This window comes from Eleutherodactylus coqui, chromosome 5 (genome assembly GCF_035609145.1).
Source record: "Eleutherodactylus coqui strain aEleCoq1 chromosome 5, aEleCoq1.hap1, whole genome shotgun sequence".
Taxonomy (NCBI): domain Eukaryota; kingdom Metazoa; phylum Chordata; class Amphibia; order Anura; family Eleutherodactylidae; genus Eleutherodactylus; species Eleutherodactylus coqui.
In genome coordinates this window covers 163,172,178-163,240,479 of record NC_089841.1, presented here as the reverse complement: position 1 = coordinate 163,240,479, position 68,302 = coordinate 163,172,178, and the positions used below count along the sequence as shown (strand labels likewise).

The 68,302-nt window shown below is 45.4% G+C and overlaps 2 protein-coding genes across 5 annotated transcripts; one reads left to right on the top strand and one right to left on the bottom strand.

Annotated features, from left to right (window-relative positions):
• Positions 1-16,638: 16,638 nt before the first annotated feature.
• On the top strand, positions 16,639-56,491 carry SPECC1L (sperm antigen with calponin homology and coiled-coil domains 1 like). 4 transcript variants are annotated; one of them, XM_066603580.1, is made up of 17 exons: positions 16,639-16,793; positions 36,270-36,447; positions 38,371-38,518; positions 38,782-40,361; positions 40,451-40,658; positions 41,890-41,963; positions 43,111-43,286; positions 43,374-43,540; positions 43,639-43,748; positions 44,141-44,231; positions 45,883-45,969; positions 47,168-47,327; positions 48,014-48,082; positions 48,378-48,480; positions 53,544-53,660; positions 53,789-53,848; positions 54,391-56,491. In XM_066603580.1, exons 2-17 carry the CDS (start codon positions 36,307-36,309, stop codon positions 54,478-54,480), a joined length of 3,381 nt encoding a protein of 1,126 aa, XP_066459677.1. In that variant the 5' UTR covers positions 16,639-16,793; positions 36,270-36,306; the 3' UTR covers positions 54,481-56,491. The 4 variants fall into 4 exon arrangements, with proteins under 4 accessions (XP_066459677.1, XP_066459675.1, XP_066459674.1 ...); XM_066603578.1 differs by lacking the exon at positions 16,639-16,793 and adding an exon at positions 34,039-34,095 and having other exon boundaries at positions 48,026-48,082; XM_066603577.1 differs by lacking the exon at positions 16,639-16,793 and adding an exon at positions 34,039-34,095.
• Positions 20,722-26,815, bottom strand: LOC136628827 (uncharacterized transmembrane protein DDB_G0289901-like). Its single transcript, XM_066604921.1, has 2 exons — positions 26,776-26,815; positions 20,722-22,355 (listed from the first exon to the last, which is right to left on the bottom strand). The coding sequence occupies exons 1-2, from the start codon at positions 26,813-26,815 to the stop codon at positions 20,722-20,724; spliced, it is 1,674 nt and encodes a 557-aa protein (XP_066461018.1).
• Positions 56,492-68,302: the final 11,811 nt, after the last annotated feature.

Below are 68,302 nucleotides of genomic sequence, written 5' to 3'. Positions count from 1 at the left end.
GTACTTGGCCTGGGCAGGGCATCTAGGGGCAATTAAAAAAAGAAATTGAATATTGCCTCACTTTCAAAGGCTGGTTATAGAAACTAGATCAAAGGGAAACTAATTCTAATCGAGAGCTGTGGTTGTCGAACTGTGTTCCAGGTACCCCTAAAGTTCTATCAGGGCGTCTGATGGGGTTTCCCAAGAACAACATGGATAATAATGGACAAAAGGGAGATGGCTATGTTTGTGTGCATTCAGGGAGACAATGGGGCACCATTATTACTTTTGGGGGGTGGAAATTGAGTGGAGTGAGGTTTTTGGATCTATTTTAGAATTGCAATTTTAAGTCGCAAAATTCGTTGCAATTTCAATTCATCATGTGGGGTGGTGTACAAGGGGACTCCTCCTCTCTAGATGTACAACCTTAAGGCCGCCTGCACACGAGCGGAAATCCCGCCGCGGGATTTCCGCCGCTGAAAGTTTGCATAGGAGTGCATTAAAATACGCACTCCTATGCAGACGGCTGCGGTTTGGCCGCGCGAAATCTCGCGCGGCAAACAAACCGCGACATGTTCTAATTTTCTGCGGGGCACGCACTCACCCGGCCGCCGGCTCCGGTCTGCGCTTGCGCCGGCTGCGCGGCAGCCGGCACATGAAAGAGCCGGGGCCGCCAGGCGCGGGTGAGTACGCTATCATCCCTGCAGGCGCTCGGGTCGGATCGCGCGGCGAGAATTCTCGCTGCCGGATCCGACCCGCTCGTCTGCAGGCGGCCTAAAGGGGTTGTCTCGCAAAATCAAGTGGGGTTATACACTTCTGTATGGCCATATTAATGCACTTTGTAATATACATCGTGCATTAAATATGAGCCATACAGAAGTTATTCACTTACCTGCTCTGTTGCTAGCGTCCCCGTCGCCATGGTTCCGTCTAATTTCGGTGTCTTCTTGCTGTTTTAGACGCGCTTGCGCTGTGCGGTCTTCTCCCTCCGGCTCCGCTCGGCAGCATTGGTGTTTTGGCTCCGCCCCCTTGTACGTGTCATCGCGTAGCTCCGCCCCCGTCACGTGCCGATTCCAGCCAATCAGGAGGCTGGAACCGGCACACGTCATGGGGCGGAGCTACGCGATGACACGTACAAGGGGGCGGAGCCAAAACGCCAATGCTGCCGAGCGGAGCCGAAGGGAGAAGACCGCACAGCGCAAGCGCGTCTAAAAAAAAGAAGACACCGAAATTAGACGGAACCATGGCGACGGGGACGCTAGCAACGGAGCAGGTAAGTGAATAACTTCTGTATGGCTCATATTTAATGCACGATGTACATTACAAAGTGCATTAATATGGCCATACAGAAGTGTATAACCCCACTTGATTTCGCGAGACAACCCCTTTAATTTCAAAGTTTGGACACTAAAATGTAAATTTTAAAAAAATGCAATGATTTTAAAATCTCATATCCTCCTTTTTTTATTCACAATAGAACACATCAGAAATTGAAAGTGAGACATTTTATCAGTTAATTTAAAATAATTCAGGGTGGTTTCACTCTTCACTTGGGGTTCCGCTTTTCTGCTCCGTTCAAGGAGTAGGAAAAGGGAATTGAATATAATGGAGTCTGTTCGGGTTCCATCCAGCTGTCTGGCTTTTGTACGGAAGAAAAAGCGCAGTGTGCAGAAGTTTCTATTCTGGTATTTTGAGCCAGATCTGTGATTGAACCTCTAGAAGTTTCAACGCAAATGTGAAACCGGCTCAGCTTGTTTAGAAATTGACCGCAACACATCTCAAAAAAGTAGTTGGTCCTGTCCTAAGTCACATGATTGTGTATAAAAACAGCATATTAGAGATGCAGAGTCTTTTAAAAGCTAAGCTAGTCAGAGGTTCACCCCTCTGTGAAAAAATGCGCCTAGATACTGTTCAGAAAAATGTTAAACTGTGAAGACAGGCTGCAGATCTAGGGGCCTTCAGGCGTCACTGCATTAAAAACAGGCATGATCCTGTAATACAAATTGCTGCATGGGCTCAGGAATACTTCCAGAAATCCCTGTGTGTGAACATCATTTGCTGTGCAATCCACAAATGTAAGTTACAGCTGTATCATGCAAAGAACAGGCCATACATCAACACAAACCAGAAACACCGCTGTCTTTTCTGGGCTAAAGCTGATTTAAGATGGACTTTAGAATTCTACATCAGACAAGAATAGGGCAACTTTCCTCTTCCAAAACTATTTTTTTTTTAATGAAAAAAGCACTCATTTTCAACTTCTGATTGTGTTTTATTGTGAATAAAATATGGTTGAGCTTTTCAAAATCATTGCATTCTTTTCTTTACATTTTGCACAACTTTTTTGTAACTTTCTTGGAATTGGGGTTTTTAAAGATGCAACAAATTTACCAACGTAATGCAGCATTTGATAGATTTTGTAAAATTTTGTCTTGGAGAGGGGGAAGGGGGGCAAAAGCACACTAGAAAATTGCATCAGAAATTCCCCTGACGACAAATTCCTCCCATTTAGCCACCATTCTTTGGTAGACAATTGATCGGAGAGCTGTAACAGGGCCTCTGAACAGAGTTGTACTGAGAGTAATCCTTGGGGCAAGCTAAAGCACCATTATCAAAGATGTCAGCACTGTATATAATGGATAACGGAGTACTGTTATCTTTACTGTAGGATCGGACGGTTGTTTTAACTAAACAAAGTTTTGCTGTACATGGCTGAAGAAGCAAATATTTTTTCTGTGTTCTGCAAAAAAGGAAAACTCACTGAGATACCATTTTATATCATCCATCCAGGCTTAGGGATAATTAGAGCACTGCTAGTCTGAGGCTATTACAGAAGAGTCCTCTATAGCCACCCCTTCACTACTGGTGCATTATGTATCCACCACAAGTATGGATGGAGACCTACACAGTGACAGGTAATGCCCTGGTTAATGCCCCAAAGCTTCTGACTGACTGCCCTCGTAGTCTGGTAGCAGTGAGGGAACACAGGATCCAGAGCGTCAGCTACTATTTGGACGCTGACGACATTTAGCGGCCGCAGCAGTGTGAGTTGCCTAGGCACTTCCAGGACTTGGGGAGGAGAAGTCCCAGTGTAAGCAGGAGTATGCGTCAGCCGCAGGACTGGTAAAACCAGCGGTGCCGGTATGGCGAATGAGCAGCATGCTGCAGCCAGATTCAAGAGAGTGACAGCGGAGCTGGGAGACTGCTGCTCGGAAGAGGCACAGCTGCAATGAAAGCTGCAGGTTCGCGACGCTTGGAGCCTACAGCCGGTGAGAGTCACAGCAGGGACAGCAGCAATGACTTGCGGAATCGGCAGGGGAGATAGCAGTGGACATGGTTACAGGGGAATCAGCATGACCGCATCGGGGTCGGCAGGCAAGCGCAGATGCTGAGCCCATCTGCTAATCAGTATCTGTGGCCGTCACGTGGCCTCCATCTCAACCTGACTAAGCCATGTCTCCACCCATGCTTCCGGTGGAGACATAATGCACCAATACCTCCCCTAGCTAGAGACAAAGCATGAGATTGGGTGTAAATGTAGCTTAAACCTGAATTATGAGATTTTTGGAGTTGTTGAGCTGAAAAGTTTTTTTCAGGAGAAAAATAGCAGATCGCTTTGGGATGCTTGCCACTTGGCTGATGTAAAATGAGCTGAGGATGGCTGGAATGACCAAAATGCCAGCGGTAACGCAGTGGCCTAGTTTTGTAGTACAGCTGTCTCGCATTCAAATCAATGGGGGAGAGCTGCATCACCAAACTGGGCCACTGCTACGGCTGGCATTTTGATTGTTCCAGCCATCACAGTAAATTTTGATTCCTCATTTTAACAAAAGGTTTATGGCACAGAGCAATTACAGCCTATACATTTACTGAACATGATATCACTGCTACAGCTATACACTGAGAAGTAGTCTTTTAGCAATCTTGGATTGTCCTGTGAGAAAATAATCTGCCTTTACACTTGTGGGCATAATGGAATGAAGTAAATAGCCACACAGCAGCATTGTTGACCGCTTCATAACTTCTAAAGTCAATATACAAAATGCATCAATTGCTGAACTAATTTCGGTCCAGTGGATTCTGCTTTGGTATGTTCCATGGGATTGATGTAGACCAGTATTCAAATGCTTTATTTATCCTTGAGCTCTTGATATCCTACATAGCTATTTTATCATATATGTTGTGACATGTAATACCTTCTTAGAGAGGGAAGAGTGAGTGAGGGCAATCTTACACGGAATTATCCATGTTAATCCCATGTTTTTCAAGTTATTTTGCCCATCTGAATTTAATAATTTTGGAAGATGTGTGGACTATAGAGATGAGCGAACGTACTCGGTAAGGGCGATTTTGCAATCGAGCACTGCGATTTTCGAGTACTTCACTACTCGGGTGAAAAGTACTCGGGTGAGCGGGGGGTTGCAGCGGGGAGTGGGGGGGAGAGGGAGAGATAGAGGGCTACGCTCCGCCGCGCCCTGCCCCCCGGCGCACCCGAGTACTTTTCACCCAAGTAGTGAAGTACTTGAAAATCGCGGTGCTAGATTGCGAAATCGCCCTTACCGAGTACGTTCGCTCATCTCTAGTGGACTATTCTAGGTAACCCAGAATAAAACTGATATTGCAAGAAGCTGACATCTCCGTATATTACGCAGTGGGTTGGGATAGTATCGCTGTAATCATACCGGCCCATAGAATAAAACTGACATGTAATTTTTAGCACACGATGGATGCTGTAAAAACACAATGTACTCCATCCTACAAATCATTTTTAGATGTTCTCAATACATTTATATGACTAATAAGACGGGAGACATTTAAAAAATAGTAATAAAAAACCTAGTTCCACATAAAAACAGACTCATCCTGGCTATGTTGATGGAAAAAAAGGTTATGGCTTTTAAAAGAAAGGTTGAAAAGACAAAAATTGGAAATCTTCAAGGGGTTAAGAATAATGTAATGCACAAAGACATGATGCTGCCAATTATTTACCATTTATAGAAGACAACATTTTATGAGTCTGTAGAGTTTCCATAATCCACTGCAGTTCTGGATCTATGCCAATGCTTTGAAAATGGCTTCTACAACTTGCCATGATTGCTGTTTTACACTCTAGAGAGATACTACTACTTTGTTTCCAGAACAGAAAGGATATCTGAACAATTTTCAACAAGCCCCTTCTATCGTTTGACTACAGATTATAAAGCACTAAATGCTTAGGGCTTGTGTGAATTCATCCTAATTGTGTCAGCCATTTACTTATTACCCCTCCCTAAACATCATGATGTGCTGTACAGTACTAATGATCTTCTGTAGACTGTACAATGTCCCCGGCTAATCCCCATATGCACCTCTTTTAAATGCCTCTAGTGTCAAATCACTAATCCCCAGCTAAAGAGCTGCAATAAAGGAGAAAATTGCTAACTTGATAGTTCTTTTTTGTTCCAGACAAATGTGTTCTTCTTAGTTGTTAAGGGAACAATTATACTAAGCACCATTAAAAATTGCTAAAACACATTGAAAAAACTGAAAATAGAATATAGATAGGGCCAGTATATTTTGAGATATATATCTATCACATTTTACATCCAAGCTAGAGGCGGTACATCAGGGTACTAGAGCCTACAAGCCAGTCTGTATCACATCTTGCATCCAAGCTAGAGGCGGTACATCAGGGTACTAGAGCCCATCTTCAATTGTTCAGTTTTGCACAATAAACTATCCTTTTGCTCTGATATTGTAATCACTTACTTATATCAGCGTTACAATCACACGTATATAAAGTTTCAGTCATTTCCGACAACTCCTAGGTGTTGTTTTTTTTTTTTAAATGAGTATATAAAGCCCTGGCCTAAGATTTTATACTATAGAACATTCGATACGCTCATTTAAAAAAAGAAACATTCTATATATGGTTTATAACTCTGAGGTGTAGTGGCCCGGAGTTGGGGCCACCACAGCACTTTAATAGTTACCTCATGTGGTGTGTGTTGTCAATTGTATTAACTGATGTGTGTTTGTCTTTGGGTCATTCTGTGTTTAGGTCTGGTGTCTTCTCCCTCTAATCTAAGTGTGACGTAGTCCAATTCACCCTACCCACTCTATGTCCTGTCAATCACCTCTAGTTAGCCCTGTCATTGGGTACTGGGAACTTCCTCTAGCTTAGGATTGGTTAAGGGGATTCATATAAAAAGTCAGCTTTTGTGTGTGGAGAGAGAGGAAGGAAAGAAGGAAGAAAAAGGGGAGAGTCTAGGAGAATGTAGGTGAAAGTCAAGCCCTGGAGGAATCAAGTTAAGCCTGAGCTCAAGGTAAGTGTGAGCTCATGTCGTGTCCAGCTTAACCAAGGCTGGATCATATCAAACCTCGCCTGGGGAAAGTAAGTTGTGAAGCTGGTCGCAAGGAATGTCTTTTTCCAGAGCGTCATCCCGACGGCCCCATTACATATGGAGGTTGCCCTCTGACCCAGGTAGGGACAGGAAGAGTTTAAAAGCACCTCCCTTTCCACCCATGCTTTAGTGTCTTCCTGTCCCTACGGTGGGACAGAGGAGCAGCTCCAGACAGCTGCGGAGGAAGAAGGAATACTTACCGCACGCTGTGCAGTCCCCCTGGAGGGGTAGAGGTCGGGGCCGCACACTCACGAGTCCCTGCATCCCCGACCTGCGCCGCCGACGGAGCCGTAAGTCGCCTCAGCAGCGCTGGTCTCCCTCGCGCGGATCGCATGTTCGGGCCGCCGCTGCCGCGATGGGATAGTTCCTCCTGGCAGGGGAACGGCAGCAGCGGCCTCCCTGGACCTCGGGCGCATAGCGGTGACGTCATCCGGCGCGGTGACGTCACGCACACAATGTAGGGGGCGTGGCTACCGGCGAGAACCCGGAAATGGCGCCAAATTTGAAAATCCTCCCCATAAAAGCAGGCTAAACTCCATGGAGGATCCTGCTGACTGCCAGACAAGTGTATGTGAGTATGTCTACCCTCGACAGCTCAGCACGTGAGGGAGAGATTGACACCCTACCAACTGTAAGTAGGCTATACGCCAAAAAAGAATGCGCAAAATGATCACTTGTACAGCGGATGCATATATGTCCCCTTCTTGTCTCCCCTCTCCCCCACTTTTCATGGGTAGATGGATAAGGAGGGTCCAAAGAAAACGGACCCGAGGAAAAAAATCGAAAAAATGCGTCCTCTGCAACAAAAGGCTCGAGGAGAACTATAAAAAAAACCCTATGCGAGGAATGCACAGGGAAAATTCTCGCAGAAGAGAAAGCAGCATTCAAATCTGATATCCGCTGCATGATTAGGGAAGAGCTGCAGGCTTCCATGGCGTCCCTTCCCCAGGCCCAGCCAGGTCCGTCACGGGTCCCTAAAAGACCTAGACAGACCGAATCGGCGAGTTCAATCTCCAGTGAATCACTGGAGCTCCCGTCCGAAGGGGAATTAGAGGACCCACCAGTTCCCATAGAAGATGAGAGGAAATATTACTTCTCATCAAGCGACATTGCGCACCTCATCAAGGCGGTGAGGGAAACAATGGAAATTGAGGAGGATAACCCGCCAAGGACAATCCAAGATGAGATGTTTGGCGGCCTCCGATCCAGGAGAAAGATCATGTTCCCGGTTAACCTCCCCGGGGTCCCTACAGGAACAAGGGAACCTCATAAAAGGTGTACAGGAACTCAAGGACCTAGGGGTCATTACACAAGTCCCTGATTACAAAAGGGGTGAGGGATTCTATTCCCCCCTATTTCTAATCAAAAAACCAAACGGTTCCATTAGGACTATATTTAATCCTAAAGCCCTAAATAAATTTATCTCGTACAAAAAATTCAAGATGGAAACAGTAAGATCCATTGTCTCACTAATAGACCGAGATAATGTAATGTGCACCATAGATCTCAAAGATGCATATTACCACGTCCCAATAACTGCAGCCCATCACAAGTACCTGAGATTTGCTCTGCGGGAGGGAGACAAGATCCAACATTATCAATTCACGGCCCTTCCATTCGGAATCTCCACCACCCCTCGGGTGTTCACGAAAATCGTAATAGAGATGGTAGCCTACTTCAGGCGGAATCAGATCCGCATATTTCCATATCTGGACGACTTTTTGTTGGTGTCAAGGACGGAGAAGACCATGCGTATAGACCTATCCATGGTCTTGTCCACCCTAAACAGTTTAGGGTGGATAATCAACAAACAGAAGTCCGACTTGAACCCTGGTACACAGAAGGTGTACCTGGGTGTATTGCTAGACTCCCACATCCAGGAATCCCGGCTTCCATCATCTAGGAAGGAAGACCTCACCCACAGAGTAAACTCCCTCTGTCAGGCTACGACGGTTTCCATTAGAGAAACAATGAAGGTGCTGGGCATTCTGACAGCTTGCATTCAGATAGTCCCATGGGCACAAGCCCATACCCGGCAACTACAAGGATTTATCCTTGCCAACTGGGACAAATGGCAGACATCCCTGGATAAGAAGGTGAGCCTGTCCATCCAAGTCAAAGAATCCCTACGCTGGTGGACCTCACAGAGGAACCTAAGCAAAGGTACCTCTTGGTCACAAGAATCTACTGTACCCATCACAACAGATGCCAGCAAAACGGGATGGGGAGCTCAAGTAGCCGACCTAAATCTACAGGGAATCTGGGACCCCCAAGTAGCTAAACGCTCATCCAATTTCAGAGAACTAAGGGCAATCTGGGAGGCCCTTCAGGCAGCAGAACCCCTTATAAGAGGAAGGCATGTCAAAATTCTAACCGATAATATGACAGCTCTGCCACTTGTTCGTCACCAGGGGGGAACGCGACACCCACACCTGCAACAACTGGCAACAAAGATACTCCGCTGGGCGGAATCCAACGTGCTGTCCCTCTCAGCGATCCACTTAAAAGGGTCCACAAACGTCGCTGCTGACTTCCTGAGAAGACAGAGCATTCATCCAGGAGAATGGGGAGTGAACCAGCGAGTCTTCGACCAACTAATCTGCCAGTGAGGAGAGCCGCAGATAGACCTGTTCGCCACGAAGAAAAATTCAAAGTGCCGGGACTTTTACTCGCTGAACCCCAGAGACAATCCATGCGGGGTAGATGCCCTGTCCCAAAGCTGGGACATGGACCTAGCCTATGCCTTTCCCCCCTTCCCACTTGATCCCCCGCGCCCTCAGAAAAATCCAAACCAGCCAGGCGTTAGTCATACTAGTCGCCCCTATGTGGGACAAAAGGCCCTGGTATCCCCTGCTAAAAGCCTTGACGATCCGGGGTCCACTCCTACTACCTGCCGTGGAAGATCTCCTCCTCCAGGGCCCGCTAACATACCCGGGGGTCGAGAAATTGAAGCTAGCAGCATGGATGCTGAAAGCATGATACTGCGTGGGAAGGGACTCTCCCATAATGTAATTACTACCCTGACAAAAAGCCGTAAACCTATTACGACAGCTATCTACGATAGGATATGGAAGAAATTCACAGAGTTCTGTAAAATAGAGCCAGGGAAAATCCCAGGGATTGACATTCCTGTAATCCTGGAATTTTTGCAGGCAGGCCTAGGAAAAGGCCTTAGTCCTAGAACCCTTAAAGTTCATACAGCAGCACTAGGGTCTTACCTAGATTTCCCCTTGGCAGAACACCGCTGGGTGCGTAGGTTTCTCAAAGGGGCAGAACGGCTTCGACCCTTTGTTAGAGAAACTTTTCCTACCTGGGACCTAAATATAGTCTTAACTAGCTTTTGCCAACCCCCCTTCGAACCCCTCTCACAACTCTCCTTGAGACTACTCACGCTAAAAGTTACCCTTTTAGTTGCTATAACTTCGGCTCGGAGAATAGGGGAATTACAAGCATTATATTGTATTGAACCATACATGGTAATACAAGACGACAGGATTACCTTCAAATTAGACCCAGCCTTCCTTCCGAAGGTAGTGTCAAAATTCCATAGGGAGCAGACGATCACTCTGCCCTCCTTCTGTCAAAATCCCCGCAACGAGAAAGAGAGAATTTCATAGCTTAGACGTTAGGAGAGCTGTTCTAGCGTACCTAGAGGCCACCCGTTCTTTCCGTAAAAATAACCACCTCTTTATCCAATTTCAGGGGCCGGCAAAAGGAAAGACGGCATCTAAGAGCACCATCGCGAGGTGGATCAAGACCGCCATCCAAGAGGCATATAAAGCCAGGGGTCTCGATCCTCCGGGGAAAATTAGAACCCACTCCACTAGCTCTCTCTCCTCCTCTTGGGCAGAAAAAGGCCAGGCGTCTGCCGAGCAGATTTGCAAAGCGGCCACCTGGTCTAGTATACATACATTTACCCGACATTACAGGGTTAACGTCCAGTCGGACAAAGACCTGAGCTACGGACGGAAAGTCCTTCAGGCGGTGGTCCCACCCTAGAGCCACGTATAATTTGGTATACTCCATATGTAATGGGGCCGTCGGGATGACGCTCTGGAAAGACACGGATTACTTACCGGTAGTCCCATTTCCAGGAGTCATCACGACGGCCCATAGTTCCCTCCCCTTTAGAATAATTTATGTTCTTCAAATGTAAATATGACCGAATAAAGGTAAAATTTGGTTTAGTAAACATTGTCCACCGTAATAATTTGTAAGTCACTAAAGCATGGGTGGAAAGGGAGGTGCTTTTAAACTCTTCCTGTCCCTACCTGGGTCAGAGGGCAACCTCCATATGTAATGGGGCCGTCGTGATGACTCCTGGAAATGGGACTACCGGTAAGTAATCCGTATCTTTCCACCCTACCAGAAGGCATCTGTGTCAGGGCAGACCCCGCACAGCCGGAAGGAATACAGGCCTTGTAACCATGAGTGATTCGCAATCCTGCTTAGTCAGAAGTCAGTGTGCCGTCCAGCAAGCCCATGCTAGTTCCTCCATTCCTCCACAAATACCCACTCCATCCAACAACCAGATAACTTAGTCTGGCAGTTTCATCTACCCAAAGAGAGAGAGTTAAGGAATGAAAAACTGTTGTTGCATGACTATACAAAGTACTGTTGAAGATTTCTACTGCTTGCTGAGATTGCCAAGTGAATGCTCTTTCTCTGTTTATTTGCAAGAGTCAGTAAACACTGTGTGCCTCCAATTTTAGAGAGCTCTTCGTTGTGGACTCTTTATTTCACCCGTTACACCATACTCAGAGGCACTGGCGTCACGTACTATTACCGATTGCTAACATCAGTCATCCTTGTGTAATCCGTTTACTGCGCGGCCATCGCTCTACGCAGAGTAGCCACCACCGTAACTAGGCCCACTCGAGTTACTTCTGCCCACTTCAGCTCGCTGCAGAGGCCGGGGCTTTAACCCTTTAAAGGGAACCTGTCATGACGTTTGAGCTACATAAACTATGTTATGGGGTTCAAAAGTCGAGGGGGGAGTCTTTTCTCTCTATGGAAGAGCATGTGCAGCGGGCTGAGAAGAGTCAAGCCGCTAGCACTTTTGGACTTTGAGAGCAGGCCATCTAGTGAGTATAAAGGAGTGCTTCACGGACATCCCATTCCCTGACATTTGAGCCCCATAATGTTGTGTATGGGGCTCTAAGTTCATGACAGGTTCTCCTAAAGACCAACAATTTCTTGGAATTTGCCTTTTTTGTATTTTAAGTCCTGCTTTGCAAGCGCTATTTTATTTTCTTATCAACATAGTTGTATGAGGGCTTGCTTTTTGTGGGACGAGTGCTATTTAATGTAATGTACCATATAATGTATTGAAAAATGTAAACATTTGTAAGTGGGGTGAAATAAAAGAAAAAACAACACAATTATGCCATTTTTATGGGGGGGGGGGGGGTTTGTTTTTACAGTGTTGATGGTGATATATTAACGTTACTCTGCAGGTCAGTATAAATATGGTCAAATTTGTTGCCAAATTCTGAAACTCATAATTTTATTATTCTTCCGTCAATGGGGCAGTGTGGCCTGTTTTTTACGAGAAGAATGGTAGTTTTTATTGATATCATTTTATGGTATACATGACTTTTGGATCAGTTTTTTTAAATCAATTTTTCTAAAAATAAAATTTTTAGGATTTCAGGTGCCAAAAAAACTGCAATTCTGGCATTGTATTTTTCTTATGGCATTTCATCATATGGGTTAACTAATGATTTATTAAAATTCAGCCTTTTACAGATGCTACAATATGAATTTGTTTTTTTAATTAAAAAAAGTTAATATTAAATTTTTATTTTAATATTTTTTATTAGTCTCTATGGGTGACTTGAACTTGCTATCACTTCATTACTTGTAAAATATACTGCAATGCTTCTGTATAGCAGTATATTGTGCATTTCAATGTTAGCCTATTCAGCCCTGCCAGAGACAGGGCTTAATAAACTGCAATACATGGCAACCCCAGGAGCCTTCACTAGACTTAATGCTGCCATGTAAACTCATCAGCGCCCTGCAAATGTGTTATTAACCCCCACTCCCCCTGACAGGCTGCTTAGACATGCTGTCAACTTTGACAGTGGCATCTAACAGCTTAGATAGCTAGATCAAGTCGTGGCCATTGCAGAAACCCCCATTGTGTAAGAAGCAGGCTTGACTGGGATGGACTGACCGTCTGCTAGGTACACCTTGAGGCCAATGGGACTGCCTCTAAATCTGTATTACATCTCACAAGATTCATCCTCCCGTATACATATTTCTTCTCTGGAAAAGATATACCTTCAACTCACTGGAACAGCCAAAATCGCATCGCAATATGCCAACCTTTTCATGACAAAGCTGGAATTTGATTTTATGGTCTCCAGTTCCATCAAACCATTGGACAATTTTCGCTACCTTGACAACATCATCATCATCTGGACCAACACTTAATAAGAACTAATGAAATTCCATGAGAGATTTAATGCATTCCACCCCACCATAGGCCTGACAATAAGCTATTCGTATACAGGAATCAACTTTTTGGACACCACCATAAACATTTTAGATAACTCAATACAGACATCCCTATACCGGAAACCAATTGATCGACCCACATACCTCAGATGGGAGAGTTTCCACTCCAAACACATTAAAAAGTCTATTGTGTATAGCCAGGCCATCAGATACAAACGGATCTACTCTAGTCCTACATATAGGGATGAACATTTATACCATCTTAGGCCACTATCACAGCGATTTCGAGCTGCATTTTTGAACGCATGGTGCAGCCTTTGACAGTGCTTAACGCACCCCATCATTGTGATAGGTAATGAGGTGCGTTAAAAAATGCAGAAAAATAGAAACAGACAGTTCTCGAAAATCGCGGCATTAGAAATGACGTGTTCGAGCGCAAGTCTGCCAGGCCACATTGAAATCAATAGGAGCGTTATACTGCAATTACCGCGGTGTTTGGGACGCTGTGCTATTCACGGCCAGTGTGAGAGGGGCCTTAAAAGGAAATTTTTAAAATCACATTTTGTTAACCAATGGACGGTATCAGATCTACAAGATTACTTTGTTTCTCTTAGGCTGGTTTCGCATGGACGATAAAATTGCACGATTTTTGTGCGATGCGAAAGCACATGGAAACGCAGATTTATGAAGCCCATGCTTTTCAATGGGTTCCTTCACATTTGCAATGTTTTTACTGATACGATGTTGCAAGATTTAAAAATTGCGGCATGTGCTTTTCTGCGTTGATCTTTTTTATTGGCCATGTTTCCCTATGGAGCCTTCGTTTTATCACATCGCAACGCACGAACTTGCGATTTTCGTGCGAGCCAATACGTTTTTAACAGTAGAAAGTCCTATTGCCTTTCTCGCTAGGAAATCGCAAGCGGCAGTGATGTTTTTGCAAGAAAAAGCATCGCTGATGCTCAGACTTCTCAAGACCAAAATTGAGATTTTTGCCGTGATTTTCTTGCAGCGATATCGTGATCACCCGTGTGAAACTACCTTTACTAAGAACTATGACATTTTAGAAAAAAAATGGCATAAGAAGGCTGCAAAGGGGACAGAACAGAGTCCAGTGACTGTCATTGACTCCATTCAAAAAGTAAAAATAAATATTGTTTAAATATTTATTTTTTTACTTTAATTAGCTGTCAGTGCACTTTTGGCAAAACCAACTTCCTGAGTTAGGCTGCCTGTCCATGGGCGATGATCCGCCGGCGGATTACGCCATGTGAAGCTTTCCATAGCGTTTCTATGGAAAGCGCAGCATCGGCGTCCACAAGCGGAGAATCATACAGATTTTCCGCTTGCGGGATTTAAATCGCAGCATGCCACGATTCTCTGCGGTGAGCCTATCTATCAGATAGGCTCCCTGCTGAGGCCTGTCAGCTCTTCCCCCCCCCCCCCCCGTCCCCCGCGGCGGAATATCGCTAGCCATGGACAGGGGGCGTAACGCTCCAGGAAGTAGAGTTATATCATGGAGGTTCAGAGTTTGGATAGAGGGAGGGGGGGGGGGGGGTCGATCCTGCAGCCATACAATGCGGGTGCTGGCTGTCTAACATCTGACACCCGCCCACAACAGCTCTGATCAGCACCGCCGCTGATCACAGCTGACAGCCCTTTAAATGCCACTTTCAATTCTGATAGCGGCATTTAAATGCCCTGATCGGTGTTATGGGTTCCTGAACGGCCCTTCACGATGGGATGACAGGGCACTGTTAAGTTTCTATGGCAGCCATGGGCCTTCTTGATAGATTGCCTGTCAGATTACACTATAATGTTATACTATGGTATTGCAGAAGCAATCGATCCATTTCAAGTTTTTGTAAATTTAACCCCCCCCCTCCAAAAAAAAAATTACTCCAGAATTGTGCTTTTTTAGTCACTTCACCTCCAAGAAAAAATTAATAAAAAGCGATCAAAAAGTTATTTGTATCCTCAAGTTGTACCAATAGAAACTACAGGACATTCCACAAAAAATTATGCCTTGCACAACTATGTCAACGGAAAAATAAAAAAGGTATGGCTGCCAGAAGAGGGCAGCAGAAAATAATTTTATTTTTTCCAAAGATATTTTATATTTTAACAGTAGTACAGCAAAAGACATATATATTGTATCGTAGTAATCGTACTGACCCATAGAATGAAGTTACATTTTTCAGTACATTATATGGGCAGGGCTTCCAAGAGGTATTCTCCAGCAGGATAATGCTCGGCCGCACACACAATGCTATCACAGGAGCCTCCACAACATTGTCACTCTTCCGTGGCTGCCCGGGCGCCAGATTTATCACCAATAGGCTGCCTGCAGACGGCCAGGTCAGATCCCGCTGCAAGAATTCTTGCAGCGGGATACGGACCCGTGCCCCTGCACAGCCCTGCGGCTCACCCGCTCCCTGCGTCTTCTCTCTGCACTTTGTGCCGGCTGCCGCGCGATACCCGCACGGAAATAGAACATGCCGCGATTTGTTTTCTGCGCGTGTTTTCACGCAGACAAATCGGGGCCGTCTGCATAGGATTGCATTATCTAATGCAATCCTATGGCAGCAGGCACGGGCGGAAATTCTGTGGGAAATCCCGCCATGGAATTTCTGCCCCTGTGCAGGGGGCAACAGAAGATATATTAAACCATCCTCAACAGCCCACAAGTTGGCATGATCTAGACTCTAGAGCATTCATGGCAAACACAAGACCTGGTGGCTGAATCTGGCATGCCACCTTATTTTATGTGGCCCGCTGGCCATGCAGCAAGCCCATGAAGACCTCCACTCTACCAGCCTACGGGCTCCTGCCCACTGGCGTGATTCCACCGTGGGTAAATCACCGGCGAATCACACTGTCTAAAGCTTTCCATACCGTTGCTATGGAAATTGCCGGCCCCCTGTCCACGAGCGGAGAATCATTGCGATTCTCCGCTCGCAGCTGGCAATTCACAGCATGCTGCGAATTGCCGCGATTCTCCGCGGTCAGCCTGTCAGATAGGCTGACAGCGGAAATCCGTCTGTCGGCTCCTGCTCCCAGCGGGCGGCTCCCACGGTGGAGATCCGCTGCGGGATACCGCAATGCCCGTGGACAGGCAGCCTACAGGTCCAGGCCGGCGGTAGCAGTGCAGTGTGACCTCTGAACTCCCGGTTTCTGTACGCAGTGCAGACACTGAGAAGTCAGCGGTCACAGACTGCACTGCCACTGAACAGGACCTATTGGGTTATGTATTGTTTTTTGTAAATGCAGCTAGGGCTTATTTTCAGGGTCCCCCGAAAATCCTGGCAAAAGAGTGCTTCAAAGTCGTGGGTCTTTGTAGTGCCACAAAATCGCAATATCGCCTTGAGAAAACGCAGCCATATCACACAGAACACAGCTGCGGTTTTCTGATACCGCTGTCACCAGTGTGAAGGAGACCTTAGTCCGCACCTAGTAGGACATGCTGGGAGGTGAAGTTTTGCAGCAGCCAAAGAGCCACAGGTGGAAGAACAGAGAAAGTGTTACACTGACAACTACTTTTGAGCTAAGATTTTTTAAACCAAGGTCACTTGATGTGCGATGAAGGCTAGAGGGAAAGTATTGCGCAGTGATGGGTGACTGCGGTAGGTGATCTTCCTAGCCCTCATGCAGTTTTTAGCCCAGTGCTCTGCGGCCGGCCGATATGGGGTCCGCTATAAGTCATACACTGAGGACGGCAGCGCAGCCTACACAACATTCCTCCCAAACAGCAGTGTGTGACCGCGGACGGCGCATGCGCAGTGTAATGCTCCCGGCGGGACAGTGGGCAGGACCCGCCAGCTACGGCTGGGGACTCGCACGCATGCGCCGTTTTATTTCGCCGCCGTGTCTTGTAACAATTCCGTGAGCTCCGGAACCGGAAGTGACCGGGGACCTATCCCGAGCCAGAGCCCCGGAGTTGCTCCAGATTTGGGACCCGGGATGAACACCGTATGTATAGCCGTCATATATTCTGTGCGCGCCCGGCGGCTCCCTGTTGTCACTACGTATCGCTGGGTGTATAGTGCGGCGCTGTGTGCTTGTATACACGTCTGCTGTGTCTGCAGGAGGTACAAGTTGTCCCTTGTGCGGCGACGTATAGAGCCTCCTGTGTATATACTACACTGGGGGGACGTATAGAGCCTCCTGTGTATATACTACACGGGGGGGACGTATAGAGCCTCCTGTGTATATACTACACGGGGGGGACGTATAGAGCCTCCTGTGTATATACTTCACGGGGGGGACGTATAGAGCCTCCTGTGTATATACTACACGGGGGACGTATAGAGCCTCCTGTGTATATACTACACTGGGGGGACGTATAGAGCCTCCTGTGTATATGCTACCCTGGGGGGGACGTATAGAGCCTCCTGTGTATATGCTACACTGGGGGGGACGTATAGAGCCTCCTGTGTATATGCTACACTGGGGGGGACGTATAGAGCCTCCTGTGTATATGCTACACTGGGGGGGACGTATAGAGCCTCCTGTGTATATGCTACACTGGGGGGGACGTATAGAGCCTCCTGTGTATATGCTACACTGGGGGGGACGTATAGAGCCTCCCGTGTATATGCTACACTGGGGGGGACGTATAGAGCCTCCCGTGTATATGCTACACTGGGGGGGACGTATAGAGCCTCCTGTGTATATGCTACACTGGGGGGGACGTATAGAGCCTCCCGTGTATATGCTACACTGGGGGGGACGTATAGAGCCTCCCGTGTATATGCTACACTGGGGGGGACGTATAGAGCCTCCTGTGTATATGCTACACTGGGGGGGACGTATAGAGCCTCCTGTGTATATGCTACACTGGGGGGGACGTATAGAGCCTCCTGTGTATATGCTACACTGGGGGGGACGTATAGAGCCTCCCGCGTATATGCTACACTGGGGGGGGACGTATAGAGCCTCCCGCGTATATGCTACACTGGGGGGGACGTATAGAGCCTCCCGCGTATATGCTACACTGGGGGGGACGTATAGAGCCTCCCGCGTATATGCTACACTGGGGGGGACGTATAGAGCCTCCCGCGTATATGCTACACTGGGGGGGACGTATAGAGCCTCCCGCGTATATGCTACACTGGGGGGGACGTATAGAGCCTCCCGCGTATATGCTACACTGGGGGGGACGTATAGAGCCTCCCGCGTATATGCTACACTGGGGGGGGACGTATAGAGCCTCCCGCGTATATGCTACACGGGGGGGGACGTATAGAGCCTCCCGCGTATATGCTACACTGGGGGGGGGCGTATAGAGCCTCCCGCGTATATGCTACACGGGGGGGGGACGTATAGAGCCTCCCGCGTATATGCTACACGGGGGGGGGGACGTATAGAGCCTCCCGCGTATATGCTACACGGGGGGGGACGTATAGAGCCTCCCGCGTATATGCTACACGGGGGGGGGGGAACACGTATAGAGCCTCCCGCGTATATGCTACACGGGGGGGGGGGACGTATAGAGCCTCCCGCGTATATGCTACACGGGGGGGACGTATAGAGCCTCCCGCGTATATGCTACACGGGGGGGGGGACGTGTAGAGCCTCCCGCGTATATGCTACACGGGGGGGGGGGACGTGTAGAGCCTCCCGCGTATATGCTACACGGGGGGGGGGGACGTGTAGAGCCTCCCGCGTATATGCTACACGGGGGGGGGGGGGGACGTGTAGAGCCTCCCGCGTATATGCTACACGGGGGGGGGGGGGGGACGTGTAGAGCCTCCCGCGTATATGCTACACGGGGGGGGGGGGGACGTGTAGAGCCTCCCGCGTATATGCTACACGGGGGGGGGGGGGACGTGTAGAGCCTCCCGCGTATATGCTACACGGGGGGGGGGGGACGTGTAGAGCCTCCCGCGTATATGCTACACGGGGGGGGGGGGGACGTGTAGAGCCTCCCGCGTATATGCTACACGGGGGGGGGACGTGTAGAGCCTCCCGCGTATATGCTACACGGGGGGGGGGGACGTGTAGAGCCTCCCGCGTATATGCTACACGGGGGGGGGGGGGGCATATAGGGGCTCCCGTGTGTACGCCACCCGGGGGGGGGGGGCGGGCGTATAGGGGCTCCCGTGTGTACGCCACCCAAGGGGGGGGCGGGCGTATAGGGGCTCCCGTGTGTACGCCACCCGGGGGGGGGGGAAAGACATATAGGGGCTCCCGTGTGTATGCTACACGGGGGGGGGGGGGGGGGAGAGACATATAGGGGCTCCAGTATGCACCACGCGAGGGGGGACGTATAGGGGCTCCAGTATGCACCACATAGGGGAAGGGGCATAGGGGCTCCAGTATGCACTATGCACGGGGGGCATATAGGGGCTCCCGTGTATATGTTACAGGGGTGTATAGAGCCTCCCGTGTATATGTTACACACGGGCGTATAGGGGCTCCGGTATGCACTACGCGCGGGGGGGGCGTATAGGGGCTCCGGTATGCACTACGCGCGGGGGGGCGTATAGGGGCTCCGGTATGCACTACGCGCGGGGGGGGCGCGTATAGGGGCTCCGGTATGCACTACGCGCGGGGGGGGGGGGGGGGCGTATAGGGGCTCCGGTATGCACTACGCGGGGGGGGGGGGGGCGTATAGGGGCTCCGGTATGCACTACGCGCGGGGGGGGGGGGGCGTATAGGGGCTCCGGTATGCACTACGCGCAGGGGGGGCGTATAGGGGCTCCGGTATGCACTACGCGCGGGGGGGGGGGGGGGGCATATAGAGGCTCCGGTATGCACTACGCGCGGGGGGTGTATAGGGGCTCCGGTGTGCACTACGCACGGGGGGGGGGGGGGGTCGTATAGGGGCTCCCCTGTATATGTTACATGGGTGTATAGAGCCTCCTGTGTATATGTTTCACGTGGGGGACGTATAGGGGCTGCAGCATGCACTACACGCGGGGGACGTATAGAGCCTCCCGTATATATGTTACACAGGGGGCACGTATAGAGCCTTCTGTGTATGTTACGTGCGGGGGACGTATAGAGCTTCCAGTGTATGCGTTGCGTGCGGGGTCGAGTGGAGCCAACAGTATACACTGTTATGGCAGCACTGAGGTTACATAATGAGTGTTTCTGGCTGAAATTGGGACCTGTCTCATCCCGGGATGGGAGTTCTGTGAGGTCTCCCCTGTGTTGGCGATCCCCCATGCCTGTCGGTGTGGCGTCTCCCCTGTGTTGGCGATCCCCCATGCCTGTCGGTGTGAGGTCTCCCCTGTGTTGGCGTTCCCCCATGCCTGTCGGTGTGAGGTCTCCCCTGTGTTGGCGTTCCCCCATGCCTGTCGGTGTGAGGTCTCCCCTGTGTTGGCGTTCCCCCATGCCTGTCGGTGTGGGGTCTCCCCTGTGTTGGCGTTCCCCCATGCCTGTCGGTGTGGGGGTCTCCCCTGTGTTGGCGTTCCCCCATGCCTGTCGGTGTGAGGTCTCCCCTGTGTTGGCGTTTCCCCATGCCTGTCGGTGTGAGGTCTCCCCTGTGTTGGCGATCCCCCATGCCTGTCGGTGTGAGGTCTCCCCTGTGTTGGCGTTCCCCCATGCCTGTCGGTGTGAGGTCTCCCCTGTGTTGGCGTTCCCCCATGCCTGTCGGTGTGAGGTCTCCCCTGTGTTGGCGTTCCCCCATGCCTGTCGGTGTGAGGTCTCCCCTGTGTTGGCGTTCCCCCATGCCTGTCGGTGTGAGGTCTCCCCTGTGTTGGCGATTCCCCCATGCCTGTCGGTGTGAGGTCTCCCCTGTGTTGGCGATCCCCCATGCCTGTCGGTGTGAGGTCTCCCCTGTGTTGGCGATCCCCCACGACTGTCGGTGTGAGGTCTCCCCTGTGTTGGCGTTCCCCCATGACTGTCGGTGTGAGGTCTCCCCTGTGTTGGCGTTCCCCCATGCCTGTCGGTGTTAGGTCTCCCCTGTGTTGGCGTTGCCCCATGCCTGTCGGTGTGAGGTCTCCCCTGTGTTGGCGATCCCCCATGCCTGTCGGTGTGAGGTCTCCCCTGTGTTGGCGATCCCCCATGCCTGTCGGTGTGAGGTCTCCCCTGTGTTGGCGTTCCCCCATGCCTGTCGGTGTGAGGTCTCCCCTGTGTTGGCGTTCCCCCATGCCCGTCGGTGTGAGGTCTCCCCTGTGTTCCCCCATGCCTGTCGGTGTGAGGTCTCCCCTGTGTTGGCGTTCCCCCATGCCTGTCGGTGTGAGGTCTCCCCTGTGTTGGCGTTCCCCCATGCCTGTCGGTGTGAGGTCTCCCCTGTGTTGGCGTTCCCCCATGCCTGTCGGTGTGAGGTCTCCCCTGTGTTGGCGTTCCCCCATGCCTGTCGGTGTGAGGTCTCCCCTGTGTTGGCGATCCCCCATGCCTGTCGGTGTGAGGTCTCCCCTGTGTTGGCGTTCCCCCATGCCTGTCGGTGTGAGGTCTCCCCTGTGTTGGCGATTCCCCATGCCTGTCGGTGTGAGGTCTCCCCTGTGTTCGCGTTCCCCCATGCCTGTCGGTGTGAGGTCTCCCCTGTGTTGGCGTTCCCCCATGCCTGTCGGTGTGAGGTCTCCCCTGTGTTGGCGTTCCCCCATGCCTGTCGGTGTGAGGTCTCCCCTGTGTTGGCGTTCCCCCATGCCTGTCGGTGTGAGGTCTCCCCTGTGTTGGCGTTCCCCCATGCCTGTCGGTGTGAGGTCTCCCCTGTGTTGGCGTTCCCCCATGCCTGTCGGTGTGAGGTCTCCCCTGTGTTGGCGTTCCCCCATGCCTGTCGGTGTGAGGTCTCCCCTGTGTTGGCGTTCCCCCATGCCTGTCGGTGTGAGGTCTCCCCTGTGTTGGCGTTCCCCCATGCCTGTCGGTGTGAGGTCTCCCCTGTGTTGGTGATTCCCCATGCCTGTCGGTGTGAGGTCTCCCCTGTGTTCGCGTTCCCCCATGCCTGTCGGTGTGAGGTCTCCCCTGTGTTCGCGTTCCCCCATGCCTGTCGGTGTGAGGTCTCCCCTGTGTTGGCGTTCCCCCATGCCTGTCGCTGTGAGGTCTCCCCTGTGTTGGCGTTCCCCCATGCCTGTCGCTGTGAGGTCTCCCCTGTGTTGGCGTTCCCCCATGCCTGTCGCTGTGAGGTCTCCCCTGTGTTGGCGTTCCCCCATGCCTGTCGCTGTGAGGTCTCCCCTGTGTTGGCGTTCCCCCATGCCTGTCGCTGTGAGGTCTCCCCTGTGTTGGCGTTCCCCCATGCCTGTCGCTGTGAGGTCTCCCCTGTGTTGGCGTTCCCCCATGCCTGTCGCTGTGAGGTCTCCCCTGTGTTGGCGTTCCCCCATGCCTGTCGGTGTGAGGTCTCCCCTGTGTTGGCGTTCCCCCATGCCTGTCGGTGGGAGGTCTCCCCTGTGTTGGCGTTCCCCCATGCCTGTAGGTGGGAGGTCTCCCCTGTGTTGGCGTTCCCCCATGCCTGTAGGTGGGAGGTCTCCCCTGTGTTGGCGATCCCCCATGCCTGTCGGTGTGAGGTCTCCCCTGTGTTGGCGTTCCCCCATGCCTGTCGGTGTGAGGTCTCCCCTGTGTTGGCGATTCCCCCATGCCTGTCGGGTCCTGTACGTGGAGCACAGCGGTGTGGCCAGTATGGCGGTCGGCTTGTACTCTGGAGATGCTTTGTTGTATTGTAGCAGCCGGAGCGTTTAAGCGCAACAATAAGCGAACAAACTAACGATGATTTTTAGTCTGGCTGAAATTGAACGACCAGAAAAAAGTGCACAATTCCCGTTCGCCACTTGGTCGCTGGCTCACGTTTAAACCGAGCGATAATCGTTTTTTCGCTAGTTTAAATGGTGGCCGTTCCGTGTAAACGCAGCATTGTTCAGTACAACTTGTCTTCACGACTTTCATTCAGAAACATGAATTATACTTTTCTTGCAGCCTTCCGTACTGGAGACTTGTGATGTAAAGTCGGGGCAGGTAACTCTCCTGAGGACGCCTGGCTCGGCCTCTGCGCAGCCGCTGTATGGCAGACAGCAGTATATTACTAGTAGCCACTGATATGACATGGAATTTAGGTGTCAAACTACTCTAGTTATACAGTTCACCAGACGGGAGTACTAGCATTCACCTATTACATTCCACAGGATAGGTCATAAATGTCTGATTCCTAGGACTCCACCATTACTAGAACGAGACCCTGAGCCCCTCGCTCTGCACCGCAAGACCGCTGTGAGGACTTTAAATGGAACAGCAATGGGGCATTTACACTGCACTCCAGTAATTGTCTATGAAGCCGGCGGCGACCACTACCACCACCTCCTATCATGAGGAACGGTAGTAGAACCGCAGGGGTATGCGAGCGATCAGCTGTTATCCAAGCAGTGTGCTTGTTCACTGAGCTAGTTTGTGCAGGAAGCAGACGGCTCCATTCTTGCTGCAGTGGCCAGGCTTGGTATTACATTTCCCTTGAAGTGAATGGCCTGCAGTAGAAAAGGATAGGCCACCAATAGTTTACAGCTAGAAATAATAGCACAGCATGCAGCATTTTTTATCCTGTAAAATGATGGAAAACCATAATTTTTACAGAAAATAAAAAGCTGTGCATCAGGTTGATGATTAGGATAGCTTTTGAGTTCCTGAAAGAAATCGCGGCATGTTCTAATTGCCGCAGAAAAACACGCGGCCGCCTTGCATTGTAGTCAATGGAAGCTGTCTGTCACGCAATACTTCCGCTTTCCCACATCATTTCTATAATGATGTGGGAAAACCTTATAATAGTCGATCCTCTGACTGTCGTGTGTTTTATGTTGTCATCTATATATATAAAGACGAAAGCCCTCACTGACTCACTCACTCACTGACTGACTCGCCAAAAGTTCTCCAACTTCCCGATGTCGTAGAAACATGAAATTTGCCACAAGCATGGATTATCTCCAAAATAGGAAAAGTAATTGGGTCCCAACTCGATTATTCAATTCTAGCGCAAAAGAATTGGCGGGCCAAATTTTACGTACATAATCTAAATCTCTCACTTCCCAATGCCATAGAAACTTAAAATTTGGCACGGGCATTGATTATGTCATAAATAGGAAAAGTTAATGGGTCCAAACTCGATTATTCAATTCTATGCGCAAAAGAATTAGCGTCCAAATTTTACGTACGGAATCTAATTCTCTCACTTCCCGGTGTTATAGAAACTCGAAATTTGGCACGAGCATTGATTATGTCATAAATAAGAAAAGCTAATGGGTCCCAACTCGATTATTCAATGCTATGCGCAAAAGAATTAGCGTCGAAATTTTACGTACATAATCTAAATCTCTCACTTCCCAATGTGATAGAAACATGAAATTTGGCACGGCATTGATTATGTCATAAATAGGAAACGCTAATGGGTCCCAACTCGATTATTTAATTTTATGCGCAAAAGAATTAGCGTCCAAATTTTACGTACGGAATCTAATTTTCTCACTTTCCGGTGTCATAGAAACGTGAAATTTGGCACGAGTATTGATTATGTCATAAATAGGAAAAGCTAACGGGTCCCAACTCCATTATTCAATTCTATGCGCAAAAGAATTAGCGTCCAAATTTTACGTGCGGAATGTAATTTTTTCACTTTCCGGTGTCATAGAAACGGGAAATTTGGCAGGAGCATTGATTATGTCATAAATAGGAAAAGCTAATGGGTCCCAACTCGATTATTCAATTCTATGCGCAAAAGAGTTAGCGTCCAAATTTTACGTACGTAATCAAATTCTCTCACTTCCTGATGTCATTTTATATAAAGGAAACGTCGCATGGTTACCTCCCCGTGGTATTTCCTGGGTAACGCAGAGAACTATGCAAAATGGTGAACATATGTTTTTCCTCAGTATCTCTAAAGTAACCACGACTTCATAAGATTTTCCTTGTGAACACCAGATAAACACCAGTACCAAATTAACTCGGGCGAAGCCAGGTATATCAGCTAGTCTATTATATAAGAACGCTTTACATTACTGAGAAATATGAGCCTCTGTCCTCGGCATATTGATTTCTAATGATTGTGCAAAGGAATCAAAATCAAACCTCGTATTCATTATAAAAAGATGACATAAAGGCATATTAACTCCTGATGTGCTGGCCAACTGCAACTGGGAAGAATGTAAAAGCAATTGGACTACGCTGTCAATCCGCTCTACACATTCATGCAAGTTCTGTCTTGCAATGTTTGTTGAGGTCTAGGAATTGTTAAAAGGGTATTTATGGCCCTTAACAAGGATAGGGCATCAGTAGTTGATCAACAGGGGACTGTCGCTCGGGGTCCCCACCGATCAGCTGATTGTTCAGTCCACTGTCAGTGCAGCGGGCGACCGTCATCATAGATGGTCAGGGGAGGAAGTGTAATGGCTAGCTTCACTCCCATTGAAATCAGTGGGAGCGCTGCACATACTGGACTCGTACAGTAGAGTATGTCTGCGCAACCCATTTGAATTCAGGATAACAAGTGCGCATAAACATAAAAATGAAGGTACTTTCTATATATTACCGTATATGCATGTTATTAATATTGTTTCCTTTTCAAGTAGTAACAAAGTCAGCAGTGTGCAGACATTACGTTGCCAGGAATGATAATGGGTATTAAGACAGTCTATTCCCAGTACCCAAAACCATGATTACATGTAGAAATCAATTGATGGAAACGGTAGGGGTGAGGGTCCTGCTCCAATAAGCTTACATACTACACATAATGGGGTGATACAGAAGGTAAAGGGGATTGTGGCTAGAAGGGATTGCAGTCAGTAGGGCAGGGAGCATGTTATCAGGCGGAGTACAGAGGGGTTTGCTTTGGGAGATGTGGTATGCCTCTCTGAAGAGGTGTGTTTTTCAAGCACGCCTGAAGTTGTGTGAGTCAGGGATTGCCCGGATAGTTTGGGGTAGTGCGTTCCACAGGACTGCTGCTGCTCTGGGGAAGTCTTGGAATCTGATTTCGTTAGCAGAGCGGAGAGAGCTGGGTGGTGGATTGAGATGAGAGAAGCAATGTAGGACGAGGCGGTGCTGTGGAGAGCTTTATGGATGAAGGTAGGGAGTTTGAATTAAATTCTATATTTGATGGGCAGCCAGTGCAGTGACTGGCACAGGGCATCGGCATACGAGTAGCGGCTGGACAGGAAGATGAGCCTGGTTTCCGCATTCAGGATGGATTGGAGGGGGAAGAGTTTCAAGCAGGGGAGGCCGATCAGCAACGAGTTGCAATAATCGAGCCGAGAGTGGATGAGGGCAACTGAGCGTTTTTAGCGAGTCCACGGTGAGAAGGGTGGATTCTTGCGATGTGCTTGAGGTGTAGCCGACTTGTTTGGGTGAGAGATTGGATATAGGGGGTAAAGGAGAGATCAGTGTCTAATATAACCGTAAGACCGCAGGCGTGCTGTTCGGGAGCTATGATGGTGCCATATATAGGGTTAGGTTGCTTGGATTGCCCTGCATCTCAAACATGGGAGGTGTTGGAGAAGCCACTGTACATACGTGGCCCCTGTGCATTAAAGTAAACTGGAGCACACTGGCCAAAGTATATAGCGGTGAGTCCCATAAGTCTGCAGACTAGCCACCCTTCCTGGGAATGTGGATGTAGTCCTTTTTCTGGCCTTTATAGACATGTGGTCTTATTTGCGATCAGCAGACACTGCAGGCCATTTCACAGGACGTGGACGGCTATAGACTGGGCTAGGAGGACGGGTTCATTGGCACGTTCTGCTTTTAGTCCGTCACCACTAGAATCTATAATGATCTCCGCTTACCACAGTTCCGATTGTTTTAATAAAAGGAGGAACGCCTGTTATTCTATAAGACGTAAGTTGGCGTGTCTTCTGCGCTGGTTTCAGAGCGGCTGAACACAATAATCCTTCTGTTGTTTCTTTGCGATGTGTTGTTGCCAGTGTTTTCCGAGCTCTTTGAAGTGGTTTTTGGAGAACAAACCTCCCCCTCACAATCTGATCTCCAGCACAAAACGCCTAGCTGCACACTTCCTATTAACTGAATCCCCTGTGGTTACCTACTAGCACGCTTAGGAAATCCAGGTCCTCCTCCCTCATGCCGTAAATTGGGCTTCTATATAGTGCAGTATACATGTAGGCTAGTCGCCGAGCACTTAACGGGGATGTTGTCAGTTCAACATTTAGCCATTAAATGTACCAAACTGTGAATTAAAGGGAACCTGTCACATCCCATAAGCACAATAAGCTAAGTTATGGCTTATAGGACAGGGAACATGAAGTCTGGGGGTGTACTTTTTTCACTTGTGGCCTCGTGTGGGGCAGAGTGTCAAGACAGCAGCAACTTTCAAGCAAGCTCTCACTCATGACCTGAAGGTTGCGAGTTCAATTCCCGCGTGGTTTAGGTAGCCGGCTGAAGGTTGACTCAGCCCTCCTTCTTTCTGAGGTCGGTTAAATGAGTACCCAGCTTGGTGGAGGTGGGTAATAAACAAATTATCTGCAAGTGCTACGGAATAAGTTGGCGCTATACAAATAACAAGTCCCTCCCTCCCCTACTTGCCCAGTTTCCCATTCCCACGCTGTCACCCATTGAAATCAACGCTCGATCTATTAATTTGACTCTCTTCCTCAGTCAGTGTGTCCAAGAAGTGCGTGTGCTCTGACTGATGAAGAGTCACGCTCACAAGTGGAGCGTTGACTTCCAGGGGTGACCGCGCAAGAAAGAGAAACAGTAAGAAAAAAGTACCTACCCGGACTCTATATTCCCATAACTTAGTTTATGGTACTAAGATGTGACTGGTATATTGGTACCATTTTGAGCTATATAGAAATTTTGGAAATGCTTTTTATAACATTTGGAGGGGAAGGGGGAAGCAATTCTGGCATTACTTTTAAAAATTATTTTTACTCTATTGCCCACATCAAGAAAGGGTTACTCCATTTCTTTGTCCATGCCTCCAGACCAGAGGTCCTCAAACTTTTTTTTGCCCTGTACAGTTTTTTTTTTTTTGGTTTTGTTTTCTGTAGACCTCCTCTCCTGACGGCTTAAAGGGGTTGTCTCGTGGCAGCAAGTGGCGTTCAGCACTTCTGTATGGCCATATTAATGCACTTTGTAATATACATCGTGCATTAAATATGAGCCATACAGAAGTTATTCACTTACCTTCCCTGCGCTGGCGTCCCCGTCTCCATGGCTCCGTCTAACTTCAGCGTCTAATCGCCCGATTAGACGCGCTTGCGCAGAAGGGTCTTCTGGCTTCTCTTCGGTCCGGCAGCAGCGGCGTTCTGGCTCCGCCCCTTCTATGCATCATCACGTAGCTCCGACCCGTCACGTGTGCGGTCCATTGCCGATTCCAGCCTCCTGATTGGCTGGAATCGGCACACGTGACGGGGCGGAGCTACACAATGACGCGTAGAAGGGGGCGGAGCCAGAACGCCGCTGCTGCCGGACAGACCCGAAGGCAGAAGACCCTTCTGCGCAAGCGCGTCTAATCGGGCGATTAGACGCTGAAGTTAGACGGCACCATGGCGACGGGGACGCCAGCGCAGGGAAGGTAAGTGAATAACTTCTGTATGGCTCATATTTAATGCACGATGTATATTACAAAGTGCATTAATATGGCCGTACAGAAGTGTATAGACCCACTTGCTGCCGCGAGACAACCCCTTTAATATTGAATTTTCCTTAACTTATTAAAGTCAGATAGGTTTTTCACAGCTGACACAGGGCTGCTCACTAAGGCCTCGTTCACACGAGTGCTGTTTTTGCGCAATACAGGCACATTAAAAGAACGTGGCTATACTGCTCTAAAGATTATGTGAATGGGTTAATTCTAGCTATTTTAATTAGCCCGTTCACACAATCCGGTGTGTATTGTGCGTGTTTTCCAGCTCCCATAGGAGTCTTTGGAAAGCGCGCACCAAAGATAGGTCGGGTCCTACTTTTTTTCACGCACCACAGACCTTGATGCGAGCTTTACATTCGCATGTTCTATCTTTGATCGGTGTGAGCCTTTAGTGCGTCTAAAATTCCTTCGTGTGAACCCCTCTATAGGAAACCATCTGTTCTTTTAGAAGTGACCTTTTTATGTACCTATAATGCACGAAAACAGCGCTTGTGTGAACGACGCCGTAGATCGGGGTTTTTGTGGACCATTGTAAAAAAGAAAAACATGTACAATTTTTATTCAGATCTTTATTGAAAAGATACGAAATGCAAGTAAATATTTGTATTTTGGATGAAACAAATCAGAACCTAGTAAAATTCTTACATAAAATGACTCCACAAATAATGCAGTTAATGGGAGGGGAGGGGGGGGGGGGGGTGCCATGATAGCAATTGCTTAATATTTAGTGAGGTATAGTCTCAAATCTCCATGTTCAGTGATTTGCAATCAATTTGTTTTTCTCGTAAGAGGATTGGCGTCTGCACTAAAATCCCTTTCCACGAGGTATAAAGATGGAAAAGCCATCAGAACCTTTCTTGCGATAGTCCATAATGCAGGATAAGTAGCAGGTATGTGCGTAATGCACTGCTGCCGGTATGAGAACTTGTAAGAACTTACACATGAACATAGCACACCACAAAGCAGATGGGTATAGTTCACGCAAAACTTCTTGGTTTCTGGCAGATCACGTGAAAACGATGCACAGTAGAAACTTTGTGGGTAAACTAGCTGCTGCGCAGGTCTGTTTTGTCGCAAGAGCCCAAGAAGGTCTGCGCGAACTCTACATAAACAATGTTATGAAATATCAGAGGTAAGTAATTTCTGTGTGTATTATGTGCACAATCTGTGTAATGTCATTTACAGAACGCCTAAATGTTGATGCTGACCTGCCCAAATGGGGTCCGCTCACGTGGACCACAGAATTTTTATTTTTTTCTTCTTGCTGACAAAATCAACCCCTGGGGGTCCATATAGACCACCTTGGGAACCTCTGCTGTAGACAATTCCCAGGCTATGGTGTTCACCACTGCTCCCTCTAGGGTGATGTGGGTCGTGGCGATGAATGCCTTCATGCGTTATAAGGAGATGAGGGCAGACGAGGACAATGTCCACATCTGCTTTTATGCCTCCTGGTAGTCTTCGGCTTCCGCCTGGCTATCTCCGAGGTTCAATAATTGGATCTCAACAGGGTTAATCGGGGCACAGTTTGCCTTTAGGCCGGCTGTCCACAGGCATTGTGATATACCGCCGCGGGAGAACACTTTGTCACCACCATTTTCCGCCATGAACCAATCATTATGATAGGTTCGCCGCAGAATGCCTCAATTTTTATACGTGAGCTGAAAATAGTCGCAATTTTCCGCTTGTGTACATCGGGTTGCACTTTCCATAGTTAACCTATGGAAAGCGTGCATAGCATTACCTGCGTGTGGATTATCGCCGCAGGTAATGCAGTGATATTTCGCCCGTGAACAGGAGGCTTAAAGGGGTTGTCCCTCGCCGAAACGTGTTTTTTTTTTTTTCAACACCCCCCCCCCCCCCTCCCCCCCGTTCGGCGCGAGACAACCCCGATGCAGGGGTTAAAAAAGATCACCGGACAGCGCTTACCTGAATCCCCGCGCTCCGGTGACTTCTTACTTACCCGGTGAAGATGGCCGCCGGCATCTTCTCCCTCCGTGGACCGCAGGGCTTCTTTGCGGTCCATTGCCGATTCCAGCCTCCTGATTGGCTGGAATCGGCACGTGACGGGGCGGAGCTACACGGAGCCCCATTGAGAAGATAAGAAGACCCGGACTGCGCAAGCGCGTCTAATTTGGCCATTAGACGGCGAAAATTAGACGGCAACCATGGAGACGAGGACGCTAGCAACGGAGCAGGTAAGTGAATAACTTCTTATAACTTCTGTATGGCTCATAATTAATGCACAATGTACATTACAAAGTGCATTAATATGGCCATACAGAAGTGTATAGACCCACTTGCTGCCGCGGGACAACCCCTTTAAGTCATGCTAGATGAGACAATGTTGTCCTTTTTCCTCCTTTTACAATGTTTTGCTTTAATCACTTAAATATCTTTATTTTGGAAAATTTAGGATGAGTATGTATGCTAAATATGTTCTCGTTATGACTTGATGAGAGAGGTTATACCGTAAGACTGATCTCACACGAGCTTCTGTTAAAACGCCACATTTTCTTACTGGGTTTTCAAACTCGTTTGACTTTTTTAGCGCACCCCATCCTCACATTGGGTGATGAGGTGGGTTTAAAAATTACTGAAATAGAGCAGTCTGCGTTCAAAAAATGTGACTCCAGAAACGGCAAATGCGAAAGCTATTCTGCAAAGCCCCGTTGAATTCAGTGGAGGCGGTTTACAGTGTTTCGCTATAAAAGGTGTTGTGTGTGAGCGTGTCCTAAGCTGTACTCCTAATGGATCCCGACATACATACTTATGTACACCCTTGTTGTTTTCACTGATATCTACATAATGTGTCCCGTTCCAGAGCCGTGCACAGAACACACAGTTGCTGGTGGAGCGATGCACCGTAGCTTGTGACCGTGTCCTGTTTGCGTTCTTACGGCCAATCTACTTGGGCCAGCGTCCGGTTCACACTCAGGAAACAAGGCAGTGTGAACTGACCTCTGTAGCGCCAAATACTGTGCAGCGTCACAATGTGCGCAGCGGAACTTGGAATTCCCAACATTAAATAATCTGCACTCTCCTCTTCTTCCCCTACATGAGGACAAATACATTGATTTACAGGGCCTAAACAATTTGTATTAATGGAATGCCATTATTACTGGGACTATTTGCCACAATTGGACAATGTTGCAGACGAGGACTAAGTGTTCGGTGTTCCATTTCATTGTACATTTTAGGTTCGATGAGTTGTGAAACTTTCAAATTCAAATGATCAATTTTTAGAAAAAGTGCTCAATCGCTCTTTACCTGAGCTCTTCATTTAGTCCCTTTGCCAAGAACTTGGGAAGGTATCCCCATGAATGGGCAGCATGTATCAGCCATATGACCAAGCCTGTGTAATACAATGGAGTGGCTCAAGGCACTCTTCTCAGCCACTCAATGGAGAGCTACAGGCAGAAAAAGAGTAATGTCATGCTTCATCAGAGCTGTATGTGCAGAGCTGTTCTCCCATGGAAGCATTGATAGTACTTGGACAGTAGTACATCAAGCCTCTGTGTCTCCATAGTACAGAGCTGCACAGGACGACATGTGCCGCTGTAGAAGCGCCCTGATATGATTCTGCCCAGTGGTTGTCTTCACATGTGAATTCACCCTTTAAATATAAGCCCTACCCTGAAAATGAGCCCTAGCTACATTACATGGGAAGAAAAAAAAGCAGTACTAACCAATCACACCCATTCAATGATGTCATTCAGTGAATGGCTGTGATTAGTTAATCGAGTGCCGGCTCTGATTGGCTGACGTAGCACTCGATGACCCAATCGGAGCAACCTCTTGCTGAAGGCGGAGCATTCAAGCCCCGCTACCAGGAAGAAATGCTCTGTCGGTGTTCAGGAGTACATAGAAGCGAGGGACCCGAACGCTGGCTGCTAGGTGAATATTATAAGGCAACCCCCAAAAATAAGACACTGTGCCTCTATTGGGGCAAAAATTAATATAAGACAGTGTCTTATTTTAGGGAAAATGCAGTAGTCCTGCATATTCATGAGCTGCAGGCTAGCCACACCCACCTCACCCCTCCAGCCAATGATTGGCAGCGATCTCTTTGGTCACAGTAATAGGCAGACAGCAGTCAACCTGCAGCTCATGAATATCCAGGACTACTTCCTGTAGTCCTCTATTCATTTGTTGCTATGGATAACATGCGAGTTTCTCCCAAACTACTGCACAGATCCACACAGCAGACATATCGGTGTAATCATTGTGACTGTCACTACCTTAGGCTCCTTTAGAGGGGGGCTGAACGATGGTGACAGAGTCTCTATAGCAGATATATAGCTGACTGACTGATCTTGTTAACTACTGTTGCTAACAAGTACAGTGGACTGACTCAGTGTTCATCTCTCTGCTCAGACTGTCTTCTGCTTTCTGTGTGTGAATCTTTATTTAGATCAAGAGGGCTCTCCTCCTCCCCTCTGCATCTGTATGCTATTATGTACCATCCAAACTAGTTTCATTCATGAGCCTGACGAAGGGGGTGATATACCGAAAGCTCGCAATAACATCGTGTATTTTTGTTCGCCAGTAATATATATATCGGTATCTCCATGTAATTTGTGGCAACTGCAAGAAGGTCTGCTGTCCACAGGGGCCAATATTCCTGCAGAATATCAGCAATATCTGGTGGAATCTAGGCGTCGATGAACTGCTGCCATTCGGGAGGGCCAAAAGAGGTCAACGTGCTACTAGAGGAGTGTCTGTAAGGGTGCTTTTAGATGGGACAATGTGTTGGGAACAGATGCCCTACAGGTTGTCCCAGCGATAATCGATCCTGTGCTTTTACATAGGAGCGAGCATCACTAGTGAATGGAGGTGGAGCGGGCCGGGAATCGCTCCAGTCCGCCCGCCTCCATTCACGGTAAGCGGGCAGCTCTTCATAAGTGAATGATGGCCTGTTAACATGGAACGATCCACTGTCCCGTTATCTGCAAGCACAAACCAGATGCCGAGATGTGAACGAGTTCTCGTTCGTTCAGTCGCTGCATACTTTTACACTGATGGTTCAGATTCTCGCTGGATCGTGGGAACCCAAACGATACTTTCCGTATAAAAGCACCTTTTGTGAAGTGGGCATTCGGTGTAAATACACGCTTTCTGTTCAGTGACGTTTATTGGTGGAAAACCCTCAATTAGAACAAATTCTGTGCGCTGCATCTATCATTAAAGAGGTGGATGAGATGTTTCTACTAATGAGGTAAGTAGCTTTAGTATGTATGTGTTCCAGCAGTCGGCACACATAATGATACGTTACATACTGTATCTCCAGACGCGTATGCTATAATACTGGCTTAATGCGATGGCTTGGGGGTAGGGCGAGGGTGAACTTTCTAACTTTCTGTTGTCTGTCTTTTCCAAGGAATTCCAAATATTAGGAAGGTTTAACGTCTGTCAGATTCCCCGCAGTGCAGTGTGAGATTCCTAATAAGGAAGACTTGTCCCTGTACACAAGCTGCCGGCTCCACATCACTTGCGGGGTTTAAATCTAAATCCAGTTCCCCGTTTGACCCTCCTGATGTCACGTGGCTCGTTGCTAACGGGAGGGAAAGAATCCAATGTTTACTGATGTCAGATGCAGCGCAGCTCATTGGGTTACAGCGAGTTTTGAAAGGTGCAAGGGCGGGCAACAAAGGCTATATATATCTTCCGAGATCGCCGTCCCGTAGTCATATCGGACAAGGTCTAGATCCGTTCCTCCATGTGTTCTCCTAGAAGCCTACAACTTAACAGCAGGTAACTGAGTGTTTCTGTGATATGGAAAGGACACAGTTTCTGGTAGGAGAGAGCGATGGGTAGATACTGTAATAGGTGTATAAGGAGGACTCGTCTCGATATTAGATATGATGGGGTTTTTGTATTTGCACACAAGTCTCTGGCTCATATGCACGTTTTTAGAAATGTGGTGATCTAGAAGGAAGCTCAGATTTACTAATGTGATTGCACTTATACCTTGTCAGAAAATGCATCACCATTTGCCATTTCCTGGTGCATAATGTTGCATTTAAGTTTTAGACCTATTTATGAAGCAAATGCACTAAAAAAATATCCCACTTTGCCTTGCTGGACAAGTGGGTGTGGCTTTGTAAGGACATGGCTTAAATGCAGCAAAATGCCTTTTTTGCCTCAAGGGTACTTTACACAGAACAATTATTGTCTGAATTCTCATTAAAAATGGTGAATTTGGGCCATAGTTGTCCTGTGTATACGCGGCCATCGACAGGGCGCTGAGTGTGAAATGGCTCACCTGTCGGAGTCACTTGGTTTATAGCAGAGCTAAAAATGAAGCAACTGTCAAGTGTAAATGGGAGCCACTCAATGTTTGAGTCTTACTGTAAATGGAGGCGGATAACCGGAATGATCCCCAGCCGCTCCGTCACTTGAACGACTATGTATAAGCACAGGTGTGGTAGTCAGGCAGCGATCCGTGAGGCGGCTCTTGGGGGCTTAACACCCAACAGTCGTCCTGTGTTCCTGTTTTAGTCCAGTGGAATGTGTTTTGCAAGTGATACAATTCTGCACATAGCAGATGCCTCTATGGCTATATTCATACGGTCCGGAAAAATCCTATACAGATTAATGTCTATGCCAAAAGAAATACAAGAATAATGCTGCATTTAGACGGAACGATTCTCATTCAGAAAATCGTTCAAACGAGCAAAATTGAAAATGTTGTAAATGCACTGTAAATCCTCAGAGTGTGAACCCAGCCTACATTGGCCAGAATATTGGGTCTGGAGGCATTTGCCCTCACTTTCTGTGATTGTGACTACTTGCAGTAATCTCCAAATTGTACGGAGTTTTTAAACTGTGACTACAGAAGTGTAATGAGGCCTTATATTGTTCCATTGAGGCATACGGAGGGGTTTCTGGTGGTTTCTATATGAATTCAATCGAAAACATTGACATGTTTGATTAAATGCTGTATTGTTAGAGGTATTCTGGAAGCATTGTTCTGAGGGGAGAATATCTCTGAAATATGGCGCCGGTCAGAAGAACATTATGTGTCAACGTGGTGTGTCTACAGCGCCATCGTGCAGGGGCTCGGTTTTCTGTATGTTGTCCTGCCCAAGGGCCTGCCATGTGTATGAAGCTGAAGATGGAGTCCTAAAGATTTATTTGTAGTTTAGCTACTACATGATCTTCCTTTTCTAAAGTAGATTTATTTAAAAGTTGTAAAACGTTCAGCAATTTCCTTTTATATATATCATAATAGCAGAATAGTGCTGTAAAATGTAATGTTGCCTTCCCACCTGACATACCATGTGCATTTTTTACATAGATTTGCATGCATAATATATGTAGCATATTTCAGTACCAGCAAAGTGGATGAAGTTTAAAGAAATCTCATCCACATGTGAAAAATTTGCAGCATAAATTGACCTGCAGTGCAGATTTTGAATCCGCAACAGGTCTATTATGGCCTCCTGCGCACAGGTGGATTTGCATTGCGGAGTCCCCAGTAGGCGTCCGCCTCCATGCTCCGCAGCAAATACTGACCCATAGCATGCTATGGCAAATCGCAATTTCATCTCCAAGAGCGGAGATTGCATTTTTCCGCTCGCGGAGAAGAAATCGCAGCATGCTGCAATTCTGTGTGGGCTATGCACTAACGGCTTCCATGCGCAACGGAGTGCCATCCGGCACATCTGATGCGCGGAAAGAAGCCGCCGGACAGGCACGCAGGGGTCACTGGCATGCGGGGTCTAACCCGCCCGTGTGCAAGAGGCCTTATGCTGCAGATTTTCACAGAGCATTTCACCCTTTCATATGAGCAGGGTGAAATCCTCGGCAAATGCAGATTTTGTCATGAATTAATTATGGCTCTGTCATTCAATCGCGACAATCTGCAGAGACTTTTCCATGTTGACGTACCCTGACATATTGATGATTTTGCATTTGCTTCACAGATTACGCTGTAAATGCATCACAAGCAGGCTGCCCAGGATGAGGAAAGCAAGCAGAAGCACAGGCTCTGCCCCCAAAGTACCGACCACCAACAAACCACTGGGCAGTGAAAGAGCGAAGTCGGACAGCAGCGCACCTACGTCATCCAAGGTATCCCGTCCGGGATCATCATTATCAAAGGTTAGAACTACAAAAAGTGCCACTTAACGCACAGTTACGTTATTTATATGAGAGAGAGAGACCGTATATACTCGAGTATAAGCCCACTTTTTCAGCACATTTTTTTTTTATGCTGAAAAAGCCCGCCTCGGCTTATACTCAAGTAAGGGTCTGAAAAATTAAAAATAAACTCTTAACTTACCTCTTTGCTGCTGCCCAGGGTTTGGCATGTCTAGCCGCTTGGGTCCCATCACAGTTATAAAGTTCTTTCAGAAGGTGGGGATTTAAAATCCCTGCCTGCTGAAAGCCCTGTGTCTAATTGACTGAGCCAATCACAGGCAGCGCTCAGCCATTCATTGAATGACAGCTGAGCGCTGCCTGTGATTGGCCGCAGCACTCAGCTAATCAGACGCAGTCCTTTCAGCAGTCGGGGATTTTAAATGCTGAAAGAAGTTCATTACAGTGATGGGACCCGAGCGGCTAAACGCACCTGAGCCTCGGCAGCGGCAAAAAGGTAAAATATATAAATATTATACTCTCGAGTATTAGCCGACCCGAGTATAAGCCAAGTCAATAAGTTTTACCACAAAAAACTGGGAAAAACTTATTGACTTGAGTATAAGCCTAGCTATACTCGAGTATATACTAGGTAAAAAAAACCCTCCTTACTCACCTCCCAGTCGGTGTCTGTGCGGCAAGCTGCTTGAATTCTCCCTGCCATCCTCTCTGCTTGGCTCTGTCAGCACTGTGTAAGTAAGTGCTGTGATTGGATTGAGCACCAGCTTTATTTATTTTTTTTACTACGACTAGGGATGATTTTCAGGGAAGGGCTTATATTTAAAGTTCTTCCCCAAAAATCCCTGCGGGGGGGGGGGGGGGCGGCTTATACTCGAGGCAACAAAGTTTTTTTTTTGTGGTAAACTTAGGTGCCTCGGCTTATACTCGAGTATATACGGTGTATATATTAATTATAGCTTGTGATAATAACATGTCAGAAGATAGTATCATTAGTGAGAGGCCCCACTCTTGCCATACGGGTTTGACTCGGTAGAATAAAATCGACACGAGAACTAGATTACCAAGCTTGCACCAGAGGCTCCACTAAATATTTTCTAGCAGAGAAAATATAGTTTTATTTAAAGGGGTTGTCTGAGATAAAATAGATCCCTCAATGTGTACACATAATATAGAGCTCATACGTGCCGCTCCCCACAAGTTCCCCACTGCCGCTTTGGGTCTCCACTGTGGTGTTTTGTTAACAGACTGCAGTCAGCCTATAACGTCTTGTAAACCTGCTGCTGCAGCCAATGGCAGTGTTCAGAGATGACCACTGTAATTGGCTGCAGCAGCCTGTTTACGAAACAACTCGGGCTGACTGCAGCTTGAAAACATGATGTCGGTGAGAAGACACGGAGCCGCTTTGCTGTTCCATGAACGAATTAAAAACAATTGCGCAAATTTGACTTTTTTTTTTTTTTTTGCATTTTACCCCACTTAAAAACCAAAAGCTTTTCAATACATTATATGGTAGACTAAACAGTTTCTATAAACACAACTGATCCCACAAAAACTAAGACCTCCTACGGCTATGTTGACAGAAAAATACAAAAGTTATAGCTCTTGAAAAGCGGGGATGAAAAAACAAAAATGTGATGCATCGCTTGCTATTATAAGGTTAATATTGGGAGCTTGCTGTTCTCTCATAAGCTGTGAAGCTTCAGGCTTAATTTGCTGTTAAAAAATTGCAGGATGACATAATAAACAGTTCATGACAAGAAAACCGTTTAAGTACTATTATTGAATGCATTTTATAGGGCTTCATAAAGGCAACAATTCGCATGCAATTATATGTTGTGTAGATGTATCCTTATGTAATAGAACAGCCAGTAAGCGCTAATATAATTGTTTCGAATTTGTCACACCCCCCCCCCCCCCCCTCTTCAGGCTAAAAGTAATGATGACCTCCTAGCTGGAATGGCTGGTGGGCCACCAGCAAGTAATGGTGTGAAGACAAAGAAAAGCAATGCAGTATCAAATCCAAGTTCAGTAGCAGCAATGAGTGGCTCGGATAGCAAAGCAAGGAGCAACACAAGTAAGATGAAGGACACTAAAAATGTATTGGCTTTGGTATTTTTCTAGCCTCTTTGAAAAAAAACAAAAAACCTCAATGTATATAGTGGAATTGAGATAGATAGATATAAAAAATTTTATTTATTTTTTGCTGCTAACCACTTTGTGGTGTATGGCATAATATTTATTGACTGTATGTGCACAAAAGTTTCCAAATACTCTGTTGACCTTTTACTTCATCTCGGTATTACCTCGTGTATTATTTTTGCTCTTTTCTATGTCCAGGCAGCACCAGCACCAAGAGAAGTGGCTCATCTGGTACCAAAGAAGCAGGATCATCTCGAGAGAGAGTGCGTGACCGTTCTCGTCTAAATGCCAGCAAAAAAACGCAAAGTTCAGGCATTGGTATAGGAGAGGTCTCTGCCCCAACTAAACGCTCTCGGGCCCGTGCAGAGTCTGATGTTCTTCGTATGAGCAAATCCAAATCTGACAACCAGATTAGTGATCGTGCTGCTCTTGAAGCTAAGGTAAAGGACTTGGTAAGCCTGGCCAAGAGTAAAGATGCAGAGATATTACTCCTCCGCACAGAGCTAAGAGACATTAGGACACAATTAGGAGAAGATCTCTCTGATAAGAGTCCGGAAGAAGTTCCCTTAGTGCAGTTGCAGGAGCAGAATGCTGTGGTTCGAGAAGAGCTGCAGCAGCTGAAGAATGAAAACCGCATGCTAAAAGATCGTTTGAATGCATTAGGTTTTTCATTGGGTCAACAACTAGATGTTACGGAGAAACTGTATGGCTACCAATCCATAGATATGGCTGCTGGCAGCCACAGTGACTGTGGGGGTGGTAATTTAGCTTCATCTGTGGAGGGCTCTACACCTGGCTCAATCGAGGACCTCCTGAGCCAGGATGAGAGTACACTGACAGGAGAGAGGAGGAGTAGCTCTATGGATAATTTAGACAGCGAGTGCAGTGAAGTCTACCAGCCTCTCACCTCAAGTGATGATGCTCTTGATGCTCCGTCTTCATCCTCTGAGTCCGAAGGTCTTCCTAGTACCGAGCGATCTCGTAAAGGCAGTAGTGGAAATGTAAGCGAGGTGTCTGTAGCTTGCCTGACCGAGCGTATCCACCAAATGGAAGAGAACCAACACAGCACAGCTGAGGAGCTACAAGCCACACTACAAGAACTGGCTGATTTACAGCAGATAACTCAAGAGCTAAACAGTGAAAATGAGAGACTAGGAGAAGAAAAGGTCATTTTGATGGACTCCCTTTGCCAGCAGAGTGATAAGCTAGAATTGTTCAGCCGTCAATTAGAGTATGCAAGAGCACTTCTTGATGAGCACCATGTGTCCTACTCTCTTGATGAGGACTTGAAGAGTAGTCGATATTTAGAGCTAGAGCAAAGATATATGGAATTGGCTGAGAGTGGCCGTTTTGAAAGAGAGCAATTGTTGGGTGTTCAGCAACATTTGAGCAATACTCTAAAAATGGCAGAGCAGGACAATAAGGAGGCTCAGGAGGTCATTAGAGCCCTTAAGGAGAGGAATCACCATATGGAGCGCATTGTTGAGGCTGAGCAACATGCCAAGCAGACACTTGCTTCAACTCTTGAGGAATACAAGACTTCCTTAAATGCTGAACAAGCAGAAAGTTCACGTCTGAAAACACAGCTAGAACAGGAGAAGCAAAGAGTGTCCGAGTTGTACTCTTTACACAGCTCCGGAGATGCCTCTCATATCCAGAATCTACTGGAAAGTGTGCGTTCCGATAAAGAGAAAGCAGAAACTCTGGCCGGGAACCTACAGGAGGAGTTGGTGCATTTACAAAGTGACCTCCGACGAATGCAAGATGCCTTTGACAAGGTGAATTGATAGAAAAAGAATCTTATTTTCAACAGTAAATTGCTAAATGCTGTTTTAATGTTCTATTCTGTTCTTATTGATCTCTTTAGCTGGAAGATGAATATAGAGCATTCCGGGAGGAGGCACAAAAGCAGGTATCGGAGCTGACTCTGGCCCTGGATAAGGTGAGGAGCGAGCTGGAAGAGAAGGAGACGGAACGCAGTGACATGAAGGAGACCATATTTGAACTGGAGGATGAAGTTGAGCAGCACAGAGCTGTGAAACTACATGACAACCTCATCATATCCGATCTTGAGAGTAAGTCTTTGCATTTCTCCCAGCAGAGGGCGTTGTGACACTGCCAATATCTAAACAATGGAAGTAACAATGAAATGCAGTATCACTGAGGCAGCCTTGCTCCTTAGAACTATCTTGTAAACTAATGAAACAAAGAAAAAAATGGGTATAATATAGAAGTATGTGACTTGTGCAGGAAGCAACCGCATGCATCAAAACCGGAATATTTTGTTTTATGTAATCCACGTGCTTTGCAAAGCACATTAACACATACACTTACCGAATAATTACTAGTTCTAAAAAACATTAGCCTTTTCTTGTTTTAACATTGCAAAACCTATAGATGCTTCAGAATACACATAAGGCCGGTCTCCTACAACTGGATTTGAATTGTGGAATCCGCGGATGATCCGCAGTATTCTGCACACATTAAAAAAATGGAACACTCACATATCCGCTCAGATGAGCTGATAGTGATTGCGATTTCCGCAAGCAGAAATAGAATCGCAACATGTTCTATTTTTGTGCGTACTCCGCACGAGCGGCTTCCATTGAAGTCAATGGAAGCCACCCGACTTGTGTCCTATTTGCAATTGACATTGCAGATAAGCTGCGGGTATCTGCATCATCACCTAGCGACGCTGGGGAAAAACAAATTGCTATTTTTTTTTAATCTACTGCGCATGACCGACGGTGAGCGTCTGTAGCCATCCGCAGTAAGGAAACGGGTACGCAGGGTCGCAGGCCACGGTCTGAGCTGGAACTCGACCCGTCCGTGTGAGACCGGCCTAACTAGGAGTTTTTACTTGCACATAAAAATACTATGACTTTGGAATAGACAATGTACTTTCTTTTTTCTCATTGTTCTAATTGTACGGTTTTAGAAGTAAAGCGTTCAGACCATTTACTGTCATGGTTACAAACAGCCTTAAGGTGGCATCCTGTCCTGTACGTGCCGGTTACTTTAAGCTCCTCTACCTTCCTGTCTCAAAAAATAAAGACTGCAGCACTAACCCAGAAGAGGTGATAAGTCTGTGCTTTGTCAGGGAGACGTGTCTCACATGTAGCTATTAAATATAACTGTCTCACTTCCTTTCATGCCTCATGACTGCATACATCCTCAGGGTTTTACCAGTTCAGGAACATTAACTACCGCTAAAATAGGCTGTCTGGTTCATGTCCTAAATTGTGTAATTAATTGCTGCAGCTTCCATGTCTCACACCTCAACACTGATTCTTATTTGTCCTACAGACACCGTAAAAAAGTTGCAGGATCAAAAACATGACATGGAGCGTGAGATTAAAATATTAAATCGGAAGTTGCGGGTAAGGACTAAATATTATTTTGCTCAAATTTGATTGTTTTCATTATCAATGTAATTAAATATTTTACAGATTGTCCTTTAAACTTTCTTGTCTTAACTTTGCACAAAGTGCGAGGAGTATTCCATAAAAGGCATTTAAACTTGTCCCCTCTCCACAGAAAGCAGATTTTTGATCCGCTTGGGCTCCCACACTGATTACAAAAGAATGGGGATTCTGTCCCTTGGCGTGCCTTAATTGCATGAAGAGTGCAGCCACCAAATGCTTCTCCATCCATCTCTATTGGATTGCCAGACATAACTGAGCACTGTACTGTTTCTCTTTGGCAACCCCATAAAGATGAATGGATCGGCAGTGTACGCTTTGTCACAGCTCCATTCATATGTGGGGACAGGGACCCCTGTTCTCATGATTGGTGTGGTTTCCAGCGTTCAAGACTTTGCAAATCGGCCACTTATTCCCTATACTGTAGATAGAGGATAAGTTTAAATCTGGGTCCTCCAGTTTTTAACTATAAAGTCCCTTTTACACAGGATGAGTGTCGGGCAAGCTATGCCAGACACTCGCTCCCGTGCTGCTGCACAGGAGCGAGTATCACTGGATCGCTCAGAGCGCGACAAGCTTGGCAGCTGGAGGAGAGTTCTTTCCCCCGCCCCTCTCCATTCACTGTAAGCAGTGGCCGTTCAGTACTGAATGGCTGCTGTTTACACTGAACTATGTCATTGAGAATTTTAGGCATTCTTAAAACTTGAAGACTGGACGATTCTCATCCAGTCATTGAGTTTCTGCATGTGTTTACACGGAACGATTATCGTTCAAAATCACGCGGAAGTCTGTACAACCAGAACGATCGTCCCGTGTAAAAGGGCCTTTACCAGATCCTTAAGGCTTCTTTCACACGGGCTACGAAATCATGGCTACAGAACGCATGTATGTGAAGCTCATGGTTGCCAATGGGTTCTTTCACATGACATGTTTTGTAGCCTGAAAGAACCCCTTGGAAACCATGAGCTTCACATACATGCGTTTTGTAGCCCGTGTGTAACAGGCCTAAAGCTGTGCATACATTTTATTAAGTATTTAGGTGTGCCGGACCTTTTGAAGTAATTTCTAACTTTTTTTTTTTTTTTCTCTTCTGATGGCTGTACAGGAGGAATCTGCTGAGTGGCGCCAGTTTCAAGCAGATTTACAAACTGCTGTTGTAATTGCTAATGATATCAAGTCGGAAGCACAAGAAGAAATCGGTGAACTAAAGCGACGTCTTCATGAGGCACTGGAGAAGAATGAAAAACTTTCAAAAGAGCTAGATAGTGCTGCATCCCGCAAGTAAGGCCACAATTTTATTAAGGAGTGGAAAATTGTAGGAATATGCAGTTAATTATGCATAAATCCTAAACCTCCCGATCTCTCTAGGCAAGAAGAAGAAAGGGGTCGAGTCTATAATTACATGAATGCAGTGGAGAGAGACCTGGCAGCGCTGAGACAAGGAATGGGTCTTAGTCGTAGATCTTCCACCTCTTCTGAACCTACCCCTACAGTCAAGACTCTCATCAAATCATTCGACAATGCATCTTCACAAGGTACAGCTATTATAGGCAAAACTGGGTGAAAAAATGATATATGCCAACTCCTCAGTAGTAATGTGTAGCATAACTTGCATATTATCCCCTCTTGATAGCCCCCAGTCCAGCAGTAGCAGCTGCTGCTGCAGCAGCTTCAATTCCCCGCACACCCCTCAGCCCTAGCCCATTGAAGACACCACCTGCTGCTGCGGTGTCCCCCATGCAGGTAAGGGCAAGAGAGAATCTTCTGCAAGTGCATGATGATGAGTGTTTTATACATCCTATGTTTTGTGTCCGCTTTGCTTCCTGGATAGAATACTTGTAGACCCCTCCACTTATTCACTGACTAGTTGTCATGCTCACTTTTGTGGATTGGCAAAACTCAGTTGGGTGTTTATCAATCTGGTCAAAGCATGAAGTGTTCCACTGGTAAAGCTGTGGTAGGCAGCTTAAATATGATTGCACTATTTCTTTGTGTAGATATACTTCTGTGCTTCACATTTACTGTTCTGCCTCATTAAAGATTATTGAAAATGAGAAAATATATTAAGGATTATGAACATGTTAAATAAATTATGTGACAAAAATGGACCCATCTATATTCTGTTCTTGTTGCAGAGACACTCCATCAGTGGGCCTATTTCTTCCACTAAATCATTACCAGGCCTGACCGAGAAAAGACCAAGTTATGCGGAAATACCAGTGCAAGGTACATCGACGTCTAAAGGACAAAGCGTTATGTTCTTTATTCGTGCCTTTCATACTGAGAGGCACAGCACTATCGGTATAGGCTTTGCCTCTACAAGCCTGGCATTGACAAGGCTGTATTCCCTGTGTGAACGTGAGCTGAAAGCATTGTTTAGCTTGTCACCACTCCTGACATTTCCTGTAAAATGTCCCTGAGAAATCCTTTTGCTTCTTTTTTTTTTTTTTTTTTTTAAGAATTCTGCATTGCACCATTACTATATTATTCCTCCTAGAAATGGGTAATTACATTGACAACTGATATTACCACTCCCCTTGTGAGTTCAGCGTGCCTCTACACAGTCTGATCCTGCCAAATCCGTGCTGATTGTGTCAGATGGTGTAGGGAAACAAATGGTAGTGCTCAGTTGTCATTTTAATTATATATTTGCAGGAGGAATTACAGAGGGATAAAACAGTGCAACATTCTAAGTAAAGGTGCCTCAGAGTTATTTCTATCCCGGTACTAGGTTATGTGGTAGGAAGTGCTAGGGTAGGCTCCCAATCCAGACCCAATATACAAAAACTGCACGCTCCAATTGCCACACAGTTTTCTTTATTTCATAATGCAAGTACTTACTGAAAGCATTAGGTGAGCTGATAGGTCATCTTTAAGAAGGCAGAGCTCTTCCAAGGAAACGGGGCAGGCAGAATGACCCTTTTTTACATTTATATTTACATCACACCCACTATCCCCCAAGCTAATTATTAAGATACCCATACTCCACAGCTACCTACTGATTGAACATTCATTTACATAACTATTATTCCCATCTTCCCTATACACATGTGTGCGGTTTCGGTCTAGAGAGTGCCATAAGCCCCAGTCAGACCCCATCTAGTATCTGTGATGTTACTCTACTGTGAGATGAATCCTCTCTGCTTAGTTATTTTTGCTTATAACCCTAAGATTGTAGAAATGTTAGGTAAGGTTAGGACCCATTCAACTCTCGGGCTCGTTTCTGGCTTTTCCAGTCTGCTGCGCTATAGGTCCTGTAAGAAAGAAACAAAAGTCAAATGGAACGGGTTCAAACGGAAACCTTTCCATTTTTTTCTTTTTTTCTATCATTGATTTAAATGGGGGGGGGGGGGGAATTGGATCCTTTTAAAATTCACTTTAAGGGCAGATTCACATGAGCATTTTTGAGTGCGCAAAACGCTGAGAATAGAGATTTGATTTCAATGCGTTCGTTCTCATCTCCCTTTTTTGCGTGTGCATTATGTGCACATGGTAAAAGATGTAGCATGCTTTAATTCTGTGCGCATTAGGAGTCAGTGGTGAAGGGGGTAGGGGGGCAAATGCACGCAGTACACTGCGCAATTCCATGAGGAAAAAGAACACATCTGGAACTCCTTAGACTAAATAGCCGTTTAAATCGGGGTGTGGTTGTGTCCCACATACAAAAAGATGTGCTCCGTGAGCGCAAAAATTACAGTAAAATGCAAAAAAGACTCATTTATAGCGCAAAAACGCATTTACCTGTGTAAACTCGGCCAAATTTCCATTTCTCTGTTCCAAAAATGGAAAGGGAGAAACAAAGCACTAACAGCCCAAATGCAGATGTCAATGGAATTTTAATTATTGGTAGGTGAATCAGAGCTTTTATTTTCTGCAGATCATTTGCTAAGAACAGCTTCCAGTGCCAGAGCTGCAACTTCCTTACCGAGGGTCCCGACCATGGACAGTACCAAATCTATTGCTGGTAAAGCCAAGAAAATTGCTTATTATGTATAAATTAACTTTATAGCAAAATAGTTTTGTTTTTAAATGGCTAATAAGGTTAAAGCCCCACCCAGTTAGATTTTATTGTTTTTATTCATGATGTAGCTAGCCCCCCAGTATATACCAGTCTGCTATTGTTACCTTGGTTAGTATTCCTTTCTATCTGAAGCTCCTGGCCTCTTTCTCCTCATATGGTCATGTGATCTCAGTTCTGACTGGCTCAGATTTACTTGGTTTATGTGTTCGAGAACTAGTCAGTTTCAGTCTGTGTTCTATGCTATTACATGGGATACAGGCACTTCTATCACAGTTACTGATGATCACAAATCTCCCGTTACACAGTTATAGTAGAGGAGATCACAGCTCATCCGTTTGACTGTACACTTATGATCTGTAGCTTATTTAGATGAATATGGAAAGTAACGATAAACTGTGTCCCCACCCGCAGGCAGAAATAGTATAGCCTCTAGCTAATGCTGTTCTAATGCATCATGGGATAGATTTGAAACTAAAAGCAAAAAATCTCACCAGATGGGGACTGAAACCAGATGGCCCTTAAATGAGCAGAAACCGAATGGACCCCATTACATAGTCAGTGGGGTCCATTCAGTGCTGTTCGGTTCCGTCATAAGACGGATTAGTTTGGCCAGGGTATTCCCCTTTCCTCCTCTCCGAATGGAGCAGGAAAACGAAACCCCCGAGTGCAGATGTGAAAGCAGCCTCACTCGAAACCTAGAATTACCTTTCATTATTCTGTAACTCTACTGAATTCTTATAGATGACTTAGCAGCTGTCACTTTGCACGTCCTGCTTTAACATTCAGTTTTTTTTCCTTTATTTACTCTATTCTTTTGTTTTTATACTTCCTGGCCTGATATTAAAAACAATATTGGGGAGGAAGTGTCTGACCTGAACTTCCATACTGATTTCCTGTCTCTTTCCTCTCCTTGTCTGGGATCCCTCGTGGTGCTGATTACAATGTAAAGCAGAAGTGGTATTAAAATACGGTATAAATTATCACGAGCAGCTATTGCAGAAAATAAGTCAAATACCGTGCCATATTTGGCGGCTGTTAAGCACACTGGAACTTTTAAGAAGTTTTAGATTGCCCACACAGTGCCATATCTAGTCCTAAAAGCTGTTTCTGTTCTGCAACCGCTTTTTTCGTTTTCTTTCAGTGTCGCGCCGCAGCAGTGAGGAACTGAAACGTGACATCACTGTGCCAGATGGGGGTTCTCCTTCTTCTTTGATGTCAATGACCTCATCCTCACCACAACTTTCTCTCACTTCTTCCTCTCCCACAGCGTCTGTCACACCAACTGCTCGTAGCCGCATCAGGTATACTACATTGATCTTCCTATTCTCTTTAACCCGTAGCCTGTATATCTCCTGTCAAAATAAATGATACATTATGTAGCTTAAATTCTATTTACTTAGTAGTCCCTGTAGTCTGAGCGAGTCGTCTGATTTACTGCTGTTGGTAGAATGAGCTTTTTTGTGTGTTTGTGTTTTTTTTTTTTTGTTGTTTTAGACTTATTAATTTTCTTCTAACAACGTAAACTAAGCAGAGCCAATATCTTTGTATTGTGTATGTTCGGTTAGGTACAATTGCAAAATACAATGAAAATGATTAAGGTCATTTGCACATGCAGTAAATATTTTCCGCAGCTGCCAAAATCTGCATATGTTACATCTACTTCTTTCTAGCAGATTTTATCCTCTGCATTGCAGTGGGTGAAACTTGTTACAAATCTGGAACAAGATTGTAACAGGAAATACTGTGAGTTTTCAACCTGCGCAGACTTTTTGCACAGCATGTGTTTTGGGGGCATTTTAAGACTCCTCTTAACATGTACTGTACAGTGCAAATCTACACAACTGCATGTGCGACCATGGCCTAAAGTGAATATTCAGCTTTTAAACCCTATTTTAAAGTTTTTATATATATAAATAATCTACATAAAAATTTCAGTCATTGTGCAAATCCATTGAATTCTTTATCTTGTACTGACCCTGAGTTACAGCCTGTATTATAGACCCAAGATGCATTCACAATTGCTATTGGAAACAGTCGACAGACACACCCTTAACAGGTTAGCTGAGCTTCTAAAATGCAATACTCTGTGCTCTGCTGTGTTCTGGGAGTTAGTTGTTCTGCATCAGATTACTGTATAGTACCTGGTGTGACTGCTACACTTCCCAGAATGCAAATCATTAGTGCAAGTTCTCTAAAGACTGTGGGGTATCAGTTGGACTTCTTTTGCTTTTTGTTTTGCATTTTGCTTGTTTTCACGTCTGCACTTGATTTCCTTTTTTCTTTTTTTCTTTTTTCTTTTTGTTATTCTTTATTACCTTACATTTTACAATTATTGTGTATACTGTATATAGGGAGGAAAGGAAGGACCCCTTGTCTGCCCTTGCTAGGGAATATGGTGGTTCGAAGAGGAATGCTTTGCTAAAGTGGTGTCAGAAGAAGACTGAAGGATATCCGGTGAGCATTGTGGGGTCCTGAGGAAAGACAGATTTTACTTTCATACATCTCATCTGACGGTTTTGAAGTATCAGCTGTGTTGGCACTGCATGGGTTATCATGGAAATGTGGACTTGACCCTGGACTAGCACAGGCAGATTGTTAGGTTGGTTAATTAGGTCCTGGGTTATTAAGCAGCACACTCTTTGTACTGGGAGCGGATGAAGCACAGTTACTGAGATACGTGTAGCTCCATCTGGCCAGAACCAGGAAGGAATTAGCAAATGCTCTTTGAATGCACAGATGTCGGTTGGATGACTGTCAATTTATCCCTTCCATAGTTAAGACAATGGTTTTAGTGTTGCCTGAATTTGGGATTTTTATTGATACATTGGCTCAACAGTAGTGCCATTGGATGACAAATATGCTCAGTTGCTGTATCATAGTGTTAGGCCAGTCACACGCGAACGGACTTGAATTACGGATTCCGCGACCAAAATGCACACGGAAGATCTGTGGTAAAATACAGGCAGTGAAAGGCATGTATTTTTGAATTTTCCTTCACACTCGTGCGTATTCTATAAGCAGAAGCAAAATTGCAGCATGCTCCTATTTTAGCACTGATTCCGGCTGGACAGCCTCAATAGAGGTCTATGGATGCAATTGATCCGCAGCCCATACGCAATTAACATTGCATATGAGTGGTGGAAACAACAGGACAATAGATAGAAAAGCTGGAGGGCGGAGAGAGATCTTTCTTCCGCATGGGCGATGTGCTGTACATACGCGTGTATCAGCGATCTTCCACAATCATTCACAATTATCTTCCACAAAGGATCCGCTGTGAAAGTCCACATGCGGAATCCGACCAATTTGTGTGCGTCTGGCCTCACTGTTTAAAATACTTTTGCTCTTCTAGGTGTTTGATTTAACTTTATGGGACGCTGGGATTTGCAGTGTTAGAGATGGATGTATATCCATACATACCTGGTTTGCTTGACCATCCTCGTTCCAGAGACCTAATTACAGTCTCTGTTACCATTAACTGTGGAAGGAGATTTGTTAAACTATTTTTGGTGACTTGTTAAACTATTTTTGGTGACTTATTGGAACTAATTAAATTGACTGTCCTAAAACATCGACAAGAGACTTATGGCTTTAGTCCCTTTTCGCCTCGAGCAATTCTGTATCTTCTGTATAAATGTTCTCACCAGTTTAAGCACGTATGGGGATTTGTGCGGGGAGGATAGCTGTGTCCAATAAATTGGTGAGATAATATGAACAGCTATAATATTGGTATAAAGGTCATGTGACTTTCTGGCAGAGGCGCCGTGCCAAATGCTAGAGGAGCTTCTTCCTGTTTAGCTGTATGGGCACTGCTCTGGGACTTAAGATTTTGCAGTGTTTCCACTACACTTTATTTACATTTATTCTAGCATGTTTTCTCACAGAAGGTTATCGTCTGCTAGTATACATGTACCCTGCAAAAACTAGAGCAAGTTATTTCCCTTTTGTGTCCTAGAATAATACTGATTGTGCCAGCAATCGCTCCAGGACATTGGTCGTATAGGGCTTTTCCAGGTGTGTGGGAAAATGTAAGCTTGATGATATAGACCTCCGGTATCCCCAAGAGTTTCTGCTTTGAGGATATCCTATAGTGAGAACAACTGTGGCACTTTCTGAGACACTGAAAATAATTATATTACCTGTGCAGTCCTAAGGAAGGCCTAAAAAACGTGATCTGTTGGGGGTACTTGAGGCCTGGAGTTAGGGCTGGGTGATCAAATTAATTTGATTAATTCACCCTTTAGGATCCTTGGCATTCTGTTTTTAGACAAAATTGCAAAATTCAATCCTCATAGGTCAGCCAGCTCCGCTCAGCCAGCGTTAATACTCTGCATCTGCCCAATTTTCACAATTAGTCCTAGGTGGGTAGAGCCAGTCCTTGCAAAAGGGGCGTTACTTCCTGCAGGGAGGCAAAGCAGGAAGCTTGACTTCTCCACCGCCCCTCAAGGGGCAAAAAAAAAGAAGAGTTGCCCCAATTTTTTTGTTTTCAGGGAATCGCCACATTCATAATCAGTGCTATAAAAAATGTCTGTTATCCCGAACAGTGATATTGCCATAATTATAGTGATTCACAGAATGAAGGTAACAGATTTTATACTGTATAGTAAATGCCACAAAAAAAATCTAATGCTGGAATTTCTGACTTTTTTTTTTTTCTTTTCCTAAACAAATAAAGTTAAACAATCCATTCTATATATCTGAAATTGGTATAATTATAAAGTACAACTCTTCCCACAAAAACAAGGCCCCATGTAGCTATTTTTTCAGTTAGTTTAGCAAAGAAAAAAAATTAGATTAAAATGTAGAATAGTCATTAATTTTTTATTTTTTTTTAATCAAGATTTTATTTTTTTTGACAAAATTGCTCAGCCCTAACTGGAGTTGAGAAAAATTGGCATAGGGACAACAGAAAATGATATATATAACCAGAAAGAATGATCTAATAGGGGCATTAAGTTAAACTTCCTATTTCCTAACATACGGTTTAATGTATTTTCCGAGTCCCCCTGAGACCTGCTGATCCTAGGAGATCCCATTACTGGAAGTTACTATCATCAGCTGTTATGTGGTTTGTCGTTGCATAAAGGATTGTTTCCCTGCACACTAGAGACAGATTTGTTTTGTAGACACATAAGTCTCTATAGTGGTTGACCCTATGCTGAGGTGCTGGATTTTCATTTCTATTCCATAGGACACACACACACGCACGCACGCACGCACACACACACTGCAGAAGTTTGGGATCTCCGAAGATCAATTTGGGCATTTAAATATCGCTGTCAGAATTAACAGTATTTAAAGGGTTAAAAGCTGCCATCAGCGGCAGTGCTGATCCAAGTTGTTGCAGGCAGGTGCCAGCTGTAAGAAACCGCCAGCACTCACATTGTATGGAGTAGGATCGGCTCTTGATACCCATGCAAACCCCGGACCTAAATGACGTAAATGTACATCCTGGAGCTTTGAGGGGTTAAAGAGAACAGGTCCTCATTTCTAAGCATATATAACTCCGTTATGGTTCTTATATTTTAGGTAATATGGAGTCCAGGATCCTCTCTTCATATTTACCTGCTCCCCCATTCTTGCGGTGTCCCCCGGCGAAGTTGATACACTCACAGAAAGCATTGGCTGTTATCAGAAGTCTGTGCGTTCCATTAATCTCTATGGGCGAACACATGCACAGCCTTCTGAGAAGCCAGGCTACTGTGCCTACGCTGACTTTGCCACATTAGTATGAAAAGAGGCTCCCTGGAGCTCCACGTTACCTAAACCATAAGCACAATCATGGAGTTTATGGTGGTGATTAAAGGTTCCCTTTTAATTACAGTAAATTGCTCTCATTAGCTACTCCCCAAATCTCATATGCTTTTGTGAAGCCACCCAGGTTCAGCGTCTACTCCACTTTTGCCTAACGGCAGTGTCGGAGTCTGTGTGTTTTCCTCATGCAGCTTTCTGCCAGGGATGATGTTCCCTGGAATTCTTTTAAGACAATTTGAGAAAAGTTCATCTGTTCTTTATTATAATTTTTCCATTAGTTAGTAAGCATTGTTAAATTCTCACAATGTACTTAAGACTAGATCTATTTATAAAGTCAAAATATACAACTTTGGTATTCACTGTGTGCGCCAGCGAGGTCGGATCAATCTGATGACTAGAGCGCCATCATTTTGAAGTCCGGTATATCTAAAAGCTCCTAGGTCCATGCCCCACCTCATGACGAATCTGGGCATGTATTGATTATCTACCGTTTATCATAGAACAAATGCCGCATGCTCTGCTGTTCAGCATAGATACAGATTAAACTCATGATAAAATTAGGACTTTGCCTTTCCTATACACAGTAATTAAGCTGTGGGAACAAAGCTATTGTGAATAGACCCTAACGGGAAAGTTGGAAATCAAGACCCGGCTTTGTGAAATATATGTTAAAAAACCATTAGTAATTTCTAGGTCTGTAACTGCTAGATCTTAAGAATCCCCGATCTCAGGAGGTCTTTCTTATTCTGTGTGTTGGAGAATATTGGTAAATCCTGAGTTTCTCCACCGTCCTGGTCCTCAGATCTGCTTGTTCATCGGACTCCTGGATGAAGCGGCTCATGGCTATTGTGTGTGTCTGCGCGCCTCAGCACGTACAGCTGTTGGAGAGTCAGGAAATGAATTCTTTATTATTATTGGTATTATTTTAGTTTCTTCCCAGAAATGAATTTGACCCAGGGACAGGCGGGGGTAGAGAAGACATGGACAGCGGGAGGGAACTTCCTGCTCCACTGAGAAGGAGATTCCTTTGTATTACGAGTTTTGTCTAAACCCCTAATGCACATGGAGATACGTATTCTACATGGATATATATCCTCATCGCACTGCAGAACCTTTAGGGCAAAACCTGTGTGATTGATTTATTATCTGCATAGCAGAATTATCTATTGGTGCACTTGGAGGCAAGCATAATGGCTTAATGCAAATACAAGTGCGCAGTAAAGGCGAGCAACAGAGCTGTGCCCATACGAGCTTGTAATATAAACGGATTAGAGCCAATATGTGGGGAATGTGGAAGCTGCTTCAAGAATGAATGTATGCATCTTTATAGGAAGTGCAGGGATACTGGTGAAAAAAGTGGACTAGAAGCTACTATAAGGGCTCAGTCAGACGGGCGGTTTTTACACTTTTTTTTTTTTTTTTTTGACACCCATTAGTTCTATCTTTTGTAGGTGCGAATTTTATGCACATGTAACAATCGGACATGTGACCGCCTACCACTGAAAAGCATTGATTCTATATAGATGTGAATCGCAGACGTAAAAAACATGCGCAGCAAAAAAGTCCGTCTGACTGAGCCCTAATAGTGTGACTGTAAAAGACATCCAGCTTTCCAAAATGTGTATTATCTGATCTTTAAATTTGCTATCCTGTGATATTGATTTGTAAATACCGACAAAAGAACAGCAGTATAGTACAGTCTATAAATGAATATTTCACTATAGACTGTATAGAACAGATGCTTACACGTCTTTGTTTTACAGAATATCGATATCACAAATTTCAGCAGCAGTTGGAATGATGGGCTTGCATTTTGCGCTTTACTGCACACCTATCTTCCTGCCCACATACCATACCAGGAGCTGAGCAACCAAGACAAGGTAACTAGATGACTGATCTCTACTGCACTTGCAGCAGTACATACAAATACCCATCCGTCAGCCCTAAACCAGTTATGACTTGTCTGGTGGTGGTTTGTTTATCGTTCTTTTTTCCCCCCACTTTATAGAGGAGAAATTTCACTCTGGCATTCCAAGCGGCTGAAAGTGTGGGCATCAAGTCTACCCTGGTAATTTCTGGAGACGTTGATAAATACATTTTTAAGAGACACTGTCACTATCTTTTTGCAACCCTTGTCTAAGAGCATCATAAGATAGTAAGTCACACTGATTACAGTCATATGTCTGCTGTGTTGATTTGTGCAGTAGATTGGGAGAAACTTACATTTTATCAGTAGCAGCACATTCATAGAGGACTACTTACAGTAGTCCTAGATATTCGTGAGCTGTAGGCCAGCTGCACCCACCCCGTCCTCCAGCCAATGATTGCCAGCTCTCTGCCTATTACAGTGCATAGAGAGAGCTGCCAATCATTGGCTATGAGGTGGGTGTAGCTGGACTGCAGCTCATGAATATGCAGGACTAGTTCTTTGTGTGGCTGCTACTAATAAAATGGAAGTTTCTTCCAAACTACTGCACAGATCTACGCAGCAGACAAATTGCTGTAGTCCGTGCACCTGTCAACCTTACGCTGCCCTTAGTGAGGACTGCAAAAAGATGGTGACAGATTCCCTTTAAGTATTTTTGTCTTTTTTTTTTTTTTTTTTCCCAGGACATAAATGAAATGGTACGAACTGAGCGTCCGGACTGGCAGTGTCTCATGACGTATGTCACATCAATCTACAAATACTTTGAAACCTGAAATTGAATCTTGCTTATATCTGTGAAGATCTCCACCACCATCTGGAACTTTTGAGGAATTGTGTAAACAAGATTTTGCCATTCGTATGATGTGAGAGTGGTAGAAGTGTCTTAACTGCCCAGCATCTTAACCAGTATGCCAGATAGACTGTGACACTCATCCATCTGTGTGAGCTAAGGGTCATCCCATTTTCAGATTGAAGTATCTCAGGAAGCAGCTTGTGCCAAGGCAGTGGAAGCAACAAGATGAATGCTGTGGGTTGTATCAGTTTTTATGTCATGCTGATGTTCTCCTAGTGCCTTAGCAATGTGTGCTCCTTACAGATGCTCTGACCACCACCAAGAACATATGAAGTAATTCCAAGATCTATAGGAAAAGGATACACACTACAGCACATATTGTGCAAACATCTTAGCTGCTGCCTTTTTAATTCCTGATTGTCCCCTGTTCTTCGTGCCTATAACACTAGTGACAATACAAAGTGAATGTTTCGCTACATTCAGCTCTTGGGCTTGGACATATGAGAGCTGTAAATGACACAACTGATTGCTGCATGTACATCGTTCCTGCGGACTGACCACACTTGGGATATAGCTGCTGAGATGTTCCCAGGCTATGTCTTGCACAAACCTTGGACTCCGTATCCCATGTTTCTTTAAGGAACTTTGTTCAAAAATCTGCACAAGCCACATACCAGGCTCGGTACATGCTTCCTTTTTTTGCAGGTGCTTTCCCAGGAGGCTTATATTAATATTCCAAATTTCTGGGTTAAGTTTTTCTAGTATTGAAATGGATGCTTATCATTCCAGGGCACAGTGATGTGCCAGCATTCCCACTACTCCATAGAACTGCACAGGCTTATTGCTGAAATATCCTTTGATGAAGCCTTGATCTTACTGTTCAAAATTGTGAGCGGTTTGATTCCCCATTTCCATCTCTTTTTCAACGGTCATTCCACTCAGCTCCTCGGGTCATGAAAAAGAATTCTACAATGGCTTTCCAATATAGTTTTACATTGGGACAGCATACATCTTTTACCTAGGAGCTGACTAAGAGAATTTGCAGTTTTTGCATAAAACTTTGTAGCACATGAGAAATGAAAGTATTCCTTAATCCGTTAATGTTATAATTCAATGTCTGCAACCACCATAGCACTTTGTATAATGTAAGTATGAGCTATGCTAGCAAAACACCATGCATTCTTGATGGATTTGGCCTCTATTCGCTAGACTGGAGAGCCGCTGCCGAGCGGCTCTCGCCCTGGTGTCCATGCATATTCATGGATTTGCTTCATCCAGAATCTAGCATCAGAGGCTGCTTTAAGAATGATGGTCCAGAATCCATTTGGAACGGAGTAGAGCGTGTATAGCAGGCGCACATCCCCTCTACCTTCACAGGTTTCATACTTTTGCAGCTATTTCTGAATGTTCTCTGCCAATTGGGTGTGAAGGCCAGATTTTGGAGTGGACTTTCTTGCCTTTTGATTGTCAGCCTTAGTTGTTGATATGAGGTCAATTATATAGGGCATTCATTGTTAAATACCATTTACTTAGGCATATTTTATAATGTATATTTTTCAGGTTAATTTATTTTGTTCTGTTACTTCAAAACTTTTCTCACATGCACAACTGTAGAAAGTTAACGTTTTTTGCCAAATATTTTTTTTTTAATGTGGGAATCAGAATGAGTATTTGTAACCATTACTGTATATGACTTATGTTCTTATTCTATGTTAAGTACAAAGTATTTAAACAGACTGCCTTCATAATAAAAAAAAATGTTCCTTGCCACCGCAGTTGCATCGATACTAAAGCTTTAACCACATCCTGAGAGCAGAGTGCTATCGGAGCAGTAAGAATAAAAAATATGTAGGCCATCGCTTAGTTTTCTCTCTGCAAGGTGTTAACGGCGGCGTTCTATTTTATTAATAGCCTATCTATTACATATATCTAAACATACGTTGGCTTTGCGATGCAAAAGGGCATTTTCAAAATAAAAACCTAAAGCTTCATTTTCATGTGTCACCTTGGTTATTGAGTTAATGCTACATGAAAGTAGGATTATCTAAAGTGCAGTCTTCACATTTTCAGGCCATGTTAAGTTTGTTTCTTGCTGAAATTGGGAGCAGATCGGAGGAAAATAGAAGACCCCCTTTTCGAAGGTAAGCGCCTTCCTGCTTTCCACTAATGGGAACATGAACCAAAGATATGGCTGTGTGAATGCGCTCTTACTCAGAAATAATGCAATAAGAAGGCAGACTTCTGGAAAAATCCAAAAGTATTAAAGAAATTGGTTTAGGCCAGCTGTAGGAATAAACAAAGTAAAAAATGTAATGTCAAGAACACCAAAGATGAGATTTGACCAGAGCTGTCCATCTAAAAAGGGCAGGCTTGATCTATGACTTATCAGGACTTGCACATACAAGTGCTAAAACGCCTTGCTGTATTAAATCATGCAATTCTAGATCCCGACTGAAACGCGAACATAGGATCCTGCTTCACTTAAAGGGAATGCGTCATCCGAAAATGAGCTGTTGTTTTAACAAAGTTTTATTTTAAAGATGTTTATTAGAAAGCTGGAGGCAGTCATCGCAGTGATGGTCCCAGCTCTCCTCATTCCCTACACAATATCATCTGCACAGATCATGCCTAGAACACTCTCCCATAAAAGTCCATGAGTCTTCTCCAGACTGCAGATTTCAGTAGTCCATGTGGCTGTTGTAAAGCATGTTTCTGAATGCTGTTAGCAGCTCAGGCCAGATGCGTCCCCATAGTCAAGTATAGAAAATAAACACAATTGGTAAATAAAAATCACTAAAAATGTAGGTGATGCGTTCCCCTTTACATTTTCTGAGCTTTTGTAGACCAGAGCAGCTGAGGCTAAATTAAACCTATTTATAAAATTTTAAAGGATAATGCTTATTCATGTAAAGCATGGTTGGATGGATCACTGTAGACTTTTAAGTACCAATCAACTACCATAGACATCAAAAGAAAACAGTCACTAAAGTTGGGCAGCAAACTTTTATCTGTGTTGGATACCTGACTTCTGTGTTTTGTTTTTTTTCCTATTCTAAAGGGAATATATTTTTTAATGTTTACCCATTGTGTAAAGAAAACTAGTTAGGAGGAATTTACAGTATGATCTGTCACAGAAAAAAGCCGATAAGTTCGTCCTCATTTCCACTTGCATGATCCCGCAGTGGAATCCAGCCGTGCCCGCGGACATGGACAGGAAAAGACATTTTCTTACCTGTCCAGGTCCAGCACGGGTCTCCTCCGTGCCGGACAGATCTTCTTTCTTCATCATGGTGGATCGTCCGGACTTCCCGGCAACGCGCCGGACACATGCACAGTGCAATTTTTATTTACTTTCCCGCGGATCCGCAGCACGTTCACAGTGACAACTGTGGCTGTGCCGCAGATTGGACGGCTTCCATTGACTTCAGCACTTGGGTTCAGCACTTCAGCCTGTGATTGCTTCTACCTGGGTCAGGTAGAGGCAAAGCAACTACGTTGGCGCATTCTTTCTGGCTCTCCTCAGGATAACGTAGCCGACATTGCCCAGCAATGCAAAGCTTCTTTAGATACGGCCAGGCTCTTGGCTCAAACCACAACTACTTCAGTAACCTTGTGCTGAACACGACGGCTCAAGTTTTGGGCTGCAGATGTTCTCTCTAGGCAGTCATACTCTCCTTCCTTTCATCGACTCATGTCTTTTTGGAACCAGCCTGGACAAAAAAAAAACCAACCTCTGTTTTGTTCCTCTCATCACTCCAGCTTCAGATTCTTGGATAGAATGAAATCTTCGCAGGACCATTATCACATGCCCTCTTAGAAGCCACAACCTTCCTGGCATCCTTGACCCTCAATTCTCCAAGTCTGCTTCCACAAAATCTTCTGCCTTTCGGGTGGGAAAAATCTGTGAACTCAATCAAAAGATCAGACTACCTACACTGCTTCAATGTGCTCTTTGTTGGCTGGACTTCCCACAGATCATTTGGGGCAGCTCCTTTCTTACACTGTACGGGACAGGACCTCACAATAGATGCTAGTTTATGCTTCATGCTTTGTGTATGCTTCATTTAATGGTCCTGAGATCCCATGGTTTTGACAAACCCATCGTGCAAATCTATGATGAAGGCCAGGAAATTCCTCTCTTCCCGAGTTTATCATTGTTTTTGGAAGACTTTCTTCTTCTGGTGTGAATGCAACTTCCATTCTATGTGTTTTTTGCTCTCTTGCCTTTTGTCTTTCCTACAAAAAGAATGAGATATGGGACTGGCCTTAGCTCCGTGACAGGTCAGGAAATGGCGTTGTACATTCTTTTTAAACGGCCAAAATACATTTACGCCCATGTGAGCGTATCCCTAATAGTGACCCCCATAGTGGCCCCAGTAGTACTAGTATCACTTATATTGGTCCCATTAGTAATAATGACCTCCATAGTCCCAATGTTCAGATAAGGACCAAGGTTTCTAAGCAAAGCCATCCAGAGTGTCACACTGCCTTTGCCAGCTTACCTTCCTCCCGCAGTGCATCCAGGTGTCATATTTTACCCAGGTAAGTGACACGTGCATCTGTCCGTCCAAAAAAGTTAAATTCATCAGACCACCTATCAATAGTACATGGTCTAGTAGCACTCATACTGTATGCCCATTGTAGGCATTTTCACTGGTTGCCGGCATGAGCACTGTGATCAGTCTACAGTTACACAGCCCCATATGTTGCAAGCTGTGAAGCACTGTGTGTTGACACTCCTCTATGACAGTCAGCATTAACTTTTTCATCAGTTTGTACTGCAGTACTTATGTTAGCCCATTACTGTTCACTTGCTGAATAACGTGACCCATCACTTGATGGGCATTGTTGTACCAAGATGGTTTTAATGCTATGCCTGATTGCTGTAGGTGTGCCAAGCTTGTACCATCATTTTCAAGAAAGCTTGAAACTATAATCGCTGCAAAAGAGGGCTGTACAAAGTACTGAGTAAGGCCGCTCTCATAACACAGTGTGGGTCAAAAGGCCGCGTTTTACAGCAATTTTGATAGGTGTTTTCCAACACATATTACAGCGTTCAAAAGGTTTTTGTTTTTTTTTAAGGCACCCCATTATAGTGATGGGTGATGAGGTGCGTTAAATGTGAAACTAAATGACAATAGAACAGACAGCGCTCAGAAATCGCAGCTTTGAAAACTCTGCTTTCAAACACTGGTCTATGGGGTCTGTGTTAAAAAGTCTCATGTGAAAGTGGCCTAAGGCCTCATGTCCACGGGGAAAATAATAATTAAAATCCGCAGCGGATCACCCGCGCCCCATAGGAATGCATTGACCACCCGCGGGTAGCTAAATACCCGCGGATGGTCAATAAATGTGAATTAGAAAAATCATGGAGCATGAAAAAAAATGGACATGCTCCATTTAGGTGCGGATCACGCTCCGGATGGCCCCATTGATCTCTATGGGGTGCGGGAAATCCGCTGCGGGTGTTAAATGCCATTTATTTGGGTGCGTGAAATCTGCATGCGGATTACAAGTTTGGCTTCTTTTTCAGTGGCCTTGCATTTTTTTTCACGCGCAGATGCAAAAATGCCATCCGCGTGCATACACGCGTGAAAAAAAACGCATCCGCGTGTCATCCGCATGCAATAAAATACTATTTTAAGCTCATCCGCACTGCATCCGCGGCCCAAATCCGCGTTACAAATCCGGAGCAGATTTGATTTTCCCCGTGGACATGAGGCCTAAAGGATCTAAATTCTTTATGTAAATAAGACATTTCTGGTTTTCATTTTTAAGAAACCTGCACACATTTCTACTAATCTCATTTTACTTTATTATGGGATATAGTTTATGGATTGAGAAAAAAAACTAACACTGTTCATTTTTTATTAAGACTATATTGTACAATATGTGAAAATACCCTGGGATAGCATTGCATATGTACTGCAAATAGAGCAGGGAACAGTCTACACTTAGACCTCCCTCACACAGGCGTTTTTTACCGCGTTTAAGGCAGCGTTTTGAACGCTGCGGTGTAACACTCCCATTGAAATCAATGGGGGCTTGCAGATATGTATTCGATTGCGGTGCTGGATGGTGCTTTCCAGCGCTGTCTGCTCTATCTTTGGCCATTTAGCGCACCTTATCACCCACCATAGTGATGGGGAGCGCTAAAACATGCTGTCTAAAACACAGCTCCCTGCGGCCGAAAACTATTTAAATTGTGGCGTTTTGCCGCGTCTGTGTGTGAGGGAAGTAGATATGTAACTAACCTATTTTTCATGTTTGGTTAACATCATTGCCAGTTTCTACTGTGTATCCTAGTTGAAAAAACCCCCCCCACAAACGTTCTTTTCAAGGGGAATGTACCATGTTCTAAGGGTCTTGCTAAAACATGCCATACTGAACAATTAAAGGGTGATTGCACACTGGCAGATTTGAATTGCGGAATCCGGAGCGGGAGACTGCAGCAAATACCGCCCATAGCATGCAATGCAAAAATCATTCTTCATGCACACGAGCAGAAACCAATTGTAGTTTCCACTTGCGGATGAAAAATTGCAGCGTGCTCAATTTTTCCGCTGGAAAAGCAGACTTTTTAAAAATCTGTACTGCGCATATTCAAAGGCGAGCTGTGCGGACCATCAGCAGTAGAGAAAAGAAGAAAATACAGCTACATGCGGATGCCGGCAGGACACCAGGTTGGATTCCGCTGCGGAATCCGATCCACCCACGTGCATGCAGCCAAATGATTGACTCATGATTTGAATGTTATCTAAAATTAAATGATCTTACTGTGATATTATGGTAAATGCACACTCAACAGTGTTTAACGCACCCCCTCATTGTGATGGTTTATGAGGTGCCTTAGAAAACGCCAGACACTCGTCCCTGTATGTCCGCGCTCCCATTATGTTGCACGGGAGCTAGGATTGCTGGCTCGCTCACAGAGCAGTCAGCGGGGAGGCTGCAGAAGATATCTCTCCTCGCGCACCCCCGCCCCTCTCCATTGACTTAATACAATGGCTGTTCATTACTGAACGGCCGCTATTTGCACTGAACGATGGATGATGCGCTTATCGTTCAGTACTGAATGGCCACTATATGAAGTCAATGGGGTGGGGCGGGGGAGCGAGAGGAGAGAAATGTCCAGCACTGCCCTGACCCGCTGCTGGCCGCTCTGTGAGTGAGCCAGCAATACTAGCTCCTGTGCAATAGCACAGGAGCGCGGACACACAGGGACGAGTGTCGGGCATCGTTTGACCGACATTCGTCCCGTGTAAATGGACCCTTAGACCCAACAATTGTTTGAACGATAATCGTTACATCTAAAAACACCCATAGAGTGGCTTTACATAAGTGTGATTTGCTATGCGCCGCCCACCGATTGGCATGTAAGTGCGCATAATACATGCCCAGATAAAACATGCTACAATCTTTATTGCACTCGTATTAGAAACCATGCAAAACCTGCACACGTAATAGACTGTCACCGCCCGTGTGTGTGAAGGAGCCCTTAGGGCTCCCACCCACTGGCGTTTTTTTCTCCACTGCAATGCAATTCTAAAGTTAAAGTCTCGCATCGCAGTGCGAGAAAAACGCAGGCAGATATCCCAAAATCGCTGGGATATCGCTGCGACATCGCCAGTCTTTTCAATGGGGCCAGCGGCAGCAGCGCTAGCCCCATTGAAAAGATATGGAGAATGCCATGGACTTCTGCCACAGCTGTGGCAGGAGTTTCCTTCATCCCCGCGGGGACAGCTGTCACAGCTGTGGCAGAAGTCCGCGGCATGCTATCCCATTGCTTTCAATGGGATCGGCACTGCTGCCGATCCCATTGAAAGCAGTGGTTTCTGACAAGTCCTGCAGAATGATTATGGGAGAAGGGCTTGAAATATAAGCCCTTCCCCGATAATCATCAAAAAGTGGTTAAAAAAAATAATAAAGTTACTCACCTCTCCTGCTGTCAGCCGCGTCCTCCGGCTGGCTCCCCGGCACTGCTGTCCAGCACTTTCAGCAGACGGGGATTTAAAAATCCCCGCATACTGAAAGGGCTGTGCAGATTGTCTGAGAGCTCAGCCAATAGCAGCTACTGCTTAGCTATTGGCTGAGCGCTCAGCCAATGACAGATAGCTCTTAGCTATTCATTCATGAATAGCTAAGATATTGCTATTCATGAATGAATAGCTAAGAGCTATCTGCCATTGGCTGAGCTATCTGCCATTGGCTGAGCGCTCAGCCAATAGCTAAGCAGAAGCTGCTATTGGCTGAGCCCTCAGCCAATCCGCACAGCCCTTTCAGGAGGCGGGGATTTTTAAATCCTCGTCTGCTGAAAGAGCTCAGTAGCAGTGCCAGCAGGAGGACTTTTACTATTTCTTTATGTGTCACTCGTCACTTTTCATCTTCCCATTATCTTCGTATAAATCTATTTATTTCAAATTGGGCAAAAAGAAACAAAACTTAATAAGGAAAGGAAAAAGGAAAATAACCAGGATGGGTACTTTTAATGTTTCAGTCTTCCTATACTCTCCCCCTCCCATCCTCATCCAGACCCTATCCTATGTCTCATATTCCAGTTCGGTCTGTGCTGTTATCCTGCCCTCTGTTGATTTTCAATCTTCCCAGAGAATCTCTAGCATCCTCCATTAGATACCAGCTTGTATATTGAGAGGGAGTCACTATCTTTCTGATTTCTTGGTCGGTGTAGTGTGACTGGAGAAAAATCTGCCATTTTTTGAAAAATGTTTTTGCTGCCTTCTCTTTGTGTCTCTCTGTCTCCACTCGTTCCATTCTTAATAGGAATTTAAGTTGGGCTACCAGCTCTGTTATTCCTGGGATTGTTTGCAGAAGCCAAGGTTTGAGTAGAAGTCTTTGAGCTACTAGGAGAATTACGTGGATGAATTGACGGAATTTTAGAGAAGTAGCTCCATCTGGCCCAGGTATTTCATCATTGTGGAATATTGTAGTTTGTATCTCCCTGGGTATTACTATTCTCCATTTATCCTGCATATACTTTGAGTTTCTTCCAAAAACTCTGCACCTGAGCGCAACTCCATATGCCATGAACTAGATCTGTGGCTGGTGTTCCACATTTTCGGCACTGTGTGATGCGCCATGGAAAGGAAGGAGATGCTGGAATATCAAAGCCATATATGGCATGATGCATAATTTTGAAGAAGGTTTCCCTCCAGGTCTCACTTATCAAGCAGGCTCTGATTTTGGACCAACCCTTCAGGATCTTTTCTCCTATATCTGTGTCTTGTGTTATTTTTTCCCATCTGGGAAATATTTTGTGCTTTTCGATTTTTAGGGTTTTGTCTTTTATTGCCCTTTGTAGCATAGATAATGAGAATCTTATAGGGCCACTATTATAATTGGACTCTTGATATATAGAGCTTATAAGAGTGAAACAGACTAGCATGAGTGGTATGTGTGGGCTCTCCATGGTAGTAGTGTCTTTCATAAAGTGTGTTTCAGATAGACATACTGTAGCTGGTTAACATTGTTGCGGAGAAGAAAGTGTTCTATTACATTGAGATGCATCCTCCATGCCTTGCACATTGCAGAAAATAAGATTTAGTCTACGAATCTTCTAACTGACAAATACCAGAGCAGGAGCTATACATGGTGTTCTAAGTATACTTAAAATGCAATTGTTTACTACCTCAAAAATTCAGGAGTCTGTTATGCATGAAGAGTCAATATGACAATTCCACCAATATGTGGCTTATATTAACAGTCTCTGTTTTATATCCACAAAATAGAAAAAACGAACTCCTACTGCTAGAACCTAACATGGAATATCCATTTCTTAGCAAGATGGTCTAGTGAAAAACATGGGGCACAATCATTATTTTTGTATGTCCATTTTCTGGTATACAAAAGGTGTAATTTTGGCACATATGCCCCACCACTTTTTCAAAAAGTGGATGGGTCCTAGTGATAGGGGGCTAGAAGCTGGGGTAAATTATAGCTAAATCCTACGCCAGAAATTTCTTTTGGTGCATGAAGGTGCCGCCAGATGAGAAAAAACACACTTCAGGACCCTTAGGCCTCATTCACACGAGCGTTGTTACGCGGCTAATTTAGCCCCGATAAAAAATCAAGACCATCTGAAGCATTGGATTCCAATTCATTCATTCAGATGAGTGATTTTTAGCCACGTAAAAAAGTCGCGTCGGAAAGGATAGAACATTGACCAAATAAGGTGGCTGATTTTATACGCGGCCAAAAGAAATAGGTCTTGCCTACATCTTTCAGTCTATATAAGCTGGCAGCTCCCATAGGCTTTTATAGGAGCTGCCGAAAAAAGGAGGGGGAGGGAGTTTAGCAGTGGCCAACACTATGAAAACATGACAGCTGGCTCTATTTAACTATTAGAAGTATTCCTGAGGATTTATACCAACCGAGGGTTTTACAGGCTGCAGCGTATATACACTGCAGCCACTCGTGTGAATGAACGACACAACGCGAATTTTGGCCGTGACTTGATCGCAGCTATTCTTCATTAACGCAATTTTTGGCTGTGTGAAAGTGCATCGGTTGTGTGAATAAGGCCTTAGGGCTCATGTCCACGGGCAAAATATGATTTAGGATCCGCAGCGGATCTCCCGCGCGCGGATCCGCACCCCATAGGGATGCATTGACCACCCGCGGGTAGATAAATACCCGCGGATCGTCAATAAAAGGCATTTAAAAAAAAATGGAGCATGAAAAAATCCGGACCATGCTCCATTTTCATGCGGGTCTCCCGCGGGGACGGCTCCCGCGGGCTTCTATTGAAGCCTATGGAAGCCGTCCGGATCCGCGGGAGACCTAAAATAGGAATTAAAAGCATTTACTCACCCGCAGCGGACCGCGAAGCTCTGCTCTTCCTCACGGCCGCATCTCCCTTGCTTCGGCTCGGCGGATGTGCCCGGCGCATGCGCGCGGCACGTCGACGACGTGCCGGCGACGTGCCGCCGGCGTCAGGAATTCATCCGCCGGCCGAAAATGAAGATCCGGCCGTGAGGAACAGCTGATCTTCCCCGCCCGCTACGGAAAGGTAAATGCTTTTAAATTGCTATTTTCAGTGCTCATGTCCGCGGGGCAGGAGGGACCCGCTGCAGATTCTCCATGTAGAATCTGCAGCGGATCTGATTTTCCCCGTGGACATGAGGCCTTAGGCTGTATTCAGATGATCTGGTTGAGATGTGGTTCAAACTTCACTAAAGTCGCACATGAAATAAAAAAATTAGCAGATCTTACGGAAGTCCATGAACCAGAACTCAAATCTATGCCAGGCCATATAGCTGGTGTAGATTTGCACCATAGTTTATGCCAGTTTCTGGCATATATTATGGTAAATATGTGGGTCATGGGAGGCTATGGCCCCTCCTGAGATGCCTCGCCTGCAATTTCAAAAGTGGCTTACATGTTGTAAAAGTAAGAAGTTGAGATTTCTGCATAAAATAATGTCTGCCAAAATGTGTAACTGCTTTTAATGGCACTTTTCTGGTACAAGTGCCTTGATGAATCAGAGCCAAAGCATGTAAGAAGCTTAAATGAAATTTCCTGGCAACCTTCTGACTGGTTTTAGGCTAGGTTCAAGCTCGAGATCAAGGCTTTGCTTCCATGAAATGTTAAGCACTTACTGTAACACTGACATACATTTTATGTTATCTGTTTTGCTGCTTTTCCCATGTGTTTTAAAGATGTTAATGCATTGCTTCTATTCTGAGTGCCCACCTAATGTATTGCCTTTTTTAGTAATACTCCATCACACAATGAAGTCCTTTAAAGTGTTGTTGCATCTGCTTGTATTTTATATCCAAAATGAGTGGGACAGTTAAACCTCTCAACAATACATCAATAGTAATGATCCTATGTAAAATACTAGCATTGACTAAATTGGTGCAGAGTACTGGTAAAGTAGAGGCACATTCAACTCCTTTTTTTTACTGAGTAAATAACAATAAAGTCACATTAATTTGTCATCTTCATTGTACTTATTATATATGACCCCTTAGATCTATGGAAAAAGAAACAATTTGTACAACTTTAGGACTAAAATAATCCATCAAGCAGTTGTTGGATTATAAAAACTAGTAGTGAGTCACATGGGCCCTAAAAACCATTAGATGAAAATGTGGTCATGTGATGGGAACATACACTACCGTTCAAAAGTTTGGGGTCACATTGAAATGTCCTTATTTTTGAAGGAAAAGCACTGTACTTTTCAATGAAGATAACTTTAAACTAGTCCTGACTTTAAACAAATGCACTGTATACATTGCTAATGTGGTAAATGACTATTCTAGCTGCAAATGTCTGTTTTTTTGTGCAATATCTACAAAGGTGTTTAGAGGCCCATTTCCAGCAACTATCACTCCAGTGTTCTAATGGTACAATGTGTTTGCTCATTGGCTCAGAAGGCTAATTGATGATTAGAAAACCCTTGTGCAATCATGTTCACACATCCGAAAACAGTCTAGCTCGTTACAGAAGCTACAAAACTGACCTTCCTGTGAGCAGATTGAGTTTCTGGAGCATCACATTTGTGGGGTCAATTAAACGCTCAAAATGGCCAGAAAAAGAGAACTGTCATCTGAAACTCGACAGTCTATTCTTGTTCTTAGAAATGAAGGCTATTCCATGCGAGAAATTGCTAAGAAATTGAAGATTTCCTACAACGGTGTGTACTACTCCCTTCAGAGGACAGCACAAACAGGCTCTAACCAGAGTAGAAAAAGAAGTGGGAGGCCGCGTTGCACAACTAAGCAAGAAGATAAGCACATTAGAGTCTCTAGTTTGAGAAACAGACGCCTCACAGGTACCCAACTGGCATCTTCATTAAATAGTACCCGCAAAACACCAGTGTCAACATCTACAGTGAAGAGGCGGCTGCAGGATTTTGGGCTTCAGGGCAGAGTGGCAAAGAAAAAGCCATATCTGAGACTGGCCAATAAAAGAAAAAGATTAAGATGGGCAAAAGAACACAGACATTGGACAGAGGAAGACTGGAAAAAAGTGTTGTGGACGGATGAATCCAAGTTTGAGGTGTTTGGATCACAAAGAAGAACGTTTGTGAGACGCAGAACAAATGAAAAGATGCTGGAAGAATGCCTGACGCCATCTGTTAAGCATGGTGGAGGTAATGTGATGGTCTGGGGTTGCTTTGGTGCTGGTAAGGTGGGAGATTTGTACAGGGTAAAAGGGATTCTGAATAAGGAAGGCTATCACTCCATTTTGCAACGCCATGCCATACCCAGTGGACAGCGCTTGATTGGAACCAATTTCATCCTACAACAGGACAATGACCCTAAACACACCTCCAAATTGTGCAAGAACTATTTACAGCAGAAGCAGGCAGCTGGTATTCTATCGGTAATGGAGTGGCCAGCGCAGTCACCAGATCTGAACCCCATTGAGCTGTTGTGGGAGCAGCTTGACCGTATGGTACGCCAGAAGTGCCCATCCAACCAATCCAACTTGTGGGAGATGCTTCTAGAAGCGTGGGGTGCAATTTCTCAAGCTTACCTCAACAAATTAACAGCTAGAATGTCAAAGGTGTGCAATGCTGTAATTGCTGCAAAAGGAGGATTCTTTGACGAAAGCAAAGTTTGATGTAAAAACAATGTTATTTCAAATACAAATCATTATTTCTAACCTTGTCAATGTCTTGACTCTATTTTCTATTCATTTCACAACGCATGGTGGTGAATAAGTGTGACTTTTCATGGAAAACACAAAATTGTTTGGGTGACCCCAAACTTTTGAACGGTAGTGTAGTTGACACAAGACATGGAGCTGTGTAATTGTATGCCCATCACATGACTAGG

Excerpts from the sequence above, each read along its gene's own strand:
- LOC136628827 (XM_066604921.1), bottom strand. The coding sequence starts at position 26,815 with ATGAGGGAGGAGGACCTGGATTTCCTAAGCGTGCTAGTAG. Across the intron at positions 22,356-26,775 it reads TTTCCTAAGCGTGCTAGTAG|GACCCGACAGGCATGGGGGA; the intron begins GTAACCACAGGG and ends CTCCACGTACAG.
- SPECC1L (XM_066603577.1), top strand. The coding sequence starts at position 34,061 with ATGTGTTCTCCTAGAAGCCTACAACTTAACAGCAG. Across the intron at positions 36,448-38,370 it reads CGGGATCATCATTATCAAAG|GCTAAAAGTAATGATGACCT; the intron begins GTTAGAACTACA and ends CCCCCTCTTCAG. Across the intron at positions 41,964-43,110 it reads TATTAAATCGGAAGTTGCGG|GAGGAATCTGCTGAGTGGCG; the intron begins GTAAGGACTAAA and ends ATGGCTGTACAG.